The 72,089-nt window shown below is 35.6% G+C and overlaps 7 protein-coding genes across 8 annotated transcripts; 1 reads left to right on the top strand and 6 right to left on the bottom strand.

The window, feature by feature from the left end:
* Positions 1-6,567: 6,567 nt before the first annotated feature.
* Positions 6,568-7,311, bottom strand: LOC111894296 (uncharacterized). Its single transcript, XM_023890374.1, has one exon. The coding sequence runs from the start codon at positions 7,309-7,311 to the stop codon at positions 6,568-6,570; it is 744 nt and encodes a 247-aa protein (XP_023746142.1).
* A 4,040-nt stretch (positions 7,312-11,351) lies between these two features.
* On the top strand, positions 11,352-14,620 carry LOC111894263 (putative receptor-like protein kinase At3g47110). The gene is made up of 2 exons (XM_023890338.3): positions 11,352-14,041; positions 14,121-14,620. Exons 1-2 carry the CDS (start codon positions 11,395-11,397, stop codon positions 14,444-14,446), a joined length of 2,973 nt encoding a protein of 990 aa, XP_023746106.1. The 5' UTR covers positions 11,352-11,394; the 3' UTR covers positions 14,447-14,620.
* A 175-nt stretch (positions 14,621-14,795) lies between these two features.
* LOC111894264 (GDSL esterase/lipase At4g10955) lies at positions 14,796-16,720 on the bottom strand. Its single transcript, XM_023890339.3, has 3 exons — positions 16,486-16,720; positions 15,999-16,108; positions 14,796-15,903 (listed from the first exon to the last, which is right to left on the bottom strand). The coding sequence occupies exons 2-3, from the start codon at positions 16,061-16,063 to the stop codon at positions 14,949-14,951; spliced, it is 1,020 nt and encodes a 339-aa protein (XP_023746107.1). The 5' UTR covers positions 16,064-16,108; positions 16,486-16,720; the 3' UTR covers positions 14,796-14,948.
* Positions 16,721-19,581: 2,861 nt separating this feature from the next.
* Positions 19,582-23,570, bottom strand: LOC111894287 (origin of replication complex subunit 4). The gene is made up of 16 exons (XM_023890367.3): positions 23,340-23,570; positions 23,087-23,177; positions 22,938-22,994; positions 22,747-22,794; positions 22,156-22,206; positions 22,018-22,061; positions 21,703-21,766; positions 21,459-21,545; positions 21,210-21,301; positions 21,005-21,086; positions 20,777-20,862; positions 20,575-20,684; positions 20,412-20,504; positions 20,258-20,328; positions 20,028-20,168; positions 19,582-19,863 (listed from the first exon to the last, which is right to left on the bottom strand). Exons 1-16 carry the CDS (start codon positions 23,453-23,455, stop codon positions 19,828-19,830), a joined length of 1,269 nt encoding a protein of 422 aa, XP_023746135.1. The 5' UTR covers positions 23,456-23,570; the 3' UTR covers positions 19,582-19,827.
* A 12,317-nt stretch (positions 23,571-35,887) lies between these two features.
* On the bottom strand, positions 35,888-38,214 carry LOC111894254 (tRNA nucleotidyltransferase cca1-like). The gene is given in 6 exon segments (XM_052769173.1): positions 35,888-36,185; positions 36,188-36,829; positions 36,832-36,978; positions 36,981-37,600; positions 37,690-37,778; positions 37,896-38,214. Coding segments are annotated over 4 exon segments (1,512 nt in total). The 5' UTR covers positions 37,594-37,600; positions 37,690-37,778; positions 37,896-38,214; the 3' UTR covers positions 35,888-36,075.
* Positions 38,215-38,571: 357 nt separating this feature from the next.
* Positions 38,572-43,283, bottom strand: LOC111894319 (dynamin-related protein 5A). 2 transcript variants are annotated; one of them, XM_023890400.3, is made up of 16 exons: positions 42,349-43,283; positions 41,876-41,939; positions 41,684-41,788; positions 41,481-41,582; positions 41,333-41,383; positions 41,183-41,244; positions 41,006-41,096; positions 40,851-40,915; positions 40,540-40,734; positions 40,348-40,467; positions 40,202-40,272; positions 39,843-40,068; positions 39,708-39,758; positions 39,386-39,614; positions 38,935-39,074; positions 38,572-38,768 (listed from the first exon to the last, which is right to left on the bottom strand). In XM_023890400.3, the coding sequence occupies exons 1-16, from the start codon at positions 42,475-42,477 to the stop codon at positions 38,646-38,648; spliced, it is 1,824 nt and encodes a 607-aa protein (XP_023746168.1). In that variant the 5' UTR covers positions 42,478-43,283; the 3' UTR covers positions 38,572-38,645. The 2 variants fall into 2 exon arrangements, with proteins under 2 accessions (XP_023746168.1, XP_052625132.1); XM_052769172.1 differs by having other exon boundaries at positions 40,202-40,467.
* Positions 43,284-43,436: 153 nt separating this feature from the next.
* Positions 43,437-46,864, bottom strand: LOC111894285 (UDP-glucose 4-epimerase GEPI48). Its single transcript, XM_023890365.3, has 9 exons — positions 46,379-46,864; positions 45,628-45,677; positions 45,362-45,497; positions 45,155-45,256; positions 44,836-45,063; positions 44,502-44,580; positions 44,318-44,400; positions 44,042-44,133; positions 43,437-43,911 (listed from the first exon to the last, which is right to left on the bottom strand). The coding sequence occupies exons 1-9, from the start codon at positions 46,565-46,567 to the stop codon at positions 43,788-43,790; spliced, it is 1,083 nt and encodes a 360-aa protein (XP_023746133.1). The 5' UTR covers positions 46,568-46,864; the 3' UTR covers positions 43,437-43,787.
* Between the last annotated feature and the right edge of the window lie 25,225 nt (positions 46,865-72,089).

Genomic DNA, 72,089 nt, shown 5'->3' with positions numbered 1-72,089 from the left:
CAAGACCCTTGAACCGGAGAGTTTGCCCAAATGGAACATCCAAATCCCAACTATCAATATACTTGGACCACAACATAGAGCAAAACATCCTAAGACTAGATCTAAGCATATCATGGACAAGGTCGAAGCTTTATACCTCAGATGAACCAGAAATGAAGCTTAACTTCTAGATCTACACATTCTTGTTCCTCCTTCAAACTCACCAAGAATGCACAAGATTAGCTCACAATCACCATAAATGGCTTAGGGTTTCGAGATTAGGGTTTTGGGCTGTGGAGGCTGGAGATGAGGCCAACACCTTGGGGTTAAGTTGTTTAAATATGGTGCAAAATCCCGGAATTAGGGTTTCATTTCAGCAAGCCTACTCGTTGAGTTGAGGCCTCTCAACTCGTCGAGTAGGTTTCCAAATCCGCGTCCAATTCATTTCTACTCAATGTTTTTGTGGCCTCCAACTCGTTGAGTTACTATATAAAAGTGAATAATTATAATTTAAATTCATACCAGGAACCAGGCGTTACACCCTAAGAATGCAAAATATTTGTTTAATCTCCACCATGCTTCATTACATAACACTATAGAATGGGCATTTGGTATTCTAAATAGAAGGTTTCCTATCATTAGAAGTATACAAGAACCTTCTTATTCATGTGAAACGGATATTTTCTTGGCATGTTGTATTTTACATAACTTTTTGTTAGAAAAAGATCGAGACAAAAATCTTGAAGATGAGGTCCTACAGAAGATGTTAAATGAACCAAGAGAGGAAGTGTGACATAATATAAGAGAAACAAGTGAGGGTAATGTTGCGACAAAGCTAATGAGGAACTTAATTGCAAATCAAATGTGGACTGATTACTTACCAAATCCAAACCATAAGATAGATATGTCAATGTAGCTACTAGTTTTTCATTATAGCATTTCAATTTGATTTTGTATGGATTGTTAGTGTTTGAATTGATTTTGTATGGATCGTTAATGTTTGACTTTATTTGTGTTATTTATCTTTTGAGCATGTTATTTACTCATTACTTGTACGCTTTCTAAGTATGTATTTTTTTCATGCTATTAATTCATGGTTCGTTAATTTATGATGATATGCAGGTCATAATGATCAAGAAAGAACAAGTTAGTAAGAAAGAACAAGTTAGTGAGGGTATGTTGGCACAACAAGAGAAAGGAATAAGGGTTAGTGGGAGTTTCATCCCACAAGCGTACACCAACATGGTGGAGGAGCTTAACCAAAAATTTGGGAAGAGTTTAACAAAAATTCATTTAAAGAATCGTTTGAAAACTTTAAAATCAAGTTTTTCGCAATGGTATGACATGTTCTGTGGAACTTCATTGAGTGGGTTCGATTGAAATTTTGAAACACAACTAACTGAAGCTGTAAGTTTTTGTATTGTATTTTACTTAGTTTGTATACATTTTTGTTATTTTTCTTAAAAATAATTGTATTTGGAGTTGTGTTTACAGTCAAAGCTTGAGGCAATTTCATTAAAGTTCAAAAAAATACCAAACTAAAATGAAATGATAGCTTTATTTGCGAGAGATAGAGCTTCAGCGGTGCATGCTGAAACCCCGAAAGAGAAGAATGCTCAATGAACAAGATTGCGAATATCAAAGTAGAAACTATTGAAGAAGTGGATGAGTTACTAGAAAGAAATGACATAACACTTGAGAAACAATAGGAAAATGATGATGATGATGATGATATCCAAGTGTTATCTCCTACATGCTTTTCACCGGTGCAAAATTTAAGTTCTAAGAAGTACAAAAGTAAAAAAAAAATAAAAGGAAACATGAAATTGAAGATGAAGATGAACCTGAAGCTGAACCTGGATCGTTTGAAAAGGTTATTATGAGTGTCATTAAAGATGTGGCTTCTGCTATGAGGGAAGGTAACAAAATCTTTGAAAACTTTCGACATCGGGTGTATAATGGTGATGAAATTTATAAAGAGTTAGAGCTGATGGATTTGGAACCCGATAAATTAGCAGAAGCTCTCATGTTTTTGTCGAGGAATCAATCTAATGCGGGGACATTATTTAGAGTTCCATTTAAAATACGAAAAGGTTTGTTGAAAAAAAATGATGGGTGCAAGTAAATAACTTACTTAGGATGCTAGTTTTTTGATTTTTTATTAGTTTGACTTCATACTTTTTGGTTTTTGGTTTGAGTTCATACATTAGAATTTGTTTGATTATTCTTGCATTGACTTTAAATTGGTTTCTTATGAATTTGTTTGATTATTCTTTCATTGACTTCATGTTATGTATCAGCTTATGCATTTTGGGTTTATTGACTTCCGTTCCGCTTTATATTGGTTTGTTTGAAAAGGTAATACAAATGAAAAAAAAATACTAGAATTGTGATTAATAATGAATTATGCGTTAATGATTTTTGTATAAGTAACCATGTGTGTCACACCCCCAAACTAGAACGGCGGAAACGTTTGGGCGTGGATGACTTCATGTATAATATCATAACAACGAATGTAATAGTGAATAAAGCAAACCCAACCATCATCAATATAATTGAAAAAGTTACATTATAGCGTAAGTTTACATGTTTCAAAATCAATTACATCATGATGACAAAATAAGTTTGAATTTATCGCTTTAGCATCCCGTCCTCGAAAGCAGTTGATTTACCTGTTTAGTAATTTCCTGAGAATACAAGTTGTTTGAAAAAGTGTCAACACAAAGGTTGGTGAGTTCATAAGAGTTTTAATTGAGAAATAAACTGTTTTTCCCTGTAAAAGCAATTAAGTAGTTCCAGAAAATTCGATATTTTCCTCAAAATGTGAAATGTAAGTTTCTATGTTATGAAATAGTGCATCCTAAAATTCCCTATAGTTTCCTTTTATAATTTCCTTGTGTATATAAGTTATATAAAATTAAAGTTTGATAAAACGTCGAATGTAATGGGTCTGCCCTAGGCCCACAACCAAACGAGGAACAGGAAATGAGGCGGACCCACCAATTCTAAGCCAATCACGACAAGGTTCTATGTAACTCTAGCATATACACTTAGAAATTATAGCTGAAAACTAACAATGCTAGGTTGAATGTAGTCTTAAAGCCAAAAACCGAAACCAAACCCTAGTGTAGTGTACGAAATAGTAATAGTGGCTGTGAACATAAACTATACATATCATAGTTCATCGGATAGTGATAGTGACTAGTGAACATGGACTATGCATATTATAGGTTACCAAATGTGATGGCGATGGTGATTATAAACTATACATATCATAGTTCATCAAATAGCGATAGTGGTAGTGAACATGAACTATGCATATTATAGCTTATCAAAAGTGGTGGTGATGGTGAATCCCTTCTTGTAATTAAGTTCGTAGTGTAGATGAAACATAAACTATACCTATTATAGTTTATCACTTTGTTTGTAATGTATATACGCCATAACTATACCGATTGTAACTAGCGTATTCGTTTGTGGGGGTATAATGGACTTAACTATACTTATTATAGTTTATCATAATTATTCATAGTGGTAGTAACCCTTTTGTATGTGTAATACCTTTAGTAATGTGCTTGTTATGTAAACGAATCCTAAACTATACCTATTATAGTTTATTAATTATTTGTTGGGGTAGTGAGCATAAACTATACTTGTCATAGTTTACCAACGTTTGTATTTCAATGGATATAACCCTATAATACCAATTATATATTTACCATACTTATGAAGGTAAGAATCCATTTGTTTTCTGATGTATGTCTATATAACAAGACAAAATGACATATAAGGTAATAACATATCATCACATGAAGGTACACACTTTGCTCAACAAGTTACAAGGTGTAAATGAAATTGAAAACATTTTTCTAGTATTACCATTTCTATTATGTTTTTAGAAAATTCATAGAAAAATAATTAAGGGTGAAAATCAGAATCCGTAAATTCTGAGAGTTTGGAAAATGAGTCTAGTTTGTTCACAATTTTTATTATAAATTTTAATGACCTCCAACTTGTCTGAAAAAGTCCATAATCACAGACTGGTCCGGATTGATGTTTGAAATGATAGACAGTTTTGTAAAAATCACCATAAATTGTAAAAAAATCTTATGGAGATGTGCAAGTATTCATTTTAAAGCTAAGAACTGGAACTACTTGCACCTAAAACAGTTTTGAAAACTAAAATGTTTAAGTTGTCCAAAACAGTACGTGAATGGAGTCCAACTTTTCTGATGAAAGCTGTTAGAAAAGTTTAGTTATGTTCTTTGTGTTTTAACTTGTATTCCCCCCCTAAAAAATTAAGAAAACATGAAAATATAGGGGTATGAACTCACCTTATGTGATTTCAGAAGATGAGTGTTGGAGATGAGAAGTGTTCAACTCAAGAACACTTGAAGATTGCTTGAAGATTCAAGAATCTAGCACAATTTATGATGAAATTTTGTGTGAGAATCAATGATTTGAGTACAAAGAAATGTATTAATCATGAGAAAGGTGATAAATCTTACCACAAATGAGAGAAAACTTGATGATTAGCCCTTGAATCTCGAATTTGAGGGAGAGAATTTGAGAGAAAAGTGGGTTTGATCTTTGGTAGAAATGAGAGAAGTGAGTGAGAATGAGGAGAGAGAGAGAGAGAGAGAGAGAGAGAGAGAGAGAGAGAGAGAGAAAGAGAGAGAGAGAGAGAGAGAGAGAGAGTTATTCCAGCTCTAAAACATGGGAGAGGCTGAAAATTAAGTGGGAGAGGACTATGAAGTGACTAGGGATGGTGGGGAGGTGTGTGGGTTAATCATGGAGTAGGGGTGGTGGTTGCTTGTGTCATAAATCAAAGATAAGTCAACACTCCACCACAAGATCTCATTTAATAGATTTTATTCTTAAATATGAATTTCCCTAAAAATATGTTTAAATTATGATTATTTAGGGTCTTATATGTTAAAATATGATTTTTGGAGAAAATCTCGCGTTAAAATAATTAAAAATGGGCTTAAAACGTTAAATATGTTGAAAACCGGGTAGAAAAGTGGCAAATCCGAAGTCAGGAGGGGGTTTGCGGTCATCAGCAGCCTTGGAACCGGAGCGGCTCGGCTGCTGAGGAGGATCCGAAGGGAGGGAGCTGCGGTCCGAGGAGAGACCTAATGTGGTGCGTGGTTGCGGCTCGCCTGCTGCGGTCGGGGCTGCGGCTCGCTTGCTGCGGCTCGCATGCTGCGGTTCCAGTCCAAGAGGGTTCCGTCTCTAAGAGGCTTCAGCCCTAGGGGGAGGTTCCGGATCCTTTAGGGTATTTTCTCCATTCTAACTCCATTTTAAGCGATTTTTGACCCGGTTAAGGGTCGGAATGACCCGAATGACTTCAAAAAGTCACGGGAACTTTTGAGAGAGATTTGGGAGAGATTCCACACACTTGGAGAGATTTGGGAGAGATTCCACATTCTTGGAGAGATTTCTCATACAAAGAGAGATTTGGGAGAGATTTCACATTCTTGGAGAGATTTCTCATACAAAGAGAGATTTAGGAGAGATTTCACATTCTTGGAGAGATTTCTTATACAAAGAGAGATTTGGGAGAGATTTCACATTCTTGGAGAGATTTGGGAGAGATTTTTGATAAAGAGAGATAGAGTGAAAATGATTGAGAGAGGTTTCGTGTGTGACATTTGTGAGTGTTTGGCTCTGCAACGCAAGGTCCGTAAGCTCTATTAAGCCATGTTTAAGGATCTTACACACTCCCAATGAGTATGCAACATTGTTTTATCGGTTTGGTTCGTTACTTACCGCAGTTTTTGGTTAAGGAAATCTAGATGTACGAACTTTTCAATCTATGATCTCTCATTAGAATAGCGAGTTGTTTAGTAATTACATAACGTAAACCCTAGTATACAAGGATTAACTGAGGTGACCGGTTTGACTTGTTGACTTTATTTGACTTTGTCTTGACCAGAATTTGACGGTTGTCACAATGTGCAAAAAATAAGTAAAAAAGTTGACAGGTAGGCAAGAGTTGGCAAAAAAAATAGTTTACACATAATTTTGTTTTCAAGAGAATCGTGTAGTATATATTTGAAATTATTGAAAATAGGTGACAAGGGTGTAACTGTCTACTTTTAGTTTTCATTTCTTTTCCTTCCAACTCGGGAACACAAAGAAAAATAATTTTCCTTTCCTTTCTCTCGAACTCGGGAACAAAATAATACATTTTGCTTTCTTTTCCTTTCCTTTCTTTTCTCTTCATATTCCTCTTCTTTTCTTTTCTTTCCTTTAAATGAAACTCGGGAACATGGTGTTAACCTCATGACTTTACTACCTTTCTAATTACCTCACCATAAGAAGATAAGTTAATAAACTAGTCCCTTATCTTTCTTCTTTTGTCATTTTATGTTTAAATAACATCTTATATGTAATCCAAAACGACCTTGTTATTTATACAAATATCATTAACTTGTTGTGGCTACGAGTATATTTTCAATAGCTTCCCATTTGTACATGTCGTCACAACGCAAAAATGTTGTCCCACCTCCATTTTACTTTAGCCATAGTTTATCAAATCAAAACATATTACCATCTCCCCCTCCCCTCACCCCCACACACATTTTACCGCTTGATCGACTCCAAATGTGACAGAATCATCCCCCACTCAACGATAACACAGGCGGTGTTTAGAAACGGTCTCCCAAGGATAATCGGGACTCGGTGGTCCTCTTCCATATCTAAGATTATAAAATCAGTAGGGAACACTGATTTGTCAACTTTGACCAGAAGATCTTTGCATATTCCCCTTAGATATGTCACCGTCTTGTTAGCTAGATGAATTGCCATATGAATGGGTTTTGGTTCCGGAAGGTTTAACTTTTTGAAGAATGAATATGGCATAATATTCACACTAGCTCCCGAGTCGGCCAATGCGTAAAATGTAGCCAAATTCCGGAATTGACATGGCAAAGTGAAGCTCCCCAGGTCCCCCATCTTCTTCGGTAGTATGTTCATCATAGCAGTTGAACAATTATCGTTTAAAACAACTTCTGATACTCCCTCAATCTTCATTCTATTATTGAGGAGTTCTTTGAGGAATCTTTCATACTTTGGCATTTGAGCTATTGCCTCAATAAATGGAATATTAACTTGGAGGGTCTTGATGTGCTCTAGAAACTTCTCATATTCTTCATTTTTCCTATCTTGTATGGCTCGACCTAGGAATGGAGAGGGAGGTTGGTACGGTTTTAATGGAGGATTCTTTTTCTCATCAGATGTAAAACTCGTTGAGTTCTTTTCCTGAACTCGTCGGGTTTTGTCGTCTGTTTGCGATTCATAGTTTTCTTTCTTCACTTCCTGCACCATTTTTGATTCTTCATTCTGGATTGGTGTCATAAGAGTGAAAATTTTCCCAAACTTTGTTGTTATTGCATTTACATGAGCCACTCTCAGGTTTTGCTCGGTGTTGCTCGGAAATCTACCCGGTGACCGCTCATTGATTTACCTTGCAAGTTTCCCTAGTTGCTTTTTAATATTAAGGATCGAAGCTTGTTGATTCCTCATCAATGCTTTCTGCTCTTTTATCATTGCTTGTTGCTCTTGTATTGCCGCATTGGTTTCATTGTGCCTCTTCTCGGATGCGGATTCAAATCGTGTAATCATCTCTTCAAAATCCATCTTCTTTTCTTGAACCGACTCTTCTATTTGATAAAAACCCTCGTGTCTTTGCCTATATTTTTCCTCCTTAGCCTTCTTGTAATCATCATATGGTAGCCATTCCTTTTTAGGTTTTCGCCAATCTTCATCATAAATATCCCCGCTTGAATAACAAACTTGAACTTTCCGGTTCCCATTCTCGTAAAGGTCACAATCTTTAGTATGGTGAGGCTCGCAACAATTATCATAACCCACTCGGATGGAGTGGATGGATTGGTCCATCTTTGTCATCCTACGATCCATACTTTCCAACTTGGCCATCATTGTCTCCATGTCATCCGAAACTGAGTTTATTGTTCCTCGAGTTGAGTCATGTCTCGGGTTATGATATTCTCTAGAATGCTTAGAAAATTCTTCAATCAACTCTTTTATCACCTTGGGTGCCTTCTTTGTGAGTGGTCCTTGGGAGTCAAGTAACTGCCTAGTTGTAACATTCACTCCATCATAAAAGATGGAGACTTCTTGTTGAACGTTTAGGTCATTTTGATGGCAGTTACTCAACAAGCCTTTGTATCTTTCCCACGCCTCATAGAGTGACTCTCCTCCCAATTGTTCAAAGTTGGCAATCGCCTTCTTCAATTTCGCTACTTTGGATAGCAGGCAGAACTGATCTATAAATTCTTCATGCATCTTTTGCCATGTCATTATAGACCCTGGAGGAGGTGATTTTAGCCAATCTTTTACGGCTCCCTTGAATGTAACTGGTAGCATTCGAAGTAGAACTGTCTTGCGAGGCACATTCGGTATGTTAAAGTAGTTGGCTATGTCGTTGACCTCGTCGATACGTTTGTATGCGTCTTCGTGATCCTTCCCGTAGAATGGAATATCCTTCAGTTGGGCGAGTATGTGACCTTTCAGCTCGAAATTGGTTGTTGCAGGATTTGCGGGTTGCACGAGTCCTAGCCCGGTATCATCATGCATCCTCCTTTTGTATTCGCCCATGGGTATGTCTGCAATGTTTTCCATTTCTTCTTTTGGCTCAAGTTCACTTTCTTCTTCAAATTTGGGTGTTTCAGATTCAAAATCTGACATCTTATCGTCTTGAATTTTCTCTTGACCACTTGATTCTCTGATTGCTTTGTCCTTATTTTTGCAAATAATCGATTCCGGATCCTCCATAGGTGTTACTAATGTAGAACTGGAGTTTCTGGTCATAAACTTCCTGAAACAAAACAAAAATCACACGTAAAAAGAACAAAAACGAAACTAGAAACGCGACTCAACTCGTCGAGTTCAAGTATGCACTCAACAAGTTCAACACAAAATCAGAAAAAAAAAATTAATAACGAAAATTTAAAATAGAAAAACTAGTAACTTTATGTGAGATAAATCTCACACAAAGGATCGATAACACTAGCAAATAAAATTACCTATTTAAAACCGTTCCCCGGAAACGGCACCAAAAACTTGATACGTGTGGAATGTACTAGTTTTAATCCTACTAACTTAACACAAAAACAAACACATGGAAGGCAGTGTACCTATCGATTAGCAGTTTAGTGTAGGCACGTAGGGTATAGAACATAAGGAACGGTAAACAATTAAAATTAATACTAATATTATCTAAATAAAACAATTATTAAAAATGGATTTTTCTCTAGTTTTGCAAGACTAGAAACTTAAGCAATTACCAAACACTTAGCAAAGAACAATTAACGGCTAAAAGAGAAGCAAACGACAAATAGATTCAATAAGATTAAAGAGACTTCCGTTTAGATTCAATTCACTTATTCCTATGGTTGATTTCGTGGCAAATAGATTAATATGCCATTGGTTACCGGTTTCTAATATGATTAGGGTCAGGTTCATATTACTAATCCTTTAGCAAACAAGTTAATTCAAGCAATGATCAAGTGATTAAACTAACAAGTTTCCTAGAGTTCAGTTCGAATCAAGTAAGACTTGTAATACTACTTAATTAAATTGGTTGATTCAATTAACTCATATATGGTTGGTCATCACACATTCTCGCACATTAATTTACTTATTTTCTAGTTAACCCTAGGTTATGTTCACAACACTAGGCATACAATCTTGTTTTCACAAAACCATAAGATTCAAGTAATCAAGCAGATGTTTATACAACTCAATAAACTTAGTCATTAACATAAAATAATTATCATTAACACATGAGGATCTTTTAACAAGCTTAACAAAATAAATAACCAAATCAACATAATCCAAAGCCACTTATTAAACCATATTCATAAGATCGTCTAGTCTAAACAGAAATATGGAGTTTTAGCCCATAACTTCAACAAATAAAAACATAAAAACGAAATTCAATGTTGCAAACATGATTCCCACAAAGAATTAAGAGAAAAGTAATGGTTAAATGCCTTTGATCTCTTCAAAAGTAGCCTCTAGTCAAATACTGAGTTCCAAAGCTTCTTGAGAATGTCTCTGACTAAAAGTCTTCAGCCAACATTAGAGTTTCGAGTGAAAACGATCTATATATAGATTCTTAAAAACAGCTCAACTCGTCGAGTTTTATGACCCAACTCGCCGAGTTTTTTACTTAAATCGTGTGTACGGCAAGGCACTATTATGTCGGGAATCTTCATAGCAACTCATCGAGTTGGTGAACAAACTCGCCAAGTTCTTCTTCAATTTTGCCTTCTTGCTTCAAAATCCAATTTCCAAGCTTCTAATTGCTAGGTCCGCTTCCTTTTTCTTCAGAGCATGTCTTTGTTGCTGAAAATGAAATTTTAAACTAATTATGCACCTTTTGTTCATTATTTTAGACAAAAACAACATAAAGTATTAAGATAATGAATGGATTTTATAACTAAATATGTCCATATCAGAAAATCAACATGTGTTCATATCATTTGCATTTGATATGTTTGATTTTCTCGCACAAGATGCGGTGAAGCTTTTTAATAGACTACAACAGATCATGCATAACAATGTTATATCCACTAGATCTATGGATGTAATATTCAAAAGAATTAGTTTTACCATACAAAAAGGCTTAACAACACAGTTTGTTGTTTGTTTGTCATCCCACTCGTTGTATGATGTCATCCCACTCGTTGTATGATGATAACTAAGATATTTTATATGTAATTATTAAAAATAAAAAGACGAGAGAACTAAACCGATGATTACACGGCACCAAGTAGTGCCCAACAAAGAAAGCTATCATCGATATGAATTAGACATGAAAGCTTTTTAAGTTGACTTTGAAAATGGCATCAACACAAGTCTTCTAACCAGTCTTTGGGTTTAGAAAGTCGTTTAGCAACTATGATGTTTCCTAGAAAGTAGAAACTAGAAATGTCTTTCTCATATTTGGTGAAATCAGACTCTAGTGTCACTGATTGAGTCATAACTTGCATAATTTGTTTACGATCGATGCTCTTAAAACTAAGCAAACCAAGAATTAACCAAACTCGTATTACTCTTAAAATCTTTATATTTCTTGATTTTACGGTATATATGCTTGATCAATCAAAGCTTTTTAAAAACCTAATGAATTAGAATTAAGATGAATAGAACAAGTTTATTTCTAGGATTCGGCGATTAAAACCCGTGTTGGAATCTTTGTAAATCTTTATTTTTTGTAATTAATTAAAAATAAATGGTAAGATCTTGTTTCTTTAATGAACTGTTTTATATTAATTCCTATAAATAGATGAAGTTGTAGCTCTCTCTCTCTCTCTCTCTCTCTCTCTCTCTCTCTCTCTCTCTCTCTCTCTCTCTCTCTCTCTCTCTCTCTCTCTCGCAATTATGTGCTTCTCATACTTGCTGAAACTAGCGGTCTGTCTTGTTGCGCTTCTCATACAAACGAATGAAGTTGTCTCTGAAGATCATCTGGCATTACTGGCAATCAAATCCAAGATTACAGACGACAGTCAAGGTTTTTTGATATCTTGGAATGATTCTCTTCCTTTTTGTGAATGGCGAGGAGTGACATGTGGTCGTCGCCACCAAAGAGTCACAAGCTTGAATATATCCAACTGGGGTTTAGTAGGTACTTTATCTCCTTATGTTGGAAACCTCAGCTTCCTAAGGTATATTATGTTTGCAAACAACCAACTTCATGGAGGCATCCCTCCTGAAATAGGCCGCTTACATAGATTACGAGTATTATCCCTTGCTAACAATTCATTCACCGAAGAAATCCCGGCTAACATATCAAGTTGCTCAAAACTGTGGTACTTGGACTTATCTTTCAACATGCTGTCTGGCAAAATTCCAAACGTTTTTAGTTCTCTGGGGATGATCAAAGCGTTAGGATTTGGCAAGAATAACTTAACAGGTGGGATTCCAGCATCCATTGGCAATCTCACATCTCTCGAGCAACTCTCTCTTTCGTATTGTCCATTAGGAGGGAGCATTCCAGATTCCTTCAATCAGTTGAAAAACTTGCGAAAATTAGGCCTTGGAGAAATGGGCCTCGTTGGAGTCTTTCCATCCTTCTTATTTAACCTTTCCAAGTTACAACTTTTAAATTTTCCAGAAAACCAACTTGTTGGCAGTCTACCCTCCAACTTATGTGTGAGTCAACCCCATCTCCAGAGACTAGAATTCTCATACAATCATTTCAATGGATACCTTCCATCCTCAATATCAAACTGTTCGGAGCTGCGAAGCTTTGATGTTTTGAGTAACAATTTCAAGGGGGAAGTAGCTGCTGATTTTGGAAAACTCCGATATCTTAGGTGGTTAACTCTTGGTGGAAGTGGAACTAATGTCGGTCTTGGTGGCATGAAACATTTTGATTCTTTGTCTAATTGCAGTGATTTGGAAGTATTGCAAATTGTGGAAGTGCAGATAAGAAGGGTGCTACCGGATTCACTTGGGAACTTGACGAAACTAAGGTACCTAATGATCGAATCAAGCTATATCTCAGGAACCCTTCCTTCATCTATAGGCAATTTGTTTAGCCTAATTCTACTCTCTCTACCCGAAAATAACTTCACAGGCATGATTCCTAAAAGCATTGGCAATCTTGGCAACGTGGGAGAACTAGATCTAGATGCTAACAGTTTCTCTGGGATCATTCCTCGATCTATAGGAAACATGTCATCTGTAACCAAAATTACGTTAAGTAGAAACAAATTGGAGGGTGCTATACCCTCGACGATTGGGGCATGCAAAAGGTTGCTGCTTCTATCACTTGACGGAAATAACCTCAGAGGGAGTATACCCAAGGAGCTATTCCAATTGTCTTCACTTTCAGTTGGTCTTGATCTTAGCCAAAACAATCTATCCGGAGTGCTTCCACAAGAGATTGAGCACCTGAAGAACTTGGGAATACTTTATTTGTCTGAAAATCATTTATCGGGTGAACTTCCTGGTAGTTTAAGCAGCTGCATCAGCCTTCAAGTCCTAGATCTTTCCAGCAATTTCTTTCACGGATCGATGCCGGAAAGGTTGAGCTCTCTGAAGGGCCTCGAATATGTTAACCTATCACGAAATAACTTTTCGGGACATGTTCCAGCATATTTGCAACAGATTGCTTTGAAGTATCTAGATGTTTCATATAATGATTTCGAGGGGGAGGTATATGTTAAGGGTGTCTTTGCCAACGCAAGTGCAATATCAGTCATTGGGAACCATAGACTTTGCGGGGGAATACCTGAGCTTCACCTACCCAACTGCACAAATATTAGCAATTACTACCAAAAAAGCAAAAAACTTTCTCTTGGTGTTATTCTAGCGATTTCAGTACCATCTTCCGTCGTTGCAAGTCTAGCTCTGGTGTCATTTCTCCTGTTGTATTTTTGTAAGAAGAAAACGTCAGAATCAGAATCAGTAGTGACTGAATCTTTTGACAAGATTTCATATGAAAGGCTTTTCAAAGCAACCCAAGGGTTCTCTTTGGAAAATCTGATTGGTACAGGTAGCTTCGGTTCGGTTTACAGAGGAGTTGTTGATGAAGATGAACATGGCATTGGCCCCACTGTGGCCATCAAAGTAATAAACCTCCAACGAAGAGGAAGTTCCAAGAGTTTTGTAGCCGAGTGTGAGGCCTTGAGAAATATTCGTCATCGTAACCTCGTGAAGGTCATAACTATTTGCTCAAGTCTCGATTTCCATGGCAATGATTTCAAAGCTTTAATATATGATTTCATGCCAAATGGGAGTCTCGAGAGTTGGTTGCATCCTCATGATCATCAACTAGACTTGTCTCAAAGAATAAGCATTGCCAAAGACGTTGCTTATGCTCTTGATTATCTACATTACCACTGTGGAAACACTGTTGTGCATTGTGATTTGAAGCCGAGCAATATTTTATTGGATGCTGATATGGTTGCTCATGTTGGAGACTTTGGACTGGCGAAAATTCTTTCACTTGAACAACTTTCCAATCCACACAAGACTAGTAGCTCAAGCATTATGAGAGGAACTATTGGGTATGCACCTCCAGGTAATGTTTTTTGTAATTCTAATCCATTTGTCACTTTTTACTATGTATACAGGTAATATTAATTCTACGTAAGTTGCAGAATATGGAGTTGGAAATGAAGTCTGCACCAGCGGGGACATGTATAGCTATGGAATCTTAATGTTAGAGATGTTGGCAGGAAAAAAACCGGTTGATCCAATATTTGAACAAGGGCTAAACCTGCATTCTTATGCTAGGAAAGCTTTGGCTGATGGTTTTGTGCTTCAGATTGTGGATCCGATGCTTCTAAATGATGATGTCATTGTCAACCAAGCGTGTTTGATTTCATTGGTGAAAATCGGAGTGCAATGTTCTTCTGAGTCTCCACAAAATCGATTGCATATTGGGACTGTTATTCATGAGCTGCATGCCCTCGCTAATGCTTAAAACCAGCTACCCTAACTAGTTCAACCTTCACTGCACTGGTGCCACCTAAAACGGTTTAGCTAGTGTCATGTCATATGTGTTATAACTTTTGTTGGCATCGATTGTGTTAAATTTGTGTTATTGTAATCATACTCATAATGGTGCGAATGTAGATACACAGGGTGGTGGGTTTAATTTTGTCTTCAAGGAACAAACATGCCCTACACTAAGCCTTTATTTTGCTGGGAAGTGCATATTAGGAATTTAAAATCTTTGAATAATTAAGTTTAAAAAAAAAAAAAAAAAAGTTGGTAATTAAACCTCCCAACACTAGCTGCTTTTATCTTAACCAGTTGTTCCCTCCCAAAAAAAATTCAAAACGGGCTTACATTAATAACCAGTTGTTCAATGCTTTAAGTAGCAATTTGTGCACATCCATTATCAAACTATACAAAGGTCACTCCAAATACCATATAGAATATGCTATATGTTTGACCAGAAATAGTCAAAACATTCCCCATAATTAACCTCTGTAGGTTCTGGATTCCAGCTGCTGATCATGCCTCCACCACTGGTGAACCCCATGAGCTTCCTTCAAATCACGTGCACGACTCAAGTTCACTGTTAAATTTGCAGAGGGAAGAAGGTGAAGCGGATCATGTGATTCCTTCCCAATTGCATCCATGAAAATCCCCCCAATCGAATGCTGTGATGCCAACCGTTCTACCACTCCCACACCCATCTTCTCCATCTTTCTCCGATGTCTAAAATACCCGATATACTCCGAGCAGATATGATCCCCTGGATTCACATACAAACACGGGACCCACGCTGCCAAATCAGCAAACGGAATGTTTCTTTGTTGATTGTTGTTTTTAATCTTCACTGCAACAGCAAGTCCAGCTGTCACAAAACTGCTAGCGATTCTGAGCCCATGTTTCACTTTCTTGTTCTTGATGTTCTCGATTGGAGCCGAAACAAATGGCGGGTTGAAAAGATGTGATTCCAGGAAAATCCCGTTTTTTACCATGTTCTTCCCCGCAAGCATGGCCATGGCGGATCCGAGAGAATGACCGGTTAACCAGAAGTTTTGATTACCGGAAGCGACCAAGTTTCTCACAGCTTGAATGGCGATTTGGAATCTTGATGACTGATGTAACACGTTTTGGACAAAGTGGAGATCGAGTTGCAGGTCTCGAGAGAATGCATCGCCTTTGGTTACTGTGCCTCTGAAAGCTATGATATGAGATGGGGTTGAGGGTGTTGATGATGGGTTGGGTTTGGATTTGTAGATCGCACCAAAGATGGAAGAATCAGCATCGTCTATGAGATGACTGTGTAACTCGAAATGGAAGAAGTTCCACCATGGAGGAGCGAGAGCCTCTGATCCTTGACGGTTTTCCTGGAGGTCACGCTGCATGACGTAAACGCCTTGAACCATGGATGCAGCGACGGACCTTCGGTGATCCACATCGGTCCTGAATCATCAGAGCAACATGTTTACTACTATTTCAAGGATTAAGCAGAAGAAGGTGTTCGATTAAATGTCTTCGGTTAAAGGAAAAAGTGGTACCAGTCAATAGTAGTCAAATGTAAGGGGCCTGAAACCTCAAAATTATCCCTTTCTGGAGCCATCATCAGATCTATGCTCTCCTTTGTGGTATGTTCTTGATTAACACAAACCTATACAGAAACATCATAAAGAAGAGACAAATAGGCACGCATTGGGCGAAATCGGACACAGACAATGTAGAGAGATTGCCAAATGGTCAAAAGACTATAAAGAACCCCAAATTCATATATTATTATGATTCTACGATGCAATACAGAATCATAATTCAGAAGGATTTAGGAACCTAGGAACCAAACAACCCTTCAAATATGTGAAAACGAGAAATTAAGGTAATGAAGTAGAGTTGAATTCAAGGCCCGTTTCGATTGTGGAGGATATGATATTAGAAGCGAAATAAGAAAATCATGAATGCATCATCAGAAACAAAGGAATATGGAGTAATTAGGTTATAGATTTAGAAGGAAAACTGAAGTGGAAGAAAATGTACCTACGGGAGGAGGTCCGGGCATAGCGTCAAACCTTTTTGTTGTGGAATGAGTTTGAATGTTGACGGCATCTATGGAGATCCACCTCCGGTGAAAAATGGAGGAGGGAAGTGCAGGGTTGTTTTCAAAGTAGTGGTGCTGTTGGCGTCTGTCGGTGTCGGTGGTGATATGAGTCCTTGGAAAATGACTTATAGGTAAGAATGTTCGGAGGTTAAATGCTGGCTTAAATGTGAGTGACATGACATAAGGGTGGGTGGTGACATGGCTGAATTGGCTTACTCCTCTTGACTAAATGGAATTAGGGCTTTATTTATGAACGAAACGGTTTATAACCCGTGAAACCACGGTTACAAAATTTATCAAACTTTTATAGGAAAAACTTAAAATTATTAATCAATTATTTTAAATATTTTATTATATAAGAGATTTTTCTAGTTATATAAAATTATAGCCATTGATTTAAATAAATATGTGAAATATATCAATTTATAATTTGTATTAATTTTTATTCTATTGTCATTAATTTAATTTAATTAGGGTGAAAATTTTAAATTTTGAAATTTGAAATAAATAATCAATATGTTGACAAGTGGCATGCATTAATTAGGAGGAATAGAATGACACATGGCAAATGGGGAATACAATATGCATTAATTAGGAAGCTTAATAAGGTGATACATGTTAAAAGGAGAATAAAACTATTCTTTTATTAGAATAGATATTCTTTTTTTAGTCTCCATCATTCTTCCTCTCGTCTACTTTGATGGCTTGGTATGTTTAACTAAGCTTTATCATACGGCCTTCTTAATTAATCAGATCGACTTCTTCAACGTTTCTCCATGTAAATGGTTCAACCCCAGCTCAAGCTCAAGCTCAAAAATTTCAAGACAAAAAGCACAATTGTTCGACTTGTTTCTCTCACACTACCCTTCGTCACCATCTCGACTTGTTTTTCTCATTTTGCTCAATTTCACAACATATATCAGCCTTACCTACAAAATATGGCATGATGAGTCAAAATCAGAATTCAGTTTAGAAAAACCGGACAAAAGGGTGTAACTGTCAATTTTACAATATGCAATTACTTTGTTATGGTTGATATACACGTAGATTTAGCAGAAAAATGGGACAAAGTCGTCAAAAGGGCATAATTGCCAAATTAGCTTACATGGATTGTTTTGACAATCTCACATGGATTATTATAGTATGACGAGAAAATGGCATAATTTGTTTTATAAATGTAAAGTACCTGCTGTATGTAGGATTAATTAGTTTATAAATGTAAAGTACCTGCTGTGATGTATTTTAAATAAAGGTACAAAACTATAAAGTACATTGCCTTAACATTTAGGGGTAAAATGGCCACACAGTGGAGAAAATGGCACAATTGAATTACATTTCTGTGACAAAATAGGACAAAAGGGCATAATTCTCATTTTTTTATTTTTAATTTATATTAAGCTATTGTACTATGAACAATATATATATTTATACTCTGGAATTCTCAAATTACATTGAAGTGATAACAAGAAGATGTAGTGGTATTCATGTGTTAAAAAAGTCATTGACAGAGGCATTTAGGAGTCTTTATGGGGATCATGAAAGATAAGAAACAAGTTTTAGTGTTGATAGCTGCAGGTAATAAGTTTGTGTTATGTTGGTCTAAGTTTGAGTTTTGTGCAATCAGATTGGAGCATTTGCAGCCCCTAACAAGATCTATTGGGCACCTGGTCTTCCAAAAACAAAAGGTGTGAGAAGAATCTTGAGGAAAATTGCTATTGGACAGTTAGATGAGCTTGATGATACAACCATATTAGCAGATCAAATTCAATAAAATGGACAAATTTTCATTTTTATATTAACTTATTGTACTTTGATCAATATATGTACTCTCGTATTCTCAATTTACATTGCACAATATATTCAATTATAGCTTTTAACCCGTCATGTTCTTCCTACCTATACATCATAAAGTAAGAAAGAAGCTGTTTAGCAACAGCAACAACCATATTCTTGGCAGCACCATTGCTGAGCTTAATAAGGTGCATCACAAAAGGCCATAATTAATTATACTTTGAACTCAAAACTTTTTATACTAAACCATTCAATAAAGGGACTTCACAAAATGGCATAATTGTACTCTCAACTGTTGTTGCTTTAATTTTTTATTCAGAACTTTATATTAAGCCATTCTGGCATCTCAAAAACCACAGACCTCTACTTTCAAACATTTGACAATGTGAAAAAGTAATATACAAGAAATAGAATTCTATTTTAATTTATTGCATCGAACCTCTCAAATCAATACAGGGACAATCAATCTTAAGTAATAGTACTGGGAAGTAACAACAGGGGCAATTTGGTCATAATTGCAACAGAACCCCCAAACAGGGGAAATTTGGTCATAAATCGATCGGCTGTAAAAATTGATTTCACTAGAGGATGGTTGATCGATCCAACCCTTGACAGCTTTGTGCCATCCAATCAAGTCAAAAGACAATTGATTTGTATCTCTTAATCCACGTAAGACGTTCCTAATGCTATGTAATCTTTTATTTTCCGTTAATTAATTTTTTACAGCTAACATTTTTCACCCCAGGTGAGATTTGAACAAAACTTTAACTTTGATTGTATTTTTTGTACATAATGGTATTTTTTGATACAATGGTAAACAGATGGTGATCTCTAGTTGACGAAGAGGAAGGCCGATATAAAAGACATGGCTCGATGGGGAGTGAGATACCACACATTTATCAGGGCTAATTAAAATTTCGATAAAAATTATAAAACAAATAAATATTAGAAAAAAATCAAAAGTATTAAAAAAAAGATAAAATAGATGTTTTATATGTACAGGGAACAAACCTTGCAAAAAATTAAAAACCACGAGCCATTTTGTTTACTTTGTATATTATAGGTAAATGCTATCAATTTTTTGCCTGTATTTTATATATTATTAATGAAATTTTATCAAAAATAAATATTTACCATAATAAAAGATTATGAAATTATAATCAATAATGCATTTCTAGTTACTTAGAAAATAAAATTTCTAATTACAAATGAATTGTAAACTTAAAGACTTCCTCAAATAAAGATGAGTTATAATGTAATTTTCATTCCATTTCAATAAATAAAATGAACATTCACTTGTACAATTCCAAAACAGTAGCCAAGCCAAGCCAAACCAAGTGTAATAGTTTCAATCACTCCTACATACCAATCTTAGCAAGCTGCAAGGGAAACCACCATTCCAGTTTATACAACAATAGAAGTCAAAGGCATAAACATGTGTTAAAAAAAGGTAATTTGATGTCTTCCATTTCATCAAGTCATTCCAATCTTTAGTTTTTTGATTCCATTAGTTTCTGAAGGATTACCTGCACAATTCATTCATAAGCCAAACTCTACTTTAGTTACCATGGCATCTTCTAATTCAAACAACAAATCCCACATATAGCTCATATTCATCTCATCTTATATGTATTAAAGAACACAGTCCATAATCACATGTCCCACAAAATGAAATTGATAAATAACTTACTGGTAACAAGCGATTTGATTTCAATCCTTGATGAAGTTCAAAGGAGGAAATTAAAAGCTTCACTGCACGAAACTCGATAGTCTGATTGTGTCCTCTATCTGCAAACTCGATTAACTGTCGATCAACAAGGTGCTCAAAAGCCTGCACATTTTTTCATTCCATAAAATACCTTTTAAAAACTAATATTATTATTATAAGAAAAAAAAAAAAAAAAAGAAGATGAAACTCACCCTTAAGCATACACTACGTGAATGGTAATCATGTGTCTGTAACTGGTAGGAATCATGTACACTTTTGTATTCTGCCATGAGGATGAGCAGGATTTATCATGTAAGAGTTTGCAAAAACAATATTAGAGGACAAAACAAACTGCAGGCTGCTCACCATTCATTACAGAATTGAAGTTATACAGCTCCTGTCCTTTGGTTTCCAACCTCCTCATGCAAACCATTAAATAAAATTCCAGAATTGAGCAATCTGCAACCAAAAAAACAACTCTCTTAAATCTAGAAATGAAAAGGGAATGAGAAAAGATATGAAATCATACCTTTTAAGCAATCCAACTTTGGCTGTCGTTGGATGCTTGAAAGTGCAGATTTGAAGTTGTCGAGTGTCATGAAACCAGATTTCAAATCCATCAAACTTACAGCTGAAAACCTAAATTTAAAAAAAAAAAAACAGAGATAATTTCACAAGTTTTGGAAGAAAATCATATAGCAATATGTAGCGTTTCAGAATAATACACTTACAGAAATCTGATGAAATTACTGAAGGTGGAATCGGAATCTGACAACTTATCAATGACTTCCATGAATCTCTTATCTGCTAATATGTTCTGTAACACACACGTCAAGGAATCTCATACGCTTGTGAAAATCTCATTGTTCTTTTAAGTATCATGTCCCATGAAAAGAGAATGAATAATATATATATATATATATATATATATATATATATATATATATATAAAAGGATACTGAAATTTTTGAATTAAACTCTGTTATGTAGTCATGAGGAAGGCTTGAATCTGTTGGCAATAGTAGAATGTGTTTGAGCAGTCTGCATGTTGAACACAAAAGCATCAAAGCAAAGACTTTTTTGTAACTTTATCAAACTCCCAACCTAATAAAATAATAATAAATGCTAATGATTGAATGATAAAGCAACAAGTGTAATGATCACCTCTGTAAATCATCCTTTGGGGGAGGATGAAACAGTAGTTTCCGATGTGAGAATCGAGATCTTACTCTTTTTTCCAATAACTGATCAGCATCCTGTATGGTATGGATGCACACAAAGTGTTTGATGAAATGTCTCGATCAACTTGTCATATTTACTACAGTATTTAAAAAAACTAACTTTAAACTTTTCAAAATCTTATTCTTAATGATCAAAAAATTTTGTTTTAATGGAGTAAAGTTTGTAACGTACCAATCTACAACTCACACCAATGACAACAGCTTGAGAAGTTACAGACTGCATTGCATCTAACAAGCTATAGAGTAATCTTTGCTTACCCTGCAATGAATCAGACTCATAGGCATAAATAAGTCTAAAGTGCATCAGATATACTTGTTTTGGGAACTAGTAAAATATAGGACAAAAGGAGTAGCTGAAAAACAAGAAATATCACACTTTGAGGATGAAAGATAACAATACATACAATCAGAATTACCTGAGCAAATAGGTCAAACTCATCCAATATGAAGATCACTGTCTTGTGAGCTAATCCACATTCTCTAGTAATGGAAATCATAATCAAATAGAGAACAGTAGAACACTTTGCTACCCAACTGAAACTTACAAGTTAACAAAACTACTCCCTCCATCCCATGAAAATCTCAATATGCACATATGCATGAATATAAATCATGAGTCTTAAATGCTCTCTAATGATGACAAAATAAGGTTTACAATTTTCATAGGACGGGGGAATACACATTTAAAGAAATTAGTCATATGAGGAATGTGAAAATAGATAGACACTGACCTCAACATGGCAATCATGAACTGAGAATTATCATCAAATGATGCCTGCAATACAATCACAAGGTGAACAACTCCTACTTAATTCTGTTTAGAATACGTATCATTTTATTTGTAGATGAACCAGGGGTAGGGGTTGTACCATTTTGGAAAACATCAGTTCATGCTCAATACATAATTGTCTAGCAATTTCCTGAAATGGGCATGAATTAAACTCAAATCAAGAAAAAAACTGAGAAAAAGACAAATTACATTGAAGACATGAGACATAACAAATGGAGTATTATACACTACGTAAACACCTATGTAGAGTGAAGAGTTTCTGAATCATGATCCTATGAATATTTGTTGTGGATTACCATATCCCATGATCATAAACAATTTGATAAAATATTGAAGCTTGGCATATATAGAGTATATGAACAAGTACATGGAAAAGATCATATCACAACAACTCATCACCTTCTTTTGTTGAGTTTACTTCTACTTGAAAGAGGATTGTGTGAGGATTAAAACTTATGGTGTTCCTTTAGAGATGTTGTGTGTAGAACAGATAGACAACATAAGAGTGAGGGGAGGCCATTAAGTCGCTTATCATGTTCTTAAAGTACTTGTTTATCCATCTCATCCTAAATTATATGTCACAAATAAAAAGCATTTTTGGGAAGACATAAAGCAACAAGGGGAGAATATAACTTCAAAGGTAAAAGGAAAATGAATTTGGAAATTTCACCTTTAGAGCACAATTATCATCACAGTGCAAAAGCCCATTTAGTTTAATCTACAACAATCACACAACAAGCTAATTAGACTTTAATCATTGTGCCTGAAATTAGTTAGACCTAAAACAACCAACAGGTAGTGAGTATCAGAACTAATAGACGAAAACAAAATGTGTTGAATGGATAAAAAACATATATATACCACTGAGATCATTTCAGGATATTCTTTCAGCAAATCCTCTAGAACAAGATCCAACACCTAATTCCATAATCAATGAAAAATCACAGTAAATACTACAAAAAAAAAAATCCAAGTAGTTAACACAGAGAAACTTTCTCTGGGTATTATACCGCAATTTTGCCGCATCCTCGAGGACCCAGAAGCAGAATCGAATTGTTACAGGCCTCAGTTACCGAACTTGATACGATAAATTTCAACTTGCTGAAATTTGTTCAGAGATTAAATACGTCACAATGGAGGCCCAGGAAAAAAAGAGAGAGAGAGAGAGAGAGAGAGAGAGAGAGAGAGAGAGAGAGATTATAGTATCCACATGTATATAATTGGAAGATATATATAGAAAATTCAAATAGCCATCAACCAAACCTGTAGTTGCTATCGGGAGAATCGGAGAAGAGGGAGAAGATGAAATTGGCATCACATAGTCTTCTACGAAGAAGGACTAGCGCTTCCTCTGCTGTTCCCCGATCCATTGGGCTCATCGGCGACTTTTCTCTACTGTGGACTACAACCAGTGGCGGAGATATGTTGGGGGCACCAAAGTATCAAACAAAGGGTCAGGTCAAAATTATTTTAAACAATATTTCAGGGGAATTTTATTCGCACACCTAAAATCAAATTATAGCCTATTCTGATCACAGTCAAACCACAAATCCATGCGTCACGTCTACTTTACATTGACTTGTTTTTTATTTTTCATTTTATCCTTCTTATTTACAATAATTACAATATCAACCCTTACAACTTAATTTTTTGTTTTTTTTATTTTTGCTATTCAAAAAATTACATTAATATGATATTAAACATATTAAAAAAACTCAATTACAAAACATCGCAAATAAAAAAATTAAAATATTTAAAAAAAGTTGGTAAAAGTACTCATGAGATTTTACTAAATTATCATTTTAAAAAGTTGAATTTTTATTTGATGTTTGATTTAACCGAACCTAAAAATCTGAAAACATGTCGACGTATCTTGTTTGCTTTTAAAAATGAATGATTACCCTATGAATGTTTGTTTTTTAATTTTCTTATTTCAAGATGAGTGGCTAGGATCACATCCTCATATCACACAAAATCAGTATGATTTCAAATGCACATCTCTCTCTCTCTCTCTCTCTCTCTCTCTCTCTCTCTCTCTCTCTATATATATATATATATATATATATATATATATATATATATATATATATATATATATATATATATATATATCAATGTTGCAGAAATCAGTCTAATCGGCCGATTAATCGCTAATCGGACCTCCATCGATGAGATTTATTGCTAATCGGTCACTATAATCGGGTTTGGTCAATACAGGTCAAAGTCGGAATTAATCGGACTTAATCGGGTTTGGTCAACACAGGTCAAAGTCGGACCTAATCCGCCCTAACGAACTCAATCGGACCTAATTGCCGATTAATCACTTTTTTTGTAGGATTAAAATTAGATTTATAAATTTTTGATTAATTTTCAATTGTTACGATACTACATGAAGTCATCCGCCCTCGAACGATTACGCCGTTCTGGTTTGGGGGTGTGACACTAGCCTTGGTGCCTCGACCCCAAAAGTACAGTGAAGAAAATTCACATCGCACTGCCGAATCTCACAAAAAGAATCACTGAACGCTAGCCCGCAAGAATCCTCATGATATCAATCATAAGATAAACACCCATCAATAATCGGATCCGACCCACACTAAGTGTCCAAACTAAGGTAAAATACCTTTTTACTTTTTTTCATAAATTGGCCCAAAGGCAAGGCGTAATCCAACAATCCAGAAGCCCAAATTCCCATTAATTACCTAAGGCCCAATTATGGGCCGTGGTAGCAACCATTTAGAGGTAAAAAAAAATCTTTACCTTGATCTATTGTTTCTTAGATCTCCTTCTATGAAAGTTTAGTGTCTTTTTAGCTCATTTTGAAACCATTTTTGGAGTTGAGCATGATTTCAAGTTGTGAAATACTATATGTGTGCCCACGCAAAGCAGCGGCGACAAGTAGCTCTTCTGATGAATAGTTTTTTGTGGGAAATAATTATTAAATTTTATTAGTAGTTATTAAGTAATAAAAATATGACCATTTTTAAATAAGACATTTATTTTTTAGACATTATATTTATCTTGTCTACTTATATTATTGATGTGATTAATGAATAACGATGTCTAATTTAAGAAATATAATTAATCTATACACATTACTTCATTTTTCTACTATTTGAATTTATTAATACCATTCATTATTCAGAACTTTATATTTTTGGCAAGTATTAATGATTTATTTATACATAATTGATTTGTATAACAAGCTTTGTAACTTATACCTCTTAAAATTCAAGATATAATGATTATGCTTTATATATATATATATATATATATATATATATATATATATATATATATATATATATATATATATATATATATATATATATATATATATATAGAGAGAGAGAGAGAGAGAGAGAGAGATAGAGAGAGAGAGAGAGAAAGAGAGAGAGAAAAAAAAAAGTGAATATACCTTTAAGAGTATATAAGCATAGGTACCCAAACCTACCATAATACGTAGTTTTGTTTGATATATTCATTATAAGTTCTTAAACTTTAACCCCAGACTTGATTTACTTTCAAAATTTTCGAACTTTCACTTACATCACATCTTTTTGCCAAACACCCACTAAGCTGTATATATTATTATTAAAAATGAAAATTTTGTAAGAGGAATATAAATGTGATATTTATAAACATTTTGGAACTAAATCAAGTTAGAAGTTAAATTATAAGAACATTGGACAATTACAACCTATATATAATACAAAACGACGTAGTATTGTGAGTTTGGGTACCTAAGCTTATATACCCTTAAGGGTATATTCACTTTTCCTATATATATATATATATATATATATATATATATATATATATATATATATATATATATATATATATAATTATTTTTATATCAAAATGAATAAAACAAAAAATAATGTATAAATAAAGAACCATAAATATAATATTAATTGTATTCGTTAAACAACTTATATTAATTTAAAGTTTTCAGTTTTGAAAGGGAGGAAAATAAAAATCAATATAAAAGTAATTATTTTTATATCAAAATGAGTAAAACAAAAAATAATGTATAAATAAAGAACCATAAATATAATATTAATTGTATTCGTTAAACAACTTATATTAATTTGAAGTTTTCAGTTTTGAAAGGGATGAAAATAAAAATCAATATAAAAGTTTCCCATATATATATATATATATATATATATATATATATATATATATATATATATATATATATATATATCAAAATGAGTAAAACAAAAAATAATGTATAAATAAAGAACCATAAATATAATATTAATTGTATTCGTTAAACAACTTATATTAATTTGAAGTTTTCAGTTTTGAAAGGGAGGAAAATAAAAATCAATATAAAAGTAAAGGACTAGTAATATATTATATGATTTTAACTGTTATTCATAGGTAATGATTATTTCATTCAGTTTGACTTAAATTTATAGGGTGCGATTAACAACACCCAATATTTCATGATTCGGTTCTTTTCTTTGAACCAAAGAATTGATATTTAAAATAAATAGTTTTTTGAAGCTTGTAAAGACTCTAAAGATAATCTAACATTAATAAGCATTATATCTAAAACTCCAAAATAGAAGCTATTAATTAAGCTAAGGTGATAAACGGGAAAGGAAAGGAAAGCATTATTTCATTCCAATTCAATCAAAATATATTATTGCATTGTTGATAAACTGGTAAAGAAAGAATCATGAACGGAGGAATGTCATTCCATTAGCTAGCATGTTTTTCATTCCATCTCTCCAAGGAATGAGAGTTCCCATTTTACCCTTTACAAATTACATCATTTTACCCTTTTATAAATTACACAAGCTTGTCATCAATCTACCAAAATAACCTTCCAAATCACTTTTATGCAGCTATTTAAAACAGATTTGATAATTGATATTAATGACCTGATCAATTTCAAGCGTAGTGGATAATTGACGATTATTTTTTACAGTAAGTCATAATTTCTAACCTAGTATTCTTCAACCATTCCCCAACATTAATACATTAAGAATTCATAAAGAAAACCTCAATCAGAAATTATATTAAACATTTTTATGAAGCGTCAATCATATGACTAACCTGATCTCTCGAAGCTTGATTTTGAGTTGTAGCCTGTAGGTCGAATCATGCGCTTCAATTTCAAGTTTCTTCCATTCGATTTTTCATATTTTATGGTTTTCTTGAGTAGCTGAAGGGAGACGGAACACTGATTACGTTCTAGGGTTTTAAGTCTTTATGGTTTGACAAAACTAAAAAGGAACGACATAAAAGAAAAGAAGATGTTGTTGAAAGTTAACAATTAAACCCCAAAGTGGGATTAATTTGTTTTCAACTTAAGTCTGGTGCCCCCGACTCTCAAAGTCCAACAGCTTTAGCCAGATTTTGTTGGGTATCAAGAAGACCAAATAACCAGAATTTATCCTGTGTGAAAAATATATAATGGGCGGTGACAGAGGAAAATGGCGGGAAAATGTTTGCAGGTATAAGTTGTATTGTAAGACCGGGGGTATAATGTAGTTGTGGGCTTCATAACCTACCTGTTAGGCCCATCTTATTAGATAGATTGCTATATCTATACCTATATATATAAACTTATAAAGAATTCGATCCGATTTTAAAAATAACGGAGTGGATCTATCTCGATTATTTTAGAGTATAAAACTTAGGTAAAATCTAGTCAAATTCGTTTCAAACAACAAACTAAAGGTAGTGTTTTGTAGATGAACCGGATGGAACAAAATCGGACTGGACATTACAAATAATTTGTATAGCATTTGCTAAGACTAAACAAAACAGAACAAACCCTTTGATTTTTTGTGGTAACAATAGAATTGGAAGGAACAAGATGCTAAATTGACCATATTACCCTTTTACAAAAAATATCAATAATGACTCTATTTAACATACATAACTTCAAAATTAACAAATATATAAAAAAAAAATTATATTAAAACAAGTTCTAATACCATATAATTGAAATTACTTCAAAATTAACAAAGTTCTAAACCCAAATGGTTTCCAAAATCCATAATTTTGAATAGAAAATAACAAACTTCAATTGTCTTCTTCCAATAACAACATGCTTTCACTACCACCAACCAAGAGCAACCTAACAATTAAATAAATCTTTGAACTAATAGGTGAAAGAAACTCAGGGGCATTGTCGTCCGAAATTAAGTATCTACAACATGAAGTGGGCAATAACAACATAAATTTGACAGGTACCAAACTGGGCAGCAAAACACCATCTTCGTTTATTGAATCAACAAGGACATTGATTGATAACATGAGTAGCAACAGGGGCAAAAAAATGTTTTTAAAATCAAACTTGCTCATATTTGATTATAAGGTAATGAGAAAAAGAAAAATGGGTATAAACAATGAAACAAATGAATGAAGGTCTGGTTTTTAACAGAAGCTAAAATCATCTTAAGAAATCAAAAGAAAAAAAAAATTGTAACATACATATATCCATTACTACTAACTAAGAATTTCTCATTTGTCAAGAAATCTAAGAAACCAGAAATCTTTATCAAGAAGTCATACATCTAGAAATCAAGAACGCAATAAATTGATTATCAAGAAATCAACTAACTAACAGATGCATGTCAATAAGTAGAGAAGGAAAATCGAAATCGATCACGTAAGTAGAGATGAAGTGTAGGAAAAAAACGTACCTTAGGATGATGAAGTCGAATGCACTGATGAGAATTGTCAAATGGCTGATAAGAATCGAAATTGGTTGGAATGATTATCTGAAGAAGATAATCATTTATCAGGTATGTATAGCCAGAAATTTGGAGAGGGAGGTTGGAGATACGTTTAGAAGAGGGATAGTTTCGACTATAAAAGAAATCATCTCAGTTCTACCTATATGGGCGGGATTATTTTTTTTAATGAATTACTAGTTGTGTAACCCGTATATTATACGGGTTGATTAAAACAAAATGTTATAAAAGATTAAACAATAAGTTTATTTGAATTTGAAAAAAATGAAATTTACGGAAATAAAATATCTTTAATAATTATAGTATTGATTTACACATTTAATACAATAAATATTTTACATATATAATAATAGAAGTATTAATTAATGGAATTATAATTTTTGATTAATAAAGAAATAAAAATCCACATAATGACATGTAAAATTTAAGTAATTTAAATATCTTACATAATGACATGTGGCAAGAGTGTATTAGAAGATGACATGTGGCAAAATCATTTTCATTTATTAAGGAGGATCCCATTGACTTGGTCAAGTTCTCTTCACTTCTTGTTCTAGGTTAAGCCAAATACCTTCCAAAAATTATAGTGTTATTCTCTTCCATTTAATTCAACCCACCAAACGGGCCCAAAATGTGTAATTATGTATTCACTTTTTCAACAAACTTGAAACTTCAACAATTAATGTAATACATTTGCTTATTGTTTTCAAAATTAGAGTGAATTTGTTGAATCATTGCAATATAAGGAACTAAACAAAATCCAACAATTAAATTGATTGGCTTCAACATGTCTCGACGTTCCAAAAAATTCAACTCTTTTAAACCCATTAAATCAAACCCAGCATAAAATCATTATAACAAATACCCAAAATAAAATAGTAATAATAATAAAGCACAATGCAAAATGCACTATTTACCACTCAAAATATAACAAAAGTAGTCGGAGGTATTAAGATTTAGAGGGTGTATGGGATTGCTTCTAACAACAATCCTTTTTGTTAGATATCAAGTCTCTACACATGGGTGGATGCAGGAATCAGGATTTCACAGTAGAGATGTCACGGAAAAGTCAGGGGTTGGACGATAGTAGAAAAAATAAAAACTTCGAAAAAATTTGCACTACATTCGAGGAAAAGTCAGTGGTTGTCAGTGCCACTATGGACCCACCCTAAAACCGCCTCTGTCTTTACAATCGAGTCTGTGGAAAGAAGAGTTCGAGTTTTCTAATTTTCGGATTTTTGATTGTGGGTACTAATTAACTTATTAGTGAACTCATTAATTTGTGGGTTCTAATTAAATATTTGTTATTATATTAGTTACTTCCGATTCGATTAGTGATTTTAGATTCTTTTGCATATGTATTTGCTTTTATTAATTGGTGTTACCGTGGTCATGATTATTTTTTGGAAAAATGATACAAATGTCCTGCGAACTTTCTAGGTTTATCCGTTGAGTCCCTAAAGTTTTTTAGGGGCTTTATGGGACCCTAAATTATGATATGACCTGCTATTTTAGTCTATGTCAACTTGTAATAGTCGGTTTAGTGACTTTTTAGACCAAAAAACTCACATTGTGCCCTATAAAGCCCAAAAAAAAAAACAAGTCCGGGGATCAATTCGTACAAAAAAAACTCTATTTTTCTTCTAAAGTCGATTCACACTTGTCACACCCCCAGCCGACGGCGGAAACACTGGGCGGTGTTACGTCATTCCTCGTATCATAGTTATCAACTTCCTGAAAACACATGCATTTTAAAATACGTCAACATAAAGTTGGTGAGTTCACAGGTTTTGACTCCATATAAAATAACACTTTTTCTCAAGTTCAAAAGTATAGTTTGAAAGTATCATTTTGACTCTCCAACATTTAGTATATATATTAGGTATCATGGTTTACTTATTAAATAAGTGATATACCTATAAGTTTCACATATCATGAATAAATGATTGTAATCCCATACAAACTAAGGTTGCTACGTATAAATTTTATTTCAATTTTATACGAGTAAAACCGCTACGTATAAATCTATTTTAATTCTGTACGAGTAAGTATGCTAGGGATAATTGTCTACTTAATGAGCAAGTAAGATACCTGCAAGTTCCTTGTACTTAGAGTATAAGTCGTTGGGAAACTTATACTTAATATTCATACTTGTATATCGACAAAGTATAATGCTTCTAAAGTTGTGCTACCATGAGTCCGTAACCGCTGCTAGACATACAAACCTCTGATTAAAAGATATCCCACCAATGGTTCCTCCATTGGTGCCATAAAGGATTCCACCAAGGTAAATACTTCCCCCGTATGCTTCATCGACGTCGGGTCCACAACAATCAATAGGACAGTTCGTCACCCGCAGACCGTTGGGTTGTAGCTAGCAACCACATGTGGGGTCGTCAACCCGCATAGATCTATAGTCCACCGTAAAACCGATTGGGTTGCAGCCAACAACCACGGATGGGGCGTTAACCCACATAGATCCATACACAACTTCCTCGCTCACACGGGATTAACGGTTACAGGTCAGAGGATTTCCACTAAGATTCCCAATCTTAGTTGATGAATGAGGTAGCTCATGTAAACTTTGTCGGCTTCCTAGAACTCTAACAACAAAGTATATTCGTGTCTAAAACCCTAAGTCACTAGACTATGCTTTTAAACATTACTCTTAAGTTCATAATACTTTAGGTAGTACAATAGCTATAACTTGAGGTAAAACCCGGTTTTATCTTAACATAAAACCAACAATAACAATATATAACATACCAAGTTTTATCTTGACATAAAACTAACAATAACAACATACTTATCAATTAACATATAGAACTTCCGAGTATAACTCTGGAACTACATCGCACATAACATATATATAGAACTCCCAAGTATAACTCAGGGTCTACATTAGTATAATATTATGCTAACAAGTTTACAATAGTTGTATGTTTTCAAAATATCAGATTCAAAACAACTATATCCCGATTAATATAACTATCTATGTTGATACGGACATACTATCATATAGACATAATATTAAATTAAATACAATATTTAGCATGCGTTTCCCCCCAAAAACATTTAAAAGTGGGGCCGTGAAACTCACCCTAGTAGCATGATCTATAGAATCTAAGCGGTCAGAGGCTCGTCGTTGTCAAGCTCATGAAGGGAAATGGCCTTCGAAAACGAGAGAGAATGAAAGGAAAAGGTGTAAGGGAATGAATGAGCTTTGATCTCTATTTATAGGTTGTTCTGGGCCATTTCACGACGTGACATAACTTACCTAGGGTCAGGTCGTGAACATCCATAAGTCACCCCGTAGCTTTAACACGTGTTTTCTAGCCTCGATTAGTGTCCTTGACACATTTCACGTCGTGAAATTAATGTTCACGTCATGAACCATGGCGGCTAGGGTTTCTGCCACGTGTCATGCACTTAGACAGCTACATCTTCGGAAGCTCATAACTTTTGCACACGAACTCCGTTTTTCACGTTCTTTATATCCACGCGTAGGTATTTCCGAGTACTACAACATTTTTTTATACTCCAATAGCTAGTTCTAAGTCTATTTTAAATTCCACTTGTTACAAAGGCTATAGTGATAGAATTAATCATAACTTCTTCATGCAAAGTCAGATTTAGACGTTCTATATATTTTTGGAATCGTGTAGACTTGTAGTGTTGAATGAATATATCATTAAAAATCAAAATAAATCTATTATAATGTGTGTTTGTTATATTTGTGGGAATTATCTTTGACCTAATTTTGACTGGTGTTACAACACTCAATTTCGTACCCTCCTGAACAAAATGCTCATCAACATTTTATTCAACCATTGCAGCCACCATAACCTACCTTAATCACCATCAAATAAATATCACAACCAGCCACTCCAAACACCCTTATTCCTCTCATTTGTCTCGTGAAATAAGCCACTATTGGAGTACCCATAACCCACAAAAACCACCAATCAGCCACCATAACCAATCACCAGCAAATCGAAAAAAAGAGATTAACTCTCGTTTTCTTTGTGAACCTCATCAAACCTACACATCCTTCTCAACATCGCATCCATCAAACCTACAACTCAGAGGGAGGAGAGGTAACTTGTGTGATTTTGAACAGAGAAGAAGGAATGAGGGGGTCAATTCCTTGAAGAGCTGAAATCAAATCAAAGAAAATAATGGAATGGGGTTGTGATCGAGAATCAATTAGAAGGGGAAAAGGGTTGTGATCTTTGGTGAGTGCGTGTCACGATCGAGGGTGAAGACGAAAAAAAGAGCAGCGATCAATTTTTTGGGAGGGTACGAATTGATAGTGAATCAGCTTTAGAAGAAAATGAGAGTTTTTTTGTACGAATTGATCTGTGAACTTATTTTTTTGGCTTTATAGGGGCACAATGTGAGTTTTTTAGTTTAAAAGGTCACTGAACCGGCTATTACAGGTTTACATGGACTAAAAGAGCAGGTCATATCCTAGTTTAGGGACCCATAAAACAAGACAATAACTTTAAATATTCAACGGGTAAACCCTAGAAAGTTCGTAGGACATTTGTGTCATTTTCCTTTATTTTTTTAAGGGAGTAGATAATAATAAATAAATTGGTTTTCATTATATTGAATTGATGCTAGTGGCCTATTTTGCTTTTGGCCATTAATTTTTGAAAGATTATAGTTTTTTTGAACATCAATATCATTAAGAATATTTGTTTTAACTATATGTCTATAATATTGATTCCATATGATCATAAAAGTCAAGATTGATAACAACCTCTACTTGTTTTGTTTTTTATTTTACAGTTTTTAACTAATATGTTCATTTCTTTTGTGATCAACAACGGTTTCATTCCTTGACATCCCTTATATCGAAATATTAGTTAGGAATAATGGATCTTGGGTTTTCTCCCAAACTAATTAGTGACAACAACTTGGAGTCATGTTTTGTAATAATTATTCGTTCATAGATGCTTCAAAAATTGGGTGGATTAAGTAAGTACTTAATGTAACACTCGGTTTTGAAAGTGTTTCATTGCTCGGGGCTGCGGCCCAATTATTATTGACATAAGGTTTAGGGCCTTGGGAAAGGAAGAATTTGGCCCAGTTCGGAGGTGGGGTCATGGCATGAGTGACCCAAGTATTCGTTTGTGTCTTCGGAAGCCAAGGGTATGATTGTAAACGGATGTCTCGGTCTTTTATAAGTTTTGGGTTTTACTAGGAAGGTTTTAAGGCTTGGGCATGTTGTTAGGAGCGTAGGGCTTCTTGCCACCTTTTCGTGGATATAAGGTTCATTGGAAACGGACCTCGGATGAGGAAGTTATGACGCTTTGAAGTTATTAGCAATATTGGTCCCTAATGGAGATAAGTGGCAAGGAAATCCCATGCATGCAAGGTAGCATTCGCGAGAGTACGCCCAACGTAAGCTGGGTACGCCCAACGTAAAAGGGATAAGTGGGCGTGGGTGTGGGAGGTGTACGCCCAACGCATGTTTAGATTCCTCAAACCCTAATTTTTAGGGTTGAGCACTATATAAAGAACATTATGTCTTTCAGGCCAGCCTCCCTCTCACCCTTAGACAGCTCCCACGAAACCCTAATCCATAGTTTGTGTGTTCTTGTTCTTGAAAGGCCTTTTGGAGAGCATTTTCGCGTTTTGATCCATCCCCCAAGGAAGTGAAGGGCAAGACAAGGTGTTGGTGCAAAGAAGTTGTAGATCTAGGATTGTTGCTTCATTTTAGACCTTTTCAAGGTATAAAGTTATGAACTTGGTGGTTATTCTCTTAGATCTCTTTTAGGATTGGGTTTATGGACTCTTTTGGTCCCATGGATGAAGTCCCTTGTGTCCATGTCGTTTTTGGAACTTAGAATTTCCATTCTCAGTGTTATCTGGGTCATTGGATCATAAAGTTGTCATCTTTGGGATTAAAATCCTTCAATGCTTTAGTTATGGCCATTTTCATGGAAGTAGATTTCTATACTTTGAGATTGGGTTCATTTGGGTCATGTAAAGTCACCAAGACACCAAGTCAGCGACTTTATCGATTAAGATGTTGAAGAAGACTTGGATCTGTGATATTAGCATCTGGAATAAAGTATTAAGTGCTTAATGGTATAAATGGCTTAACAGAGCAGTATGCTAGGCGTAAAAGTCTGTACGCGCAACGTACAAGCCATACAACATGTATGCGCAACGTATAAAGGAGTACGTCCCGCGTACTCATTGGATTTGGGCTTTGCGTTGTTTAGGCCATTTCCATGGGCTGGTATCTTGGGCCTTAGTAGTCCATCTGGAATTGAACCTTTGGACTAGAGAAAATCTTTTCAACACCAAAATATCCTTCAAATATGAATTTTAACATAAAATACATTAGCAACATAATAAGAAAAGTAAGAAAAACTGAAACTAAACATATCATAGTTAACTAAAATGCAATGTAGAAGGCAACATTTCTTATAATACAATTTAGAAGGCAAATCAACAATCCTTTCATAGTTTTCTTTCATTCTTGTATTTAACCAAAAATTAAATGCTAAAAATCACAAGTTACTTCCATTTGTTATCAACAAATAGCAACTTACTTTCATTTATTAGTGGATTATATCCTAATAAGAAATAACTATAAGACTCTTAAAGTACATTAGTAGTGGCTTAATAAATGGAATTACATTACTAGTTCTTGCATTTATCCCATCCATTGTGGTTAATTGACTTATTAGATCTTTGAGTCAATTGATAATCAGAGCCTAAAAAACTGCAGTTTCAGGGAGCAATAATTCAAACCCACCCAAGTAAACAAATTTAGAGTTTTACACTAATCAAACACAATCAGCATATCAGAAATGCAAACACTCTTACTTAAACAAAAACCACATTAATAAAACACTTTTTGATCAATGATGAAATCAAAATCTTGAATCATGGACTGTTTGTGAGACCAATGCTACCTCACCTCCATATGATACACCCGATCCATTTCTTTTTGAAACCTACAAACAAGATCATTTACTGAAAACCCCTTTCTCAGGTTCAATGAAAATGCATATTGGTGTTCTAAATTACTATATTTTGAGTTGGTAATCAAGGAGACAAACATGCATGCATCATTCAAGAGTTGTGGGTGGAATTTGCATAAAAAGTGTTAATGGTTCTCAAAGCCATGACATGAACATCACAAGCTACTAAGATATAATATATTGGCAACATTAGTTAGAGATTTTGAAAGGAAATATAAAGAATGAAATTTATATGCTTAATTGGTATCAAAAACGATCACCATTGGCATTGATTTACTCCAACTTCATTTGCTCAGTCATCCAATCTAAACATTCCTTTACGCTTCCACAAGAAGGGTTAGGGTTAGCAAGTTGCAGTAATCTTCGCTGCCATTTGCCAACAGCTTTTCAACCCCCAAATGCCTCATTATATCCTTCCCATTAACCAAAGCTTTCATTTCCCACACTTTTTCCAGACCTAATCTCAAGATTTCTTGCTCAACCTCTACAAACACTTTCCTTCTTTTCTCCACTTCATCCCCACCTAATACTAATACACCCTCCTCAACAGCAGTATTCTTAAACAAAAAAGTAGACAGCATCAATGCAGCCCTCCATAAACCTTTGATTTCCCTCAGAAGCAAACCCAACAAGATTCTTGTTTTCGATGCCACAGAAACCTCAATAATATCAGTTTCCCAAGGAATTTCCATATCTTCACCAAACAATATCAAAGGGATCAAACACAAAAACCTGTCAACTGCATCATACAGCCTCATAACCTCATCACCATCACTAGTGTTGATAATTATATAGGTCACAACGGGTGCGGTTTTCTTTTTGTTATCTATGTAGACAGTCATCCAAAGTGGAAGGAGCAAAGACGCATACAAATACACCCTCTTCTGTTTATCTGTAAAACCACATCCACCCACTTCACAATCACACATGCATCTCCATGCCAGATCCATATATCCTACACAGATTTTATCTTTATTGTCTTCTTTTAAGATTAAAGGCTTGCAATTTGGAGGTGGTGTGAAGACAACCCAAAGTCTGATAAATAACCCAATGCTTTAGCTGGTTGGTTCCCACTTAGCATAAGATCAATCTCATGCCTGATTCTTTCTCTGCTGACTTTATCAACAATTGCTGATTTCACATCATTGTCTCCAGCTGCAACCTTTACCTCTTCCCCATTTCAAACTCTAACCTAGTACTAAACCGGATTGCTCTAAGAACCCTCAACGGATCATCCAAGAATGTCTTCTTTGGTTCCAATGGTGTCATGATTTTCCTACACTTCAAATCATCTAACCCTCTTCCTGTGAAATCTTCAACTTCACATGTATGGATGTTATAAAACATGCTGTTAATGGTAAGATCCCTTCGATATGCATCCTCTTCTGCAGAACCAAATTGCATACTTGGAATTCTGCTGTTTTGGAATTGGGTGTAATCTTCGCATCGCAAGTTGACAAAATCAATCCAGACATCAAAGATACGCATTCTTGCTGTTTCCAGATGCTTGGATTTGTCTGGATTGCTTCGAATCTCAATGAATTCTTTTCTTTCTTCTCCTGTAGAAGCCAAATATTCGTTCACCTTCATACAAAAGTCACGCCCTAACATGTTATCAATGGCGATATCGATGTCATTGCACTCTTGCCCTAAGAGTTTGTCCCTCACCCACCCACCAGCAACACGAAGCTGGGTTTCAAGATTAAAATGAGCAATAACTTGGCACAGCAGATAAAATAGATTCTTCTCTTTATCAGTTGGATAAATGTTAAATGATCCATTTTTCTTCATCGTCGCACTGCAACATGGACACAACAAATGACTTCTTTTGGGGAAAAAATGAAAGCAATTATCTGATAATCTGAATAAATAAATATGAATGTGCACCTTGTAATCGCTACATGCAATAGATGAAGAACAGGACCGGAGATGGGCAAATGTTCTTGGAGACCTTGCAAATCACTGGTATGCTAACCCTATAATCGAAAAGATATTAACAGAATCCAAACAACGACTATTTTATTTCCAAACAAGTTGACAGGCCGGTAAAAACTTGTAAAAGACATTAAGAGAAACAGAGAATAAACAGTTACCTGAGATTTTGTTACGGACGTATAGACTTGAAGGAATGGTGTTATCAAGTAAGGGTGTGATTGGAAGAACGAGGGATTTACAATGTATGTAGCCGCAGCAACGATGGTCGATGGATGAACACTGAACAGAAGAGAAAACTGAAGCCGAATTCGAAGAGTCGAAGACGATACTGGAGAGTGGAGACGGTCAGCGAGGCAGGCTTGACGGCGGAGGCGCCAACCAATAGGGGCGGCGGGACGGCGGAGGGAGGAAAGAGTCAGAGAAAGCGGTTTCCGGTTTTTTCCTTGGGCCGGGACCCAATATGAAGATTTAACAGCAATTTTTTTCAGTAAAATCCATAAATAAGGTCCATTTCAGTGGACTGTATAAAGTATAAACTTGCATTTTAGTTGAAAATTAATTTTATTAAATACATTTTAGATTATAAAATCAATGGTCTATTAATCAGATATAAGTACTTGCAGAAATTTATCTTAGAAAACCAGAAAAATATTCTTTTGTTTTTGTTTTCCTAAGAATGACAGATAACATACAAGAAAACATGTTGTGGAGGAATACACATTATCATTAATGCCTTTTTATATCATATCCAATACAATTTCACAATTAATACTGCAAATGGAAAACCATATTACATTGCACTTTGCGCTTTGCAACTGGTGAAAATTAATCCCATGCTAAACGAATAATATATGAATCCAAAAAACTCGAGGCACAAATAACCAAGTTTTCATGGTTTTTTCTCTTCATCACCATGAAACACTACTAATCTCCATTTGTGCACTTTTATATAACTCTAATCTCTTTGCTAGTGACGAACGCCTCTCCATGATCGCAGGATCTTCATTCAATAAATTTGATAACTGAATTGGCTGCATAATTATAAACCATTCTTATTAATATTTAATTCACAGGCCCATTGGTGTTGAAATTTGAAAACACAGTCACAAATGATTTACAAAGTAACTGAAGAAGTTGTTTTTATAAATATGCTATTGTTACTAAAAAAAAACCACGAACAAATGACTAGTAACTTACAGTTTTTCGACCTAACTCTGCAAAAAAATGGTCAAGAAGACTGCGTTTGGCTTCACGCACTTGACAGTGAACCACGGACTTTGGAACCGAGTTCACCAGGCCTGCAAGAACCATATTCACATACTGCAACACTGTTGCTCCTGTTTTCGATACAGAGAATGATTTAGTTGAACATCTGTTGTAAAATATATATAGGGGTAAATGCAAGAAATATAGCAATGTACTTTTCTCTTGATAAGACATTATATTTCGAAAGAAATATCTACCCAATTAAAACAGTGAAAATTGTTTTGTATTTGGATGACATTGCTATAATTGGGTAGATTGTTGAGAGTACAATGTTGTGTAATAAAAACAAATGAAAGTAAAGCAGTGAAAGTACGTTGCTATTTATTGAATTTGACCCTTATCGAGACCTTACAAAATGAAAATGATAAAACGAGGAGCTTACCAATTCGTCTAAGGTACGAATCATTGTATCTATCAAAAATGGACAGTGTCGGGTTTCCACCCTTCTCAAATTCTTGCGGAAGGTTCCGGAAGAAATCAGCCGTCAGGTAACAACATTCCATATCAACCAACATAAGTGTCGCCTTCCTACTTTCTTTCTTCATTCTTTCAAGCGACTCATTCGCAGCCCTCTCCACTTCTTTTCTCAAACTCGGATACTGCTTCAATTCCTAAACAACCCATCAAATTATTATTTTTTTAATTAAAAAAAAAAAAAAAACTTTTTCAAGAAACCAAACATGTGATAAAACCCATTAACCCACCATGGTCTCGCTGATGGCCTTGCGGACCAGCTCCTTGAGTATGATATCAACCTAAAATCTTGAAAAGTTAGTTTTTTTTTTCAAGAAATTAAGAAGTAAGAATGCTATCAGTATTTTCTTTTGAAATAGAAATACCGCGTTGACTGAGGCCTCAGCAGGGCCTTTGATGGTGATTAATGAAGATTCAATAATGTGACGGTATCCTTGCTCAGGGGCTATGAGATGTGGTTGATATCCATCAGCTTCTGTGATCAGTTTCTTGATATTTTCCATTGACAATTGTTGCTCAAACTGCAACTTCTTAAGAGCAGCAGGAAGCTGCCTTTCAAAAACATGGTATATTTTATCTCCCCCGGATCGCCTACACAACAACAAATAACTTTCCATCACGGCATTGTACTTTCAACTTTTTTTTTTTTCTTATTAAGGTAATGTACGTTCATTGTTATTTTTTGCATTCAACCCGTTTTAGTGGTTGAGGATCGTGTCCTTACATTCCGTTTAGATGTTCTTTGTATATTTGATCAAAAGCCCGACAAATATCCATTATCAGAAGCAACTTCCCCTGTAATATTTTTAACCATATATAAACATCAACATCTATTAGGTGCATCTTCACACATACACACACAAGACTTACACCAGCATCAGTAGAAATAGGCTTTCCAAGATGGCTAAGTTCAGCTTCAAGATCAGCAACTGTTTTGCTGATTAGCGACTGTATGCCTGGGATTCTTGATTTGATCACGCCTTCTAAATGCTGATGAGAGTAAATCAAGTCATCTTTCAACAACACATGGTTTTAGCATCTTAAATGATTAACTAACTATACCTTTGAAAGCATCTTTGCAAGATATTCAGACCCCATTCTTGGAGCCAGGTGTTTGTAGTCTCTGCTGTTGGAGAAGTATTCTCGCTCCCTACGTCTAGCAGAAGACATATCAACCCGTTTGTTAATATCTTGTTGTGAACGATTCACAACCCCAACCCATGGAAACTTTAGCCGATATGATTTTCCTTCTAAGATCTAAAAAAAAACAAGAAAACATAGATAAGATGATGATGATGATGATGATGATGATGATGATGAACCCCACCAAGAACACTTAAGATCGATATCATTCAGCAGATTAATTAACTTACATCGACTGCATCAGTACCCTTATCCATCAAATCAATTTTGGTCAAGACTCCAATAGTTCTTTCTCCTAAAGTGGCAATTCAAATCTCAAGCTCATAACTTAGCATTCAAAATGATTTAGAGACTGAAGTTTGAGAATGTAAATGCATTCTGGTACCTGTGGGGTCCACTTCACGCGACATTTTAATCGCATCTGATGTAGCCAGATCTTGATTAGCAGGTGAAATAGCCAAAATAATGCAGTTTGGCTGCATCGAGAAATTTTAAATTCCATTAACAGAAAGAAACCCAAGAGTGTGTACTCATTTTATAATCATCCAAGATTAAAGTCAACCTTTTGAATATAGGCACGGAGCATATCCTCAATCTCTTGTACAATGCTTTCAGATTGACCATCTACATTCATTCAAGATTTAAATTAGGAGGAGCTCATTTCATGACTGTTGATTCCATTAAAAAGTAATAAAATATCTGCTTCATTTACCAACTGCAACTTTTGTGAGTCCAGGAAGATCGACCAAAGTCAAGTTCACCACTGTTGAGATCAATGATTTCATTAAAATCGAATCCGAATTCATTGAAGGCCTATATTTGCTAGTTTTATATTATAACATTGAATGTTATAAATTTACCATTTGGAGAATAGATACTAAGATGAATGGGAACACTTGAAATTTGTTTCGTTTGCCCCGTTTCACGATCAGTCTCATCTGAAATCTCTTTCCTTACAGCAGCTACACATTATCATTATAAGATCACCACAATTAATTATGTCACTACTTATCTGACAAAACCATGATCAATATGAATTGAGAATAAGGGCAGTTGATGATACCAAAATCATAAAACTTTTTTGATGGAAGGTGGAGGAATTCTGCATATTCTTTGCTTTGATCTATCGTATGAAGCTGCAAAACCAGCGGGCGCCTAGTAACGATTCCTGGATATAGCAATCATAACACATCGATCATCATTTCTTGATTCAAATTATTGTCAAATGAATAAGGATGATATGACATTGGCATACCTGATCCTCTTGGCAAGAAGTCTTTGCCAACAATACTTTCCAAAACTGAAGATTTCCCAGAACTCTGTCCAAATTAGACAACGAATCAAGTGAATACAAAACAAACCCATAAAAAAGATAGAAACTTCGTTGAATGATACGTATTGTTGCTCATCTGAAGATGTAAAATTCTACTTCCTACACATGCACAATTAAAGACATGAAAGATGGGTGTTCGATTCAATAAAGAAAGTTGGGTGTACACTGTACAGTAGAGATAATAGATATAGACACATTCTTCTTCATTTAGTCGGTTGAAGAAGCTGATTCTGTTGAGACACATGCATGAATGCATACATTTATTTATGGGTGCTTGCGTCTCTAAACTAAAGCAAGAATCTTTACTGATTATTCTGCATTTATAATTATGAGCTAAATCTAAGATGATGAAATTCACCGATATAAAGGAAAAGTATAAAAGAGATGGAATTAACCTGACCACCAACAACAGCGATGGAAGGCAAAGAGTCCCAAAGAGTTGGCAATGAACTCGCTTCTCCGTGATCACCCAATGCTGTGCATGCTCTTTGTAATTTGTTCACTAAGCTTATCAAACTCTCCATTGATGTGTGTGTGTGTGTGAGAGAGAGAGAGAGAGAGAGAGAGAGAGAGAGAGAGAGAGAGAAGCTTGTTTTAACAGGAAGAGGGTTTGTATTGTATATATACAAGAGAATCGATCGCTAAACTGTTGACTTTAAGCATAACGAGACCTTGACAAATGGACCCCAGTTGCATTGTTTTCATAAATTTAAATTTCTTTTCTATACACATTCCTTCTTCCATAAGTTTGGTACACACTCCTTCTTCCATAAGTTTGTTATTGGGTCAAAGTTTGAAGTTTATGAGAGGAGTCCATTTTATTTAAGGATGATCAATTTCTCAATAGGGTTGCGTTCGTCAATAAGGAAACTTGAAAAATCTATTTAGCTTATACGAGTAATTGTTTTATAGAGTGAATTACAAACACATATAATATCATAGGGACTAGATTTGTAAGCAGCCGATAAAAAGTATACATTAACAAAGAGTATATTATATATAAGTTATTTATGAAGTCAAAGTCTACAAATATTTGTCCTCTTTGTTGTTTGTTTATAGTTTTATTTGTTTCGAAAGTGTTTATATTACTCATATTCTATAGATTATTTGTATTGACGTGCATGTAACTTTTCATTTGGTTTGACGTTGATGTTTCAAGTGTCAACGCGTTTTATAACACTTTGGAAACCTCACTGATTCGGAATATATTTTATAATTAGATTAGATGATAGCCCAACCATGGCTTAAAACAAATCAGATCGGCCAATGTATTTTTTATTTAGAATCGGAACACAGTATTTGTCTGGTATATTCCAGCAAATCTATACATCAAAAACATAAAAAGAACCAACCTAACTTAACCTCCTAGTTAAGATATCATGCTTATTAATTAACAAACAATGATCGTGAATCTTGATGCAAAAAGACACCGGAAGTATAAGATTGCAAAAAAAAAAAAAAGAGAGAGCAAGGGAAGTATAGATACAGAAAGCATAAATCTTTACTGAAATAATTTTTAAATATAAGGAATAAAAGAAAGGACACCACATCCCTACCCACTGCTACACAAATACCATAAATATTCCATATACAAGAAACTAGAAACCCATCTATTTGTACGAGATAATGGACTAACTACAGTAGTTTTTTTTTTTTTTTACCTTGTTTTACTTTCTGCGTTAGCCGGGCTACCTTACCTTAACTTCTATGACAAAAACCATTAAAAAAAACAACCAACCAACTAGTAATTAATTACAGAAGAAAGAAAGAAAGAAAGAAAAGCTGATAGGACTAAAACCTAATTAATAGCAAGTAGTAATTGCAAAAGCTGTTGTTACTTTTCTTTGGATTTGGATTTGGCTTTGGCTTCATCTTCATCTTTGGTTAGATAACCATAGGGGTTCTTGCTGGCCCAATTCCACTGATCTCTGCACATCTCATCTATTCCATACTTTGGCCTGCAATAACCAATTAACCATAAATAAATTATCTTTTTTTTTTTTTTTTACTTTTCATACGCAAGATTTAAGGTCACATTTATATATGCTCATTCATATTAGCAGTAAAAACAAGATGATCACTGCTTACTTCCAGTTCAATTCACGTTCTGCTTTCTCTGTTGATGCATATACCACCTCAGCATCGCCAGGTCGACGCCCAGCTGTCACAATAGGAATTTGCTGGACAAACACAAACATTACATGTAAGCCTTATCATCTATATACACCATTCTAGCTACTTTCGGTTTTATTATTATTAATTGGGTAGATTTTCTTAAAATAAACAAATAAATACAAGTAGATTTTCTTTATGAACAGTGGATAGAAACTTGATAACATATTTTCAAGATTGTAATTGTAATACCTTTCCTGATGCCTTTTCAAAAGCTGCTACCATCTCCAAAACAGATGTGCCTTTACCCGTTCCCAAGTTGTAGACTTCACAGCCTAAAAAACAGATAATGGTTTGATTTAATGTCAAACAGAAGAAAATTTCCAAAACTACAAAATGTCATCTGTAATACACACACACACACACACACACACACCTATTGTAGGGTCCGAGAGTTTCTTCAAAGCAGCAGTGTGTCCATCTGCTAAATCCACAACATGGATGTAATCACGTACCTGAAAATTGAGGGTGGAAAAGGTAATTATCAACATCATAATTCCCAACAAACAACAGGAGGAAAACTCAGATAAGGAAATTTCAAATTACAACATTTCCCAATCATTGAAGATAAATGTTTCAAGTTTTATGAAACAGAGCATATACAACACAAAAAAGAAACCAACCCAAAAGAGTATAGATAGATGCATTAAATCTTTACTGAAATAGAAATATGAAAGATTGAAAAGAGTAGAAACATTAAAGTAACATACCCCTGTTCCATCTTTGGTGGAGTAGTCAGTTCCAAAGACTGTAAGTGTAGGTAGCCTACCAACTGCTACTTGCTGGACAAATGGCATGAGATTGTTTGGAACCCCACGAGGATCCTCACCAATATCACCACTAGGGTGGGCCCCAACAGGGTTGAAATACCTCAACAGAATAATTTTCCATTTAGAATCCGAAGCATATATGTCCCGACACATCTCCTCAATCATCAGCTGAAGACATATATTCATTCCATTAGTATTTACTATTTAGTTGTAATGTAATGTAAGCAAGCAGTTGATAGATATTTGATAATCATCATACCTTGGTTCTTCCATATGGATTGGCTGCAGATAAAGGAAAATCTTCGGTGCATGGTACCTCCTTTGGCCATCCATAAACAGTGGCTGATGATGAAAACACTAGCTGAAATGTTTCATAACAGATTATGCAATCAGGAGGGCGTTCATGTCATTTCTCAGATTTGGGTATAATAATAATAATAATAATAATAAAGGGGGTACACCATACCTTCTTGCATCCATGGGCATTCATAACTTGCAATAGAGTTAAAGTACCAATGATATTGTTGTCATAATACATCAAGGGCTTCTTCACACTTTCACCAACTGCCTTTAATCCAGAAAAATGAATAACAGAATCAAACCTGCATGGATATCAGAATCAAAATTCATACCACCAATTTCTAATCATTTCAGTAGTTTAACCACTAATTTATGGACTAAAATTCCCAATAGATATAACTTATAACAATAGTTTGTGAAAGGAAAACTTACTTTGTTGACTTAAAAAGTTCCTCCAATGCAGGCTTATTACGGATGTCAATCTGTGGCGAAGAAGAAACCTTAGAATCTTTGGTACTTTAAAAAAAAAAAAAAAAAAAAAAGCATAATTTATGGTGGTGTGGGCCAGGTAAGGGGTTGCAGTAAAAATAATTGTTTTGGAGTTTGCTCAAAAGAAAAAACATAAGGATTAAAAAAAAAAGAAAAGAAGATAAATCTGAGGTGCTCTAACAATAAATTTTTTAACCAACTTTTTCAGTTGGATGTAGACTTGCCACCAACATAGTTGTAACTCCTAACTAAACCTAAACTGTACCATCAATCAATTTCTAAAAAGGCATTACCTGAATCACAACTTAATTTGGCTACCTAACAATTCACCACTCACGATAGTAAAGTAAATACATCTAAGTGAAAAACCCTAACTCGATTATTTACTGGATAAATCGTCATCAGTTTTATTTTATTTTTTGAAAAGGACTACAATCAACATAAAGTACCCTCAATTACATCTAATAATTGACTTGTCGGATACAAAATCAATTCTGAAAGGAAGGCATAGCAAAATTCTAAGGGTAAAACTGACGATTTTCAATCCAGTAAAGAACCTAGTCGATCAACTGTTTAATTCAAAACCCAATAATCGTACATGCCAAACTAAACACCGAATCTTTTAAAAACTCGAAACACGGGAAGAATTATCCACGAACGTGGAATTTGAAAAGGGGCCAGAAAGAATTTTAACCTTGTGAAAAGACAGGTTACGTCCATAATCACCGGCGAGTTTCTGAACTCGATGGATAGCAACATGAGACGAATTATCAAAATTATCAACAACCACCGTCTTGTAACCTTCCAATAATAACTGCAGCACAGTATGGCTCCCTATATACCCAGCACCACCGGTCACCAATACGCAAAGAGGCGGCCCCATCGTAATTCAAAGTTTTCTATAAATGGAACCGCTACCCAAACAAAATTCAAGAACAGGAAGCGACTCAACCCCCAAAAAAGCTCTCCTTCTCTCTTTACGTATAGAAAAAACGAAGCTTTTATGTACAATTTAAAGTGGCTAATATGATTATAAGGATCTGTAGAGACGAAGAAAAAGAAAGAATATTGGGTATGTTGGTTTTGACAGAGAGGAGAATTGAATCAGACGAGTGTTTAAGCTTTTAACATTATTTACAAACAGGTGGGTTTGACGTGATGAAGTCCATGTAGTATATATACTGTTGGCATTGAAACGAGTGGGACACATATGGGAGAATGCAAATTTTAATTAGGGTTTCTTTAATGTCTTTCACGATCCCAATTGGGGGAGGATACTCTGCTACGGGACGACACGTGGTCAAATGTCACTGGATTAAAGTTGTGTATATGAAGAAAAATACTAAGGTGGTACAGAAAAAAAAATCTTGTATTGTTATTAAAATCTATTTATTTGGATACTGATATTGTATAATACATTTTAATTACCGAATTATATTTTTATGATAAGCTAACTATTATGCAAATTAGAATGTGAAAGAGCAATAACGAAAATATAATTTATTATAAATTTTTAAATGATATAATTACAACCGTTCACTTTAAGATGCTTTCGTTTTATTTGTTAAATAAAATGATTATAATGATTGGTTTGAGATAACATATAATTAGTTGCTTCATTCATATATTACATAAATTTATTTTTATATTCATATATTACATAAATTTATTTAAAAAGGAAAATTAAATATAAAGGTTTAACTATTAAGAAGTTTGAATTTATAAAAAAAAAAAAAAATTAAAAATATTGAATTATTAAAATTGAAGAGTTTTTTTTTTAATTTAAATAAATAAACAAAAGAAAATTAGCGTGTCTTTAATTTAGGCCCCTATGTGCATATAATACCACACACTGCAGTATGTGATGTGACACTGTGGTGTGTGATCAACATTGCACCGATCCTCCTTGCTTCACTGTGGTAAGTTTGTTGTGCATTATGGTTTCACAGTGCGATATAAACCTTCAAATGCAGTACTTTATACATAAAAATGTGTATTGTGGTGGGTGTAGTAAAGTGTGTTGTGATACCCACCTGCTTTATAGGGTGAGTGAAAAAAATGAAATGACAATAAAAAACTATGTTATATGTCGTATGACACCCACTAGCCTTAGGAATTTTGAAATTGGAAGGTAAATCCATTAATGAAATAGATATCAATTTATTATTATATTTATTGTAGTTATTATATTTAAATATTATATGAAATTTAATAAAATGAAAAACTCATAAAATGACATGTAGATATAAATTAATTTAAAATAACCACATATCAAAATGTGCCAAAATGAATAAGATGACGATATGTCCCAAAAGATCTTTTATTTATTAGAGTAGAAATGGTGATATTGTAGGATGTTTACATATGTAGGATATTTATTTTTGGAAAACTAATAAGTCAATAAGGCCATGAGGTATACATCCTATACCAAAGGGCGTGGGTTCTTCCGGCTCAACCAAAATCACCACCACTGAAACACGGATGATTAAATGGAGTTCTCCCTAAATAGATATAGAGTTGTGGAAGAGAGAAAGAAAAAAAGGAAGAAAGACAAATGACAGATTAAGATAAATATAGACTTTCTATTTGGTATATCCCTGCCACTCTCCACAAACCACAACGCTCGTGGATCCAAGGATGGCGTGCACGACTGTAGTACAACCTCCACATAGCCACAATTTTGTATCGTTGCTTCTATACCGTTTGGCCTAAGCACTCTTGAAACTCAATCACAAACACCATCTAAACCCTTTAAACATTGCACGAGATGTTCATCCACTTAAAATCTTTCTTTGATAAACATGAGTTTACTTTTCGTTTTTCTTTTTCTTTTTTAATATAAATGAGAGTTTTCTTGTACGCCAAAAAGTTTTTAATATAGATGAGGATATTTAATTTCTATTACATATGTGAGGGATGACGAGGTTAACTAAATTGGCTCGCTTTTGGCTTACAACAATTTTATGGCCCGTTAGGATACTCCTTCAGTCATAGCTTTATCGATGTTGCACTTCGAACACAACCTATTAATTGTTGTAAGTCCAGTAATGGATTATGTCCCAATACCTTTAATAAATTTCAATTCATGATTACTTTTAGATGAACCTATAGAGGTTTTGTCCAATGCTTTTGCTTGGATCAGATCATATTTGGAAATGGCATCAAGTGATGTTGCACAAATTAAAAGTCGTAAGATCTATCATTAGAGTGTGTAGGGGTAATTCAAGGTCTGTAGACAAGTTGATGTCATGGATACTATCAAAAATTGATGGAGTGAAAATGGTTCTTGGATGTAAACCTTTAGTCTCCCCTGAAAGATGCAAATAAGTAATTCAAAAAAAAACGTATCATGAAATTAGATACAACAAATAGGCTTGTCCTTAAACAAAATATACGAGTTAGATGGGATGTCGAGGGAAATGAGAATACAAAATTCTTTCACGCTATCATTAATACTAGAGGCTATTATTCTACATTGGTTGGGAAAGAGAATAAACATTTTCTTACAAGGGTATGGATACATTCCTTATCACAACATGTTTTAAATTTATGAGGACAACATATCTCGTAAAAATTTTGTAGTTAAGCGTGCCCACGCGAGAACAATTCCATGATGGGTGATCAACTTAGAAGTTTCTTTGTCAGGTGGCCCAACACACGTGTTAAGAGGAATGTTACAGATTATATTAGAGTTAGGGCATGTATTGATGTGCTCAACAGGGATGTCAAACCCTATAAAGGTAGTAAAAGGGGGGGGGGGGGGGGGGGGGTACCTGCACTTGATCACACCAACACATGTGTTGTGAGGAATGTTACAAATTGTATTAGAGGTAGGGCATGTGTTCATGTGTTCAATAGGGATGTCGAACCCTATAAAGGGGGTAAAGGTGAGTGACTAGCTACACTTGATCACACATCGTCTATGTGTAACACTTGTTTTCCATACTAGACCATATAAAGACTTAATGGGATCAAATATGGGGTTTTTGGGGAAAACCTTGTTCCATTACGTGGTCATGGCTGTATAAAATGTGCATCAATCTTGTGTGCCACAACGTGACAAGTTGATAGTCACAATGTGGCGGTCACTTGAGTGTTTAACCCTAATTCGGGGGTTTGTGCCCCTGTTTAAGGGAAGTGAGGGCTACGGTTTGTACACCCTCAAACTCCATCACCCTCCAAGAAACCCTAACCTCCATTTGTACCTTGTGATCTATTTGTGGTGATTTTAGCCCTTGAAGAAGAATAAGAAGAAGGTGTTCTTGAGCATTGTTCCAGCAAGCAAGCCTCTTCATCATCATTTTGTACTATTTCTGGACTTTTGTAAGTCGATCTTACCTTTCTTATTATATCATGCTAGATCTAGATTTCTACCTACTTTTCTCCATGTTTAGGTTGAGTTGAGTGAATGAATTACATAAATTTAGCAACTTTATGGATTATTGAGATCCCTTGGCAGACATATGTTCCAAATCTGAACTTTGTTGTGTATTGAGCTCCATGCATGAGATCTTGGTTTTATTTATCCATTTTGACTGGGTTTGAGTGTTAGACTTACATTGGACATGCATGACTGAAAAACATTGATCTTTATGTCGTATTAGACATTAGGAAGCTTTTTGGAGTGTATAAAGATAATACGGGAAAGTATCCACACTTCTTGAATGTAACTTTAATAAAATGGGTTTTTATTCTATTTTTTAAAAAATAAAAATATATTCTGAATTTTTGGGACGTTACACTATGAAGGAGAAGTAAACATTCATTATAAGGAGTGTGGATACTTTCCCTGTCATAATGCATATTTTAAATTCGCGACGGATCTCATAAGAACTTTGTAGTTAAATGTGCTTTGACAGTAGCAATTCCAGATGGGTGACCCATTGGGAAGTTTTGTGTTGGGTGGCCCAAAACAGATAATATTATGATACGTGTTATGGAGTATTTTATGTCAGCATTGGCATGTTTAATCCCTCTATGCTTATGTTCTCTTAGGGTGGGTTTTATGTTTAATACCTCTATGTTTATCTTCTTTTTTGACGAGTTTGTCGTGTATCACAAACTAAGATAATAAATCGTTCATTTGAACCGTACTTGTCATCCGAACCAAGACTCTTGGGAATCACGAGCAACACTTCACCCTCCTAATGTCTAACCAATATGCTTGCTAAGAACTCTCCTATAAAAAAAAGACCCTTAAAACGAGTGTATATTCCAAATGGATAACATAAGATTTATATTTTAAAATGGGGTTCTGCTTTGTTCAGTTTTCGATAAAATCAACTTTTAAACCATTTTAATTATTTATAAAAGTTTTAATAAATTTTCATTATGTCAAAATCATTTTCATGTCATTTATTAGTCATTTAACAAAATGTCGTGTTATAATTTAAAAGACAAAATTGCAAGTTTGGTCCCTGTGGTATGTCAAAAATAGGATGTTTGGTCTAAAAAGTTTTGGGATTGGACCGATGGTCCAAAATGTTTGATTTGTTGTGGAATTGGTCCAAAGGCTTAACAACCGATTGTGCCCTCTGTTTGTGTGAAGGTATTTCTGTCCAAAAGGATTGATCTTGTAAATTATTTGTCTAATAAGGGTAACTTCTAAATAAATTAATTTAACGTTTGATTCCACTTTGACTTTTAACTGGTCAAAATAGGAAGCCTATTAGAAAGTGGTTAAGGGATTTTTTTTTTTTGTTCGTCATCTGATTGATCGTCAAGGGGAACGCAAAGGAAACGAATACAGAACACGAAGGGAAGAAAGAAGGCATAATCGAATGGGAGGAAGAGGAGATTGGAACGGAAATGAACCAAAGGCAGTCAAGAAGAAGGCACACGAAGTCAACGAAGGTTCAATCATTCTTCTGGCTGAAGGAAGGGGGTCCGATGGCTTCTGATTTTTCATCGATTGATTTGCCATCGATGATGGCCTCCGGGATTCGACTTAGGCCGAAGAAGAGGAATGGAAAGGAGGAGGCAGCGAGGGGTGTTAGGAGGTGGTAGTCGATGACTCATTATTCTTCTACTCCAATCGTGAGGTGCGAAGGGGAAAAACGAAGGGTACGATAGTAACAACTAGCTGATCTTTTGAGCTACTTCCGATCTACCTCCCTTCTATTCGAGTTTCATCATCGCATGAAAAATAAATCAGTCAAGGAGGCCGTCGGAGCAACCCTCTTGCCATCACTACTGTTGACAACAGTGTAACGCCCGTGTTTCTAGGCTAGGCATTAATATTGATATAATAGTCTAGGTTAACCTTTGTAACTCATTTTGAAATAATAGAAATGTATTATTTGAGTATTATGTGTCTTATGCTTAATTGTGTGATTTAAATGAGTTAAGAACAAGATTAAGCGTAAAATTAAAATATTAGATAAACCCGATATCTATGAAGGAAGTTGTAGTGGTCGTGACAAAGGTTCCAGATATATAAAGAATGCCGAAATCCGAGTTATAACGAAGAAGTTATGACCTGTCGAAGTTTTGCGACAGAACCAGTACGCCATTGTGTGACGTAAATAGTGCATTTACGATAGAGTGATATTTAGCATTAGTGATCTAAACGAAAGTCATAGAATACGTTAAACCGAGAGCATACATAAAAAGAACGTATAAATCTGACTTCGTATGAGGAAGTTATGATTTTTTGAAGTTTCGCCTTAGCGGTATGTAGCCCAAATCTAGAAATTGAGATCGAGTGATATTTGGCTGAAACAATCTAAACGAGAATCGAAGATCTCGTCGATAGTAGTCCAACGGTGAAAAGACAGACGCAAACGGACATCGGATGAAGAAGTTATGAATTTCTAACGGAGTTTTCCTGTCCCGGCCTACTAAAAATAATATAATCAAAGTTAAAGTCAAAATTAGTCAACGGAGTCTAAACGAGAGTTGTAGAGCATAATCTCACATACGTGTGCATATAAAGAACGTCAAAAACGGAGCTCGTATGCAAAAGATATGAATTTTAGAAGTTTGGAAATACAGAGTACGCCCAACGTACTCATGGTTCTTGGTCTGGGTTGGGCCACGCCGCCCAACTCCACCACTTAAGTGTCTCAGGTCCGAAGTCTTGACGCATCCGATCCAATCCACTCAGTACGCCCGGCGTACATGTCGACGAAGGAGTACGCTCCGCGTACTCTAAAGTTACGCCCAGCGTAAATCGAGGGTCAACCCCTATAAATAGAAAGTGAGACCTCCGGGTTTTATTGCTAATTTCCACTTCTTCACCCCTTTTTCTTTCTTTTACTTTGCGAGAAATACCCCCGAAGCCCCGATATCATCCTGAAACCCATAGCAAGTCCCGAAGATCCCGAGAAAAAGAGCTTTCAAGTCGAAGCTTTGCCCGCGAGAAGCTCGGTGTGTGAAGATATCCCAGATTTATCGGAGAATTTCTACTTGAAGAGCCGCAGTGTTGTCCGAGCATCATCTTATCAAGTGAGTGTATATTCATTTTCTTTTAACACATAGATATGAAGTATTCTCTATAAAATACGTGCTATGTGTTTATATGTTATTTGTTTATTTGAGATAAAATGTTGAATGAATGTTTTATACACGTTTTACGTTGTATATGTATTTTTATCTACAAATATGTTGGGTGAAACATGGGTAGATAGTTGATGTGTGATTAAATAAAATAATGAGAGGCCTCGATGTTGTTGTTGATTCAGTTATTTAGCGGAGTTTAGATGACGACCACAGACTTTTCTAGATAGTCTAGTGGAACGCCGGCAGGCTCGCCACCTGTAGGTGTTAATGAACTTGGGTGTTTATTTGTTGTACTCTATCCCCCACATATATTGCTGAGGAACCCCCGAAGCATGTGTTGTCACCCCGATGAAAATCCTTAGGATATGTCCCTTGTGATAGTTGTTATAGAGACGTAAAGCGGGGATAACGGGAATGTGTAATCGGGTTATTGTTGGTTGGTGAAATTAAATTTAACTATTTATTGTGGGTTGAAAACCCTATATGCTCACCAAGCTCCCAAGCCTGACCCACTCAATTTCTTTGTATTACAGGTAGTGGCGCGAGAGCATAAGTTGGAGAACTTGTGAAGATGTTTTTGTTTATAGACCAGTAGTTGTATATAACTGTGTAAGGTCTATGTTTTATTGTTTATGCTTTTGTGTCTGTATCGGAACATGACATTCCGAGTTTTGATATGTAATGAAAATACATTTCTTTAAGAAATGATTTGATAAACCTTATTTTATCATGTACTGCTTTGGGGACAAATTATGCAACTCTTTTAAATCAATGGATTTTCTCTGAAATTAATTTAAAAGCATAAATGAAACCGGTCTTTTCTGGCCATGAATTTGGGGATGTCACGGTTGGTATAAGAGCATTAGTTTAAGCGAACTAGGAATTTGTAGGATTTCTAGACTTAAACTTAGAATGCTAAGTGAAATTGTGAGATGAGTGTCTATCATATTTCAGACACGAGCACTAGTTTATTTTAGGAAAGTTGCCTAAAATGTTTTTATGTGCTAAATGTATGTTTTCCATATATGATATTATTTGTTCAGATCTATGGTTTGTTGCCAACCGGATCTGGAGACCTTATGTGTTTAGGATTCTAAGCGTGTGATTACGGTATTAGAACTAGCATGTAAACGTTTTGGAATGATAAGGATGATTTAATTATCAATCGTGATTGAGGATTTAAATTAACCTTATTCGGTGTGTAGATCAAAAATGGTAAGAACCAGAAGTGGAGTTGGAAACGTGAACGAAGACAGGAATCAACCACCTGTGATTGAGCGAGTACATGTTGTAGCAGCAGCACCTGAGCCAATAACAATGGTTGGTGTACAACTGATGATTCAGACAATGTTGGATCGCCAAATGGATGAAACTAGACGTCTGCTTCGGCAGAATCGTGAAGAACTTTCAATGTCGATCGAACAGCCCGAGTTGAATGAAAGGCATTCGGAAGGAGGTAACTTCAGTAGGATTGTTGGTCAAGCCAACCCACCGATAGGTAGACAAAATAACCACGATGGAGGAATTGAGGGACTTGGATGCAAGTACAAAGACTTTTTGACTTGCAAACCATCGACCTTCACTGGAAAGGAGGATCCGATCGGAGTTATGGATTGGATCTCAGAAAAGGAGCTAGCCTTCATGACGTGTGGTTACAGAGGCAAGTTGCAAACCACGTTCACAGTGCATCAGTTCAGGGGTGGAGCTGTTTGTTGTTGGAACACTCTGGGGAAGACCCTAAGCCCTAATGAGCCACTACAACTGACTTGGGCAGAGTTCTTGGTGCAGTTCAAGCGCAAGTTATGCTCGGCCCAAAACCTACTGGAGTTGGAGAACAAGTTTCTGACGTTGACAAAAGGCAGCATGTCAGTCGACGATTACACCAATGCCTTTATAGAAAAAATGTACTTTTCTTTGCGTATCGTTCCAGACGAATTGACGAAAGTTGATCGATATGCAAAGGGATTCCCATGGGAGTACGCGGTGCCAGTACGTCAGGCACCTACTCTAGAGGTGGCTATTTGGGCTACCAAGTCTGTTGAGGATATGATCAAGGGGAGAACCGCCAGCAAGGTTGAGGTTGGCGAAAAGAGAAAGTTTGAAGGAACTTCAGGTTCCAGCAAGAAAAACAAATTTTCGAAGTCTAATTCGAAGAAGTTTGGAGGCGAAGTGAAATGGTGTGACAAGTGCAAGAAAAAGCACTATGGGAAGTGTAGTGAGGAGGTGACCTGCTACAAATGTGGAAAAACTGGGCATTATGCCAATGAGTGTCCGTCCAACAAGAGAATGTGCTTTGGATGTAACAAAGAGGGGCACATGTTGAAAGACTGTCCTAAAAAGAAGGAGGCAGCAAAACCCAATATTCCGCCAAAGCCGAAGGCGAGAGCCTTTCAGATGACACTTGAGGTTACGAAAGATGAAGCTGATGTGGCTTCAGGTACCTTTCTCGTAAAAAAATTGTCTGCCCAAATTTTATTTGATTATGGAGCCAAGTACTCCTTTATTTCGCATGAATTTGGTAGAAAACTAGCTTTGCATGTCGATAGAATAGATAATGCTTTATTAGTCGAAGTTGCTAGTGGCAAGTTTATACCTGTTAGTCATCGCATGAAAAACATCTTCATTGATTTGAATGGGAATAAGTTCCACAATGAATTATTGACTATTGAACTAAATAATTCGACATTGTGCTGGGAATGGATTGGCTTAGCGCTAATGATGTCGAGATATTATGCAAGAAGAAGATAGTAAAAGTAAACCCGCCCAGGGAAAGAGTCAATTATGGTGTATGGGGACAAACGCAAAGTAAATTCTGGAATCATTTCGCTAATGAAATCCATAAAGTGTCTGGCCAAAGGATGCACATCATATTTGGCATTTGTAATTGATGCAAAGAAGGAGAAAAAGGAGATGCAAAACATTCCTATGGTGTGTGATTATCCGGAAGTATTTCCCAAAGATCTTCCTGGATTACCGCCTGATAGACAAGTGGAGTTCGAAATAGACTTGTTACCAGGAATCAAACCGATAGCAAAAGCACCTTGCAAACTAACACTGACGGAGATGAAGGAGCTGATGATGACAACGGTTTCATTAGACCTAGTTCATCACCCTGGGGAGCTCCAGTGTTATTCGTGAAGAAGAAATATGGAAGTATGAGAATGTGCATCAATTACAAAGAGATGAACAAGGCAACAATAAACAATAGATATCCGTTGTTGAGGATTGATGACCTGTTCGATCAACTACAAGGTTCAACTTATTTTTCAAAGATCGACCTAAGGTCAGGATATCATCAGCTGAAGGTGAGAGAGCAGGATATCGAAAAGACTACATTCAAAACATGATATGGACACTACGAGTTTTTGGTTATTTCATTTGGATTAACCAATGCTCCAGCAGCATTCATGGATTTAATGAACAAAGTTTGTAAAGCGTTACTTGATGAATCTGTGATAGTGTTCATAGATGACATTCTGATTTACTCAAAAAGCCAAGAAGAGCATGGTAGACACTTGCGAGAAGTGTTGGAAATCTTGAGGAAGGAGAAGTTGTATGAAAATTTCTCCAAATGTGATTTTTGGATTAGAGAAGTCCAATTATTGGGTCACGTGGTCAACCAAGAAGGGATAATGGTTGATCCAGCGAAGATTGTAGCTTTGATGAAGTGGGAACAACCGAAAAGTCCAACGCAGATCCGGAGTTTTTTTGGGATTAGTCGGATATTACCGAAGGTTTATCCAAGGCTTTTCTTTGATCGCTACTCCACTAACAACTTTGACCCACAAAGGAGCTACTTATACTTGGAGTGATAAGCACAAAGAAGCATTCGAGTTGCTAAAGAAGAAGATATGTGAAACACCGATTCTTTCTCTACCCGATGGAGTCGAAGACTTTGCTGTCTATAGTGATGCGTCTGGTGTTGGGTTGGGTTGTGTTTTGACCCAAAGAGAAAAGGTGATCGTGTATGCATCTCGACAGCTGAAGGAGCATGAAAAGAACTACCCCACTCATGATTTGGAGTTGGCAGCGGTAGTATTTGCTCTAAGGATATGGAGGCATTACCTCTATGGCACGAAGTGAAAACTTTTCACTGATCATAAGAGTCTCCAATATCTCTTTAATCAGAAAGAATTGAACATGAGGCAAAGACACTAGCTAGAGTTACTTAAGGACTACGACTGTGAGATAATTTACCACCCCGATAAAGTAAATGTTGTCGCTGATGCTCTCAGTCGGAAAGTCAATCTTGAGAAAAAGAGGCCAAGAGCGTTGAGAATAGAAGTTGTCTCGATAATTATGGAGTATATAGAGAAAGCTCAAGAAAAAGCTTTAGATATGAATGACCGAAAGGAGGAACATTTGGGTAAAACGTTAGTGTTTAGTGTAAACAGTCACAGAATGAAGGTGTTCCAAGATCGGATTTGGGTACATAAGTCCGGAGGAATAAGAGATCTTCTGATGGAAGAAGCTCACAAAACCATGTACTCGATTCATCCTGGCAGCACCAGAATGTATAAGGACCTGAAACCCTATTACTGGTGGCCGACGATGAAGCTTGATGTAGCAAAGTATGTGGCCAAGTGTGTGACTTGTGCAAGAGTTAAGGCACAACATCAGAAACCATACAGGAGTATAGAACCTTTACATGTTCCTATGGGTAAATGGGAAGACATTGCTATGGATTTTGTCACTAAACTGCCCAGAACAAAGAATGGTCACGACATAATTTAGGTGGTCGTTGATCGCTTCACTAAGAGTACGCATTTCATAGCAGCCAATGAGAAATGGTCTATGAATAAGCTTGCGAATTCTTACGTGAAGGAAATTGTGAGGCTTCATGGTGTTTCATTAACGATTGTATCAGATCATGATAGCCGTTTCACCTCAAGGTTTTGGAAAAGTCTACAAGAGGATTTGGGTACCAAGTTGTGTTTGAGTACAGCTTACCATCCACAGACTGATGGTCAGAGCGAACGAACGATACAAACGCTTGAAGATATGCTGAGAGCATGTACCCTAGAATTCCAAGGTAAATGGGATGAACATTTACCTTTGGTAGAACTCTCCTACAATAATAGTTTCCACTCGAGCATAAAGATGGCACCTTATCAAGCTATGTACGGACAAAAATGTCGAACGCCTTCTTTTTGGCTTGAGGCTAGGGAAAAACAGTTTATGGGACCCGAGATAGTCCATCAAACTGCTGAAAAGTTGAATATAATTAGGGAGAGAATGTTAGCAACTCAGGATCGTCAGAAGAGCTATGCTGACAACAAGCGAAGACCGATGAATTTTGAAGTTGGAGATTCGGTTTTGCTTAAAGTCTCACCGTGGAAGGGACTTATAAGATTTGGTAAAAGGGGAAAGATAAGTCCAAAGTTTATTGGACCGTTTAAAGTTCTTCAAAGGATTGGGAACTAAGCTTACAAGCTCGAATTACCCGAAGAACTAAAGGGAATTCATAACCCTTTCCATGTGTGTTATCTGAGGAAGTTCACGGGAGAAGTTCCAGACATGATTCCACCTTCGGAATTAAGAATTGAAGAAAATAAGAGGTTAATTGAAGAACCATAGGCAATCGTTGACCGTAAGACTAAGAAGTTGCGACACAAGATGGTCGAATTAGTGCTTGTCCGTTGGAAACATTCGAATGGGCCAAATCTCACCTGTGAAACGGAGAGTGACATGATGAGTCGTTATCCGCATTTGTTTGTTGATGTGTGATTCCAGGGACGGAATCATCCTAAGGGGGAGAGAATTGTAACGCCTGTGTTTCTAGGCTAGGAATTAATATTGATGTAATAGTCTAGGTTAACCTTTGTAACTCATTTTGAAATAATAGAAATGTATTATTTGAGTATTATGTGTATTATGCTTAATTGTGTGATTTAAATGAGTTAAGAACAAGATTAAGAGTAATAATAAAATATTAGATAAACCCGATATCTATGAAGGAAGTTGTAGTGGTCGTGACAAGGGTTCCGGATATATAAAGAATGCCGAAATCCGAGTTATAACGAAGAAGTTATGACATATCGAAGTTTCGCAATAGAACCGATACGACACTGCGTGATGTAAATAGTGAATTTACGATAGAGCAATATTTAGCCTTAGTGATCTAAACGAAAGTCGTAGAATACGTTAAACTGAGAGCATACATAAAAAGAACGTATAAATCTGGCTTCGTATGAGGAAGTTATGATTTTTCGAAGTTTCGCCTTAGCGATATACAACCCATATATCGAAATTGAGATTGAGTGATATTTGGCCAAAACAATTTAAACGAGAATCAAAGATCTCATCGATATTAGTCCAACGGTGAAAAGTCAGACGAAAATGGACGTCGGATGAAGAAGTTATGAATTTCTAACAGAGTTTTCCTGTCCCGACCTACTAAAAATCATATATTAAAAGTTAAATTCAAAATTAGCCGACCGAGTCTAAACGAGAGTTGTAGAGCATAATCTCACCTACATGTGCATATAAAGAATGTCAAAAACGGAGCTCGTATGCGAAAGATACGAATTTTAGAAGTTTGGAAATGCGGAGTGCGCCCATCGTACTCATGGTTCTTGGTCTGGGTTGGGTCACGCCGCCCTACTCCACCACTCAAGCGTCTCGGGTCCGAAGCCGTGACGCATCCGATGCAATCCACTCAGTACGCCCGGCGTACTAGGTACGTCTAACGTACATGTCGACGAAGGAGTACGCCCCACGTACAATGAAGTTACACCCATCGTAAATCAGGGGTTCAACCCCTATAAATAGAAAGTGAGACCTCCAGGTTTTATTGCTAATTTCCACTTCTTCACCCCTTTTTCTTTCTTCTACTTTGCGAGAAATACCCCCGAAGCCCCGATATCATCCCGACACCCGAAGCAAGTCCCGAAGCCCCGAAGATCCTGGGAAAAAGAGTTTTCGAGTCGAAGCTCTGCCCGCGAGAAGCCCAGTGTGTGAAGATATCCCGGATTTATCGGAGAATTTCTACTTGAAGAGCCGCATTGCTGTCCGAGCATTGTCTTATCAAGTGAGTGTATATTCATTTTCTTCTACCACATAGATACGAAGTAGTCTCTATAAAATACGTGCTATGTGTTTATATATTATTTGTTTATTTGAGATAAAATGTTGAATGAATGTTTTATACACGTTTTACGTTGTATATAACTGTGTAAGGGTTATGTTTATATATTATTTGTGAAGATGTTTATGTTTATAGACCAGTAGTTGTATATAACTGTGTAAGGTCTATGTTTTATTGTTTATGTTTTTGTGTCTGTATCAGAATATGACATCCCGAGTTCTGATATATAATGAAAATACATTTCTTTAAGAAATGCTTTGATAAACCTTATTTTATCATGTACTGTTTTGGGGACAAATTTCGCAACTCTTTTAAATCAATGGATTTACTCTAAAATTATTTTAAAAGCATAAATGAAACCGGTCTTTTTTTGTTGTGAATTTATGGATGTCACAAACAACCACCACTAAACCACTCTTCTACTTTCGTTTACATTTTCCTTGTCCAAACAAGCCAGGCACAGGTGGTGCCCTCCATGGGATCGACAACTGCTGCTGCTTTCATTCCCTTTTCTACTCCGATCTGACACGAAGGTGAAGAATCCCTCCTCCATCGTTTGTGTTGCAGGACCAAAACAATCATCGATTTTTGATTGCTTCCGTTCATGCCTTCTCTTCTTAATCTGATGAAGACAAAGTCTTTTCCCCCGATTTGTTAAGATGATGACCGTGTTGGTCCTTTTACCAAAATTTTGTATCAGATTGGCAAAACCAGTCCCTCTAGTCGTAGCTTTAAATTAAAATTTGCCACTTGGCATAAATCTTTTCAAAGCATGTCCCAATTTAATAAGATATTAAAAGGAGTGTGAATTGACAGAAATACTCTCAGACTAACGGAGGGCACAAACGACTGTTAAGTCTTTGGACCAATTCCACAACAAATCAAACATTTTGGACCGACAGTGCAACCCCAAAAGTTTTGGGACCAAACATCCAATTTTTGACATATCACAGGAACCAAACTTGCAATTTTGTCAATTTAAAATAGGTTTTCAAGTCATACAATCACAAACACAACATTAAACAACACAAACACATGCAAGTAAAGGTAATCATTGCTGCCTTATTTCTATGTGTTTGCCCCGTAGGTCATTTTAGGGACAAACAACCACAATGATGTATGGCTTCGACTTGCTCCGTCATCCACACATGATGCTCGAATGGGACTCCAATTTATATGATCATTTCTCAATGTATTCATTTATTTACAATTTGTTATCTAATATATTTTTCTAACTAACTTACAATTATAAAATGAAAAGTACCTTACAAATAAATAAATAAACGACATGCATATCATATTTAAACAAATTTCTATAATCTAAACAACCCAATGCATCACAAACATAAGTCCAAATGAGGTAATTTGTTACCCGATCTATACAATGAAAAATAACATTATTTTTTATAAGGATTATAAGCAAAAAATTACACAAAATCATTGTTTATATTTTACAATATCAATAAAACTATTTTAAAGACATAAACATATAAACACACTTCGTGATTTTTGTTGTATGAGTTCATGTCAAAACATACAACCAAAATCATTAGAGAATAAAAATAAAAAGGAAAACATATTCATACACTTTAAATAAAAAACAAAAATCACTTTTACCATAATTACTATAGAGTTCTCACTATAAACTTCAAAACCGTTTCGTACACACTTTCTCAATCACTATGTAGAAGATCATACCCATTATGTTTTCCAAAAATGCTTTTAGGTGTTATTAACATGCATCAATATCTCTAATACCGTTGGTGGATCATAGCATATATTTTCAAATTTCATAAAACAATTAAGCAACCGAAGCATTCAAACAAGAAAAACTATGATTAACCATGTATCATAATTCAAACAACTCTTACCATAAAAGAATGTTTAAGAAATACTTCTTAAAACTGTCAAGAATATGAAGTAGGATCCAAACCACTGTTTGTTACTTTAAAAAAAAATATAAGGGTTTTTCTCTTAAATAATACTGTATATACATAAATAGTTAGTTTTATAAATATTCGATATTTTTAATACACCTCCAATCATTAACCACACATATGAATGAACGATTTATTCTTTAATAGGTAATCTTATATTATCATTATTTAAATAATAGGAAAATAAAGTATTAAATACGAGTCTCGATTAGTGAGCTTGAAAAGTTTAACCAAAACCAAGCAATTTATATACTAAAAGTCTAAAAGACTAAAACCAATCCTACTAAAAGCAATTTATATATTTCCGCCGGTTTCCAAAAAATAAAAATAAATAAATAAATGAAGTCTAAAACCAATCCTATTAAATTAATTGATTTTTTTTTTTCTTACAATTTGATTATTTGAAGTAAATGATGTAATTGAGATTCACAAGAATCATATGGAAAATAAATAAAAGAGTGAAAAAAGTGATGGAGTAGTTGGATTTTACGTGACGGCAAACAATTGGGTGGCGTCCGTCACCTTTTAACTTTACGTAGGTCACGATAGTTGTCAACCCAACTCATTTCCTTAATAAACTAACACACCCCCTCATATGCTTATATTCCCCCCTGCCTTAATCATCATATATTTCATTGGATATTCCTTTTAATACATAATATATAAGTTGTTATGTTATAATTGCTTGACATTGAAGTTTTTGATACAAAAAACAACATATTCATCACTCAAAAAAAGTTGAGTATTTTGTTTATATTAATGTGAATTGAGTGGATCTGGTTTGCATTTGTGATTATATGCAAAAATGATAGATTAAATTTCGTGAAACAAGAAAATACTATTCTTCAAAGTTGACTCCGACAAGACATTCGACTCAATAAATTGGTAGTATCTCGACTCTATTCTTATGCAAATAGGATTTGGTGGCAGGTGGAGAACTTGGATGCGAGGATGCCTTGTGTCTTTCCGAGCCCGGTAATTGTAAATGACTCACTAACAAAGGAGTTTGACATCTTGAGAGGGGTGTGTCAAGGTGTTCCCCTCTCATATTTTCTTTTCATTATAACCATAGAGGGCTTATGTGGCCTTGAAATTGGAAAGAGAGAAAAAATTGTATTTAGGTATTAATATTGCACATAATGGGTCTACTATATCCCTTTTATTTTATGCCAATGATGCATTGTTCGTGGGGGAATGGTCTCAATAAATATTAAAAATCTTGTGCGTATACTTAGATGTTTTCACATTTCATCCAGGTTAAAAGTGATTTTTCACAAGTGCTCTATTACATGAAACAATATGCAGGGAACACATCTTTGGATGCGAATTAGATTCCTTAACATTCAAGTAGTTCGACGTTCCGGTTGGTGCCAACATGAACCTCATTAAGAATTGAAAACCTGTGATTGGTCGTTTCGATTCAAAACTCTCATCTTGGAAATCCAAAACATTCTCTTCTAGTAGAAGATTAACTCTCACAAAGGTGGTCTTAGACAATCTACCTACATACTACATCCTATTGTTTAAGGATCCAAATGGCGTATTAGAAAGTTTAAAAAAGATACATGGGATTTTTTTTAAGGGGTGGTATGGATAGTAAATCAAAGATACATTGGGTGTCATGGGATAAGGTAGTTGCTCCAAAAGAAATAGGTGGGATTGGTGTTGGATCACCGAGGGCATTAAACATATCCCTACTTGTAAAAATGGTGGTGGCAGCTTAGGATGAACCAACATTGTAGAGATGTGCTATTATTGGTCTTCATAATCTATCTCTTAAACCCTCGGATTACTTAGCAAAAAAGCAATATATGGGGTATGGAAGAACATTGTAGGGGTGAATAGTAAATATTGAAAGATGGGATATGTCACAGTGACATTATGAAAAAATTTGTTGGCTAGGGAAAAACCACTATGTTCTAGTGTGATGAGTGGATTAGTGTTGGAAAATTAAGATTGTAATTCCCCAGCCTATGTCAATTAGAGAAAACTAAAAAATGTTTTGTTGCAAATCGTGTGGTGGCAACATGTTTTACATGGGATTGGAGATCGGAACCCACATCTCCAGAACTAATTTGAGAATATAATCAGTTAGAAACAACTTTATGCTCATTTGTTCCTAACAGGCCAGATGACTCGTGGAAGTGTGATTTATCAGATACTGGGGAATTCTCAGTGGAGATTGTCAGGAGAAAACTAAACAGCTCGTTTTTAGGTAATGAGAACGATTGTATCAAGTGGTTGAAAGAAATACCATTAAAGGCGTCATGTTTCATCCAGAGGGCTAAAATTGGAATAATTCCCACGGTTGAAGCTTTGGATCGCAGGGGTATCAATATATCTCCATTAAATTGTAGTTACTATAGACAAGAGGCAGGGAGTGCAGATCACGTACTGATCGGGTGCCCATTTTACAAGCAATATAAGGAAGGATATTTTAAGATGGTGTGGAGTTACATTAACAACGATCTCTAGCATTACTGATCTATTCAACCATGTCACTTTATAGGGTCAGTGCCTAAAGAAGATAAGGATTCTCAATATAATTTTCTATGGTATGATTTGGTGCACATGGAAAGGTCGTAACTATTGGACCTTCAATCAACATCTCACCCCCATCATATCATTGTTAATAACATTAAATCCTCTACTTTCCTTTGGTTAAATGTAGAGGGTGTAAGGGGACAATTAGTTGGGTAGATTGGAGCACGTCTACATTCTTATGCTTGTAGATGATCTCCTTGTTCCATTTTCCTGTTGTGACGTCCCAAAAATACGAAATAAAAATTTTATTTTTAAAACAAACAAACCATTCATTCATTCATTATAAAAGAAAATCATAGTATGATGTATTCTCAAAACATCATAAATGATTCATAAAAGATAGTGTGAAAACTCCAGAGAATGTAGTGCGATCAAGCTGGGCCCTTCCCTTTGGAACCAAAACTACCTGAAACATTTAAACATAAAATCGTAAAAGGGGTCTATTTCAACCCATTTTACGTAATAAAACGGGTCTATCCCCAAAATAACATATACCATACTTAATAAAATGGGTATCTTTCAACCCCAAGTGAATGCTATAAGCCAAATCATACCCTTGAAATCACCTCTTTCCATGGGCCAAATCATGGTCTTACATACAAGTGTCAGGGGCAGATCCTGGTCTTTAATACATGTAACACCCGGATTGTTGAGGTATTTTTATTTTTATTAAATTGTTGATTTTAGATTGCCACAACGTGATGGAGGTACCACCACTACGTGGAAAGGCTGGAAGGATCGCGAACATCGATTCTTGGTCGCCACAACGTGGCTGTATGTAGGCCACAATGTGGCAACCACCTGATGGCAAAAACCCTAATTTTTTTTGTGTATTTAAAGGGAAGTATGGGCTAGGGTTGTTTACCCTTAGCCTCCATCACTCTAAAACATCAGAAACCCTAACCCTAACGCCTCTTGATGATTATTGAGCTCAACTTGGTGCTTGTTGTTGCTTGTAAAGGAAGAAGAAGGCTTTGGAGGTCTTTTTAGCATGTTGGCTAGCTTTGGGACTTCACTTGAGGATTCTTTGGACCTTTGGTATGTGCCAAGATCCAAACTTTATGCTTTTATATTTATATATCTAAGATTTTGTCCCATTTTCTTCTTAGATGAGCTAGTTAGAGTGAAAGGATTCCATAAAGTCAGCAACTTTATGGATGTTTGAGGTCCCTTAATGGACATATGTTGTAGATCTGTTGTTTATTGGTAGTTATTAGTCCTATGTGAGTTTAAGTTCTTTTTGTGCCATGCATGTCCATAAAGCACCAACCTTTATGTTCCTTTTGGTGTAAGAAAGCTTTCTATAAAACATGGGTGAGTGACCTTGATGATTAAGAGCTTATTGGTTAAGTCATGCTTCTTAATGTATTTAAGGACCTAGGTTTAGAGTTCTTGTCTTAATGGATAAAGATGAAAACTTTATCCATTAAGACCTTTAAAAGGACCATATCTAAACTTTAGAGCCCTTGGAATTAGAAGAAAACAGCTTAACTCGATTAAGTTGTTCAACCCAATTCCCACGACATGGCCTTTAGGCTGCCACGACGTTGTGATTTTGTTGGATAAGATGTCTAAGTCCATAACTATATTTGAGATGTACTTGACCTGAACCGGCATGGTCCATTTGGGTTGCACTTCACCCGAACAATTTATATGGATAATCTTTTGAGAATAGTATAAGTTATGATTTGTTAATATATTATAAGTTATAATATATTAATATGAAATCATATTATTTAATTAGTATTGATCTAAAACTAATTTAGAATTAATTTGGTGATAAAAAGGTGACTAATTAAATATGCGCTCTTGTATTTATATAGTGTGTGTTAATGCTTATTTAGAATGGGCTAGGCTTGCATGGATAGTCCATGGAGCTTTAACCCATGGATCTTGTGGAAATGAAAGGTCATGGGTATTAGGGTTTACATGGATGTAACCCTAATCCACCACACTATATAAAAGGGTTTTTGGCACTTGAAATGGCACTAATGTGTGAGATCTAAGGTGTGGCCGATTTCTAGAAGTGTGCTACTACTCTCTCAAGTTTCCAAAGTTTGTGTTGATTTGTGACTTCCATTTGAGGCATCCACATTATGATTTCTCCTTTAATATATTAATCTTATAATATATTAATAAATCATAATTAATCCTTTCTCTCCTTAATTCATCCTACAAGTTGCTATGGTGAAGGCAACCCAAAAGGACCATGCTCATAATCGGGTCAAGTACATACCAAAATAGTTATGGACTTAGACACTAATCCAACAATAGCCTCAACGGCTGGGGCTCCCAGCGAGTCACCAACTGACTCCCACCAGTCCCTAGCTCTGTCCCTCAAACAACCTACAACAAAGCGGACCTTCGACCCGTTCGGGCAGAAGCTCGTCAACTGCGCATACTCGATGTCCGCGATCCATCTCCTGGCTGCAATGGGGTCCTTTTCCCCCATGAAATTCTGGCGCACCACTCCCTCAGAAGTCCTTGAAGGACAGTCTGCACGTACCCGACTGGCTGGACACCAAGTCACTCCTGAATGCTCGGAAGCGATCCTCCATCAGCTCAACAATCCCCTCCTTGATCGACCGGAAATAACCGGGGTCGCCTCAAGGATACCTCTCGTCATCTCAGACGCGATGAACTCGCATAGCACGTCATCAACCTGCTCGAATCTCACACCCGAGCCTAATCCGGAACCGGATCCAGACCCTGAACCTCCCGCTCCATGATGCGTAACCACCATTTTGAAATAAAACATGTAAATGTCAAGGTCATGCATACTCTCAAGAGGTCTCGCACGCTCTCCAGGTCCTTGGTTCCATCTCATCCTCCCTTGACTTCACCAAATTCCTGCTTTTAGTAGTACAGGCCCATACTACCTTCCACATCTATCCATACTTTCCTCAAGGACTGCCTTGACTTCACCAAATTCCTTCTACCAATTCTGCTCTCCAATCTAATCTCTTTCTAGGTTTGACCTAGGGCCCTTCTTCGACCTACTCTCCGCCATCAGCTGCACAAGAAGTCCCTACCCTCCTTCCCTAGCTAGTTTGCGAATACTATTACATATCCACTTACTAGTTAGCTAAGGCTAGCCAGAACCCCTATAAGCACAAAGCAAGCAACATTTGTGTATTAAGTAACCAAATCAAACATAACCCAATCAGGTTGTCCTAATACTGACTAGACAACCCTAGCATACGGTTCAATAAGCTCATACATCAGGCATATAAGGCATCCATCCTAGATCCTTAGTTCTATTCTAGCATGCAATTATCAGAATCATATAACAGGCATACAAAGCATCCTCCTAGATCCTTAGCCTTGATCTAGCATGTAGTTCTCATAATCATATCATATAGCATAACATAACAAGTATGGGTATCTTGGAGAAAACTTACTTGAGCCCGGCTGGTCGCACTCATCACACACCTCGTTCTTTCTCAAAATTCTTTAACTTATATTTTAGAAAACTATTTTCTTATAAAAAAATCTTCAAGCCCTCGATTTGAGTCCAGACACCCCCGAAGGTGTGTCCGAATCCCTCAAACCAAGGCTCTGATACCAACTTATAACATCCCAAACTTTGAGTCCAAAAATTTTGTTTGTAATTAAGTAATTTATAAATTCGTTTACTGAAAACATTTTCAACATCATATCAATCCATAAACCATCATGAACATGTCTCAAAAATCAAAACATCGAACAGTAGTATAAATCAGAGTACAATCCCAGAAACTCATTGCGGAAATCATGTGTGTGTGTGATGCGCTGCTACACCGCCAGCTCCTTCCCCTTGGATGAAGAGGTACCTAAAACCAAAACTGAAACTGTAAGCACAAAGCTTAGTGAGTTCCCCCGTCATACCACATACCATACAATCATACATGCTGCCAGGCAATTCTGGGGTGCCCGACCTACCCATGTCAAGCCATTCTGGGGTGCTGACTACCCGTGTCCAACCATTCTGGGGTGCTGACTACCCATGTCAGGCCATTCTGGGGTGCCTGCCTACCCTCCGGTCTCTCTCACCCGGTCACGGGGACTATTTCACCCCTACTACTATCACATAATAACATATCATAAACATGATGTCATACATATTTGGGGTGTCCGACCTACCATTCGGTCCTAACAACCGATTGGGGGACTATTCCCCTCCTACTACCATTATCACATAGAATATTGCATACCGGCACATAGAACATATAAAGTAATAGCAAACCAGACAATTATCACAAAGACAATCATCTCAACTGTAATCAAATACTAGTGGGTCGGCCTTGGTGCCTTAGACACGCTTCTACTGGAAGGTAACCCACATCAATGTCGCGTAGTGTCTAAATTGTCCTTGGCGTGAAAATCGACTCTCCTCGACTCCTTAATCCCTACACGACAACCCTTATAAGTTATCAATTTGTACTTGTAACCCTTATCCAGGGTCAACTTAAATCCGGTCAAAGTCAACTTTAGTCAACATCCAGTTGAGTTGACTTGTCGAGTTGGTCTACCAACTCGTCGAGTCCATACTCCTCCAACTCATTAAAACTCCCGACTCTACTCGTCGAGTCTAGCAAGAACTCAACGGGTTCTCCTTCAATCATACCATAGGGACCATCTTCAACCGACTCGTCGAGTTCCCCTTGAACTCGTCGAGTTCATCTCCCTCATAAGAATGTGTTCAGTCTATGACTTGCCGAGTTGTATGAACAACTCGTTGAGTCCATTTTCATGGTTTGGTAGATTTCCTTGGACTCGCCGAGTTTGTTCATACACTCGTCGAGTCCTATGATTTCCAGGTCTATAATCTCGTCCAACTTTGTTGAATCCTTCTCTAGACTCAACCAAACCCCCAAAGCAGCAAAGGTTGGGGAACCACTACCCGACTCGCCGAGTCCCAAGAACAACTCGCCGAGTCCACTATGGTCCATGTCCATAAACTCGATTTTTGCTAAGCTCATCTCATCCAAAGGGTATATCTTACCTTTTAGGGTCGATATAACACGTAAAGTCACGAACTTTACGTCCATGCATGGGTCTTTAAGCTCAAAAGGACCAAAAATGAGACCTACAAGATGCATGGGGCTCTCATGGCCATAGAGTTGGCACCTTTATGCCATGAGACCCCTCCAAAGACCAAGATCTGAAGCCATAACTCCATATTACACTCCACAACCCGAAAATGGCTTAGAATGCCTTAAATATACCAAAATCCAAGCCCTAAAGATGATTAAACACATGGAAGATCACAATAGAAGCTTTTTACCTTAAATGAGCTGGAAATGGAACACAATCTCTAGATCTTCTAGCTTCAACTTGAGCTCCCAAGATCCTTTCCTCTTCTCAAGCTTCACAATCCACCAAAATGCATAAAAATGGCCTTAGAACACTCAAACAAGGCTAGGGTTTCAGGCTTATGTCTTTTGGAAGTATAAGGAACGATGGAGGCTAAGATTGGGAGAGATAAGTTGTTTAAATATGGTGCAAACCCTCAAATTTAGGGTTTCACTCAAACAGCGTCTACTCGTCGAGTAGATCACTTAAACTTCCCGCGGAGCACAAGTCTACTCGACGAGTTGGGCCCCCAACTCATCGAGTCCCAGAGAAAAATATAAGAATTACTTGAATTAAATGCATACCAGGAATCAGGTGTTACGTGACAGATCACGAGAGGAAGAAGAAGTGTCGACTAAGGAGAGAGTCGGTAAACAGGATGGATCAACTAGGGCTTATTCCCCAAGGCGCTCTGATACTATGATAAGTTCTATTTTCCCTCTCGATATTCTCATTAGAAAATAGTATATGAATACGTACAAAACAAGGCCATAATAGCCAATACAATACATATGGGCATAACCATACATGGGCTAACTAAATGAGAGAACAAATACAATATACATAAATACATATTTGCTAACATATGCATATTTGGAAACTCTTGAAGAACCAACTTCCAACTAGACAAGTTGGATAGTAAGTGATATATGCTTCATTCATTCTTTTTCATCCTATATTATATTTTGAATATCTGGATCACATTGGTTTAAAGTGTGAAGTTGCTGCTAGAATGTGGAATGAGGTATTCAAATGGATTGACATGCAACCTATTGGTTTTGGATCGATGTTGGAGATGATTATGTGGATGGATTCGTTGACATTGACAGTTATGAAAAAGCAGGTGTGGAAGCTATCACATTCACTACTTGGTGGATGACATGTTGTTTTCGAAGGATGTCGTTTTTTGTGGTAAGAACTAAGAAGTACGAAAAAGCGACAATTTTTTATTGTATTCATAAATTTTCATTTGATTGGTTTACTACTATAAATTAAAAAGTTTCTTCTAATTTGGTTGTTTGGTTAAAAATTTCACTTATCACCATCATTTTGTAGGTGTTCATTAATTTGGTAGGTTAGGTTTCTTTATAATAATTTAGTCATTAAAAGAATATTTATGATCTATTTATGACTTATGCGAGTGTTGTATTTTTTTTGTTATTTATAAGGGTAACATAGTTTTTTTTTTGTACATATTTAGTCACTTATGTTTTTGTTGTACACATATGGCCATTGAACTTGTTTGGATTCTTCCCAAAATATCATTATGATCGACATATGTATGTTTTCTTGCCAACTATATTTTTATTTTATTTACACATTTAATCACTTATGTTTGGTTTTTATATATATGTTGTTACTTATGTTTTGATTATACATATATAGTCCATCATGTTTTTTAGAGTTCCATATTTTCCCAAAATAGCAAAGTTCATGTTGTTTTTTGGATGAAATTTACCTCATCTACCTCCGATCCATAAAGCTTTGTCTTAATGTGCTAAGGTTGTATGGATCTATTTTGGTTACCATGGACTTTGGAATCTAGCTTTGTTTGTTGGAGGAAAATCCTACAAAAATAAGTGGCAGGATTCATCAGTTATCAATCAAACAAATAAAAAATTATTAGTCATAGAAATGAATATCTAAGACAAATGAGTTTACTTTTACCGGATGGATGCTAAAAAGGTTGACACTACCCTTAAACACATCTTCAAAAGAATCAAATTCATCAAGATTGCCATCAGGTCGAGCCTCACGCTTAAAGTCAATGAAATGACCAATTAAGTTCAATCCAAAACCAAGAAAGCCAGATAGCTTCGTATGCCTAAATGTTTCATCTCTTAGAATATATATTTTTAAGATATTGATAAATGCAAGTCTACTCTTAATTCTAGGATCTATAAAAAACGAAAGGTCTATTAAAAACTCCTAGATAATATTTGAACAATAAAAACAAACCATGATTACAAAAATTAATCATATATTAAACATGATTTTGTTGG

Source organism: Lactuca sativa, chromosome 3 (genome assembly GCF_002870075.4).
Source record: "Lactuca sativa cultivar Salinas chromosome 3, Lsat_Salinas_v11, whole genome shotgun sequence".
NCBI lineage: Eukaryota > Viridiplantae > Streptophyta > Magnoliopsida > Asterales > Asteraceae > Lactuca > Lactuca sativa.
This window is presented reverse-complemented; position numbering and strand designations above follow the sequence as displayed.

Coding starts and splice junctions, on each gene's coding strand:
- LOC111894296 (XM_023890374.1), bottom strand. CDS start 7,311: ATGGTGCAGGAAGTGAAGAAAGAAAACTATGAATCGCAAACAGACGAC.
- LOC111894263 (XM_023890338.3), top strand. CDS start 11,395: ATGTGCTTCTCATACTTGCTGAAACTAGCGGTCTGTCTTGTTGCGCTT. Junction 14,042..14,120: donor TATTGGGTATGCACCTCCAG/GTAATGTTTTTT, acceptor CGTAAGTTGCAG/AATATGGAGTTGGAAATGAA.
- LOC111894264 (XM_023890339.3), bottom strand. CDS start 16,063: ATGATGGCTCCAGAAAGGGATAATTTTGAGGTTTCAGGCCCCTTACAT. Junction 15,904..15,998: donor CATTTGACTACTATTGACTG/GTACCACTTTTT, acceptor CTGATGATTCAG/GACCGATGTGGATCACCGAA.
- LOC111894287 (XM_023890367.3), bottom strand. CDS start 23,455: ATGAGCCCAATGGATCGGGGAACAGCAGAGGAAGCGCTAGTCCTTCTT. Junction 21,087..21,209: donor CCAAAGGATGATTTACAGAG/GTGATCATTACA, acceptor TTCAACATGCAG/ACTGCTCAAACACATTCTAC. Junction 20,505..20,574: donor AAAGTTGGATTGCTTAAAAG/GTATGATTTCAT, acceptor TTTTGGTTGCAG/ATTGCTCAATTCTGGAATTT.
- LOC111894319 (XM_052769172.1), bottom strand. CDS start 42,477: ATGGAGAGTTTGATAAGCTTAGTGAACAAATTACAAAGAGCATGCACA. Junction 40,735..40,850: donor AGGGTACTGATGCAGTCGAT/GTAAGTTAATTA, acceptor GTTTTTTTTTAG/ATCTTAGAAGGAAAATCATA. Junction 39,759..39,842: donor CTGAGGCCTCAGTCAACGCG/GTATTTCTATTT, acceptor TCAAGATTTTAG/GTTGATATCATACTCAAGGA.
- LOC111894285 (XM_023890365.3), bottom strand. CDS start 46,567: ATGGGGCCGCCTCTTTGCGTATTGGTGACCGGTGGTGCTGGGTATATA. Junction 45,498..45,627: donor GAACTTTTTAAGTCAACAAA/GTAAGTTTTCCT, acceptor ATATCCATGCAG/GTTTGATTCTGTTATTCATT. Junction 45,257..45,361: donor ATGCCCATGGATGCAAGAAG/GTATGGTGTACC, acceptor GAAACATTTCAG/CTAGTGTTTTCATCATCAGC.